The following is a 72,089-nucleotide window of genomic DNA, read 5'->3' on the forward strand; positions in this document are numbered from 1 at the left end:
CGGATGGCCGTCAGCTGTGCAGTGCGATGATAGAAGATCTACTCCAAAGAGAACTTGATGGTCTGGTCGAATGACCAGACTTTACCAAGATGAACGTGTTTGTCCAACTCTTCACCCAAGGGTGCGAAGCGAGGAAGAGAACGAAACCCAGCTTGGCGATGGATGGGACGTGGAGTAAATGGTTCGAAAGTATCTGCTATCCTTCTTCCGGTCTTCGGACTAAAAGACATTTTTCCTTTAAAACTTGGAGTTGAATCTCGCGCCATTCGCTTTTACCTATCCAAGATCGAGGCTGCAGTAACAGCGCCCACCATCGTCTATGCACTTCAGACTCTCATCAACGGGCGTCGGAAGAACGTACTCCGTGGACCAGTTAAACGAATTGAAAGACCGACACTCGGAGTTCACGGTTCAGGGGGGAACATTTTGCCTCTCCTAACACTAAATTTGTTCAAATGAAAGAGGTGTTTTGGTTGAAATATTATTGTAACAACCCAACACTAACACTACTCCATGCATTTATGACAAAAATGTAGTCGTATGACCATATGGTCGTATATAACACACTGAGTTAAAGGTTTATTTATACATTTTTATATAATGTTATTCATTTAATAATAAAAATATATATTGTTATTGTTTTTAAATAAACAATGAATAGGTTTAAAGATACTTGGGAAATAGATGAGGATTATGAAAAGTTTATGAATCATCTAATTTCTTATATTAAGAATAATTTTGGAATAGAAACATTAAAATACAATAACAATGATTTCATAAATGAATATTACTTATTTGTTTCCTGTGTTAATGAAGTAAATGAAACCCTAATTAATTTTAACACTCTAATTGATTCTAAAAATAATGAAAAGGAAATCTTTCGTCAAAAAACTAAAGATAAATTAAATAATATAATTTATATTGCTATTAAAGAGATTTTTTCTAAACATAATACAAATTTGAAAAATATACCCTTAATTTATGTTGAACATTCAATATCTTTTATTCTTAATTATATAGTAAATATAGAAAATTACAGAGATGTCATTAGTCAAATATTGTTAGAAGCTTATGAAAGATATATATTGAATATATAAAAACAAATCTTTCATATATAATTAAAACGATCTATTACCCTACCATTACGAAATATTTTACGCCTTTTTTTATCAAAATAAACACCATTATCTTTCTCTTTAGCTTCTTTATAAACTTTATTTAATCGTCTCCATTCTTTCTCTTTTTTAATATTAATATCCTTTTGGAAGGTGCACTTTGAAAAAACTGTATTCTTCAATATCTTAGATTTATGATATACTTTGTTTCTAACTGCCTCATTTTCTAAAGTTAGTAGAATAGGACGTGGTCGCTTGACTCCTATTCTTCTAAATGATATTATATCTTCATTTATTTCCATTACATTCCAAATTGTTTTCAATTTCTCACTATCGCTTACTCCATTATCAGCTTCCGGTATACCAAATATTAGTAGATTTTTCTTTTTATTTGAATTGCATATTTTTTCAAGTATTTTACTCTGATTAAATCTAATCTCTTCTAAATTGTCAATTAGAAGAGAGAAAAAATTGTAGATTTCGTTATTCATATTATCCGGTGTTTTTTACCCCTGTACACTAGTCAGAAGCTAAGAGGCGATTGAGTATGAGAGGGGGTGTGATTTATATATATATGTGTCTTCCGTTCCCTTCCCATTCCTTTTTTTTTATATCAACATGAATTAAATATAGATTTTTATATTTAATAAAAAATAAATTTTTCTAATGTCTGCATATATATATAAATATTATATCTCTTTAGAAACCCAACTGATATGAATATATTGGTTATAAAGGATGATTTATTAAATCAAAAATATAACACATCTAATATAGCAATTGTCCAAATAATAAATTGTATTGCTGTTAAACCACATGGATTATCCGAGATATTAGCTACAGTATATCCTTATTCTAACAGTTATTCTCGTCGTAAAAGGATCAGTGATTATAATCGAGCTATATTTTCTCATAGACCCAAACCAGGTGAAATAGAAATTTGTAGAGGAATGGGTCCAACAGTTATAAATATAGTAGGTCAATTTTATATGGGAAAAGAAATATCAAGAAATATTTTAGCAAAAAATATAATAAAAACTAATATAGATTCTCATTTAAAGAACGGAATATTAAAAGATAATTCGATTAATCGTATATTGTGGTTTAAAATGGGTCTAAATGAAATAGAAAACAGAATTAAAAATAAGAGTCTGAATATTCAAACCATTTTATTTCCATATAATATTGGATGTGGAAAAGCTGGTGGATGCTGGGAGGAAACATATCTGCCAGCTATTGAAGACTTTGCATGTAATCTTGATAAATACAATATATCTATTAAAATTATAAAAAAATATTAACCCTTTAGCAGGAAAGTGGCTTATAAAACAATGTAATATTTATATTTTTATTAAGATAAAAATAAACCTTTTAATAATGTTTTTCTTTTTCATTTATTATCCTATTGTTTTTAAAATAATAATAAAAACATTTTTATTTATAATAATCTAATTAATCATGGGTCTTTCAGCAACATGGTTTAATTGTAGAAGAAATATTATTCCTTGTAATTCCGACGGGGATTGTGAGATTTCTTGTGTTTATAACATGACAGAGCCAACCCATTATATATGCAAGGAAGGTACTTGTCAAGAAGGGAAAGTAGAAGATGAAGATATTGAATATATTCAACAGGCTACAGAAGATTTAACTTATATTAAGAATTATACTTTCTCCTTACTAACAAAAGAACAAGCAGAACTTATTTCTGAGTTTCCTAATGTCTTTATTAAAAAAAGGGCCAATTTTTATAAGGAGTTAAGGAAAAGAGAAGATAAAATCTCTTTTCTTTCTAAAAAAAGTCATAAAATAGAAAAAGATACAACATCTTTTGGTGAAATTAAGCAAATGATATTAGGTCAGAGCATAAACAATATTGATGACAATAAAATCCAATTTAAAAAGAAAAACGATGAAAAATACAGATCAAGATATAATGAAAAACTACGTTTCCAAAAAGGAGAAATAAAAGATTTTTTATGTAATGAGGAAATGAATGCCGGAATTGAATTAATTCGCTACACTTCCACTGACAATGCCAGCCTTGAAGTTGCTATTTGTTTATGTATATATCCTGAAAAATTAACCGGTCCAGCTTGTAAATGGGAAACAAGATTAGATGCAACTGATTACGACTCTTGGTTGTCTATGCATAATATGATTCCCTATGATAATACAATAGAAGATTATAATAGGGCTTTAAGATTTTGTAAATCCAAATCAAAAAACTTATGGGTAAGATGGGATAATAACCATAAAAGTTTTTTTTGTATGCCCAGAGCTGAAAGAATTCAAGAGAGTCTTACAAACAACATAAGTTCAAATATTTTAACAGTGATTGATGATAAATTAATAAGTAATAATTTAAAAATTAAGTACAACATTAAAGAATTTAGTCTTTTAAATACTTTATTTGATTAGTTATAGATCATTTATTGAGATTATCAGAATATTTTGTTATAAAAATATTATAGATATTAAAACAATGATCAGCACATAAATGGTATTTCAGATAGAAATAATTAATTTTCTGAAGAGATTTAAAAGTTGCTAATTTCAATATATAATAATATTTATCTGATAATTGTTTCATATTCATAAATTTTTCATAACTTTTCTGTATTTCATTTACATATGCATTATTTTTTTCATATTTCCTATTCATTTTTCTAGCAAAATCTTCAAATTCAGCTGATGTTATTTTCAGCTTTTTCTTTAGAGATGAAGATAATTCTTTTATATAATTCAAATATTTTTCATCTACTCGGATGAAATTCTTATCTGTATTTAATATTTCAAAAAAAAAGGGTGTAATTAATAGGAATAATATTGCTATTTTAAATAAAAATATAAACATTATGAATATATTTTTTTATTGGAATAAAAATATTTTTACATATAACCTTTTAGCGGGAAGCTAACCAGATAGGTTAGCCTCAGTGTTATATACGACCATATGGTCATACTACACCTTTGTCATAAATGCACGGAGTAGTAGTGTTGGATTGTTTTTTGTTTTACCGCCGCTAGAAAGAGTTTTTGAACAATATTTATGATCCAAAAAGTCGCCCGCTAAAGGCATAAAAAGTCTGCTATATAGTAGTGATCTACAATAAGATGTAAAACCAAGTTTATTGATAATAACCTAATATAGCTACTTCCCAGCTAAAGGATGGGAAATATTAATTTTCCATAGTAAGATGTAAAATAAAAAATATTCAGAAACTAACTTTATTGATAATAACCTTATATAGCCACTTGCCTGCTGATTTATGGCACCAAATACTAGTGAGAAAAATTATATTTATACATAATTTTAGTTGCCTCAAATCAGATAGGTTAACAAAGATTGAAATTGTTTTCTAATCGCACCACCACACCTTTGTCTTGTGATGTTTGTTTCTTTCTTTACAATAAAATTATTCAACTAAAAAAATCCTCTAGGAGCAGAACCAATTCTTACTAGTGATTTCATTTTTCCAAAAAATTATATTGCTTGACGTCTTAACTGAACAAGAAATACAAATAAACTATGTCTTTCGGAAAGAGTAATAATTTTCTGTAGTGTTATAAAGAGACAAGTTGCTATATTTGTTTCTATGACTTTATTTTTTCTTATTCCTTTACTATCAAGCATTTTTATAGTTTTTGATATTGAATGAAGAATATTTTCAAATTGATGAACTGTATCATAAGAAATGAAATTATTAAACGAACTAATAAAATCTTTTTCATCTGTAATTGATATATTTAACCCGTCTGTAGTTGTAATAAGTTGTTCTCGTGATTTTAAAATGAGTGATGTTTTTATAGGAAGGTAAATGGATTCAAATAAACTAGAATAAGTATCTAATTTTTGTACTTTAATTATACTTTTTACATAATCCTGGTAATCATTTAGATAATCATTTAAGTAATCAATATTTAAGGATGAAGAAGTATAAAATCTTTCTAAAATATGATACTCAAGGGACATTGAAGATTTAACACATTCTATTGTTAAGTAACCCTCTTTAAATATTTCGTATGTGTCCTCATACTCAGTTTCATCATCATTTAAAGGTAGATATAATTTTTCTTTAAAATTTTCATTTTTTAGAGTATTTATGATATTAAATATATTCTTTATATTAATAACTCCATTTAATTTTACAATAACCCATTTATATATATACATTACATCATTTTCATTTAGATATTTATATATTTTTTCAATAGCGTCCATAAATATTGCTGTTATATTATTATTAATTGTTTTTGTTAGTAAATCAAGGTTAACAGGAGTGGAAGACATTTTATATACTTTTTTACATTAACAATAAAATATTTAAATGTATCAAATTTTTTAATAGGATCATATGGTCATACAACTCCACCTTTGTCATAAATGCATAGAGTAGTGATAGTTAGTGTTGGATTGTTTTTTGTTTTACAATAATATTTCAACTAAAACACCTTAATTCCTCGGACTATTTTTAAGCAATATTGGCTGCTGCATTATAGTCCAGAAAGGCTCCACCGATTGGACAAAAAGTAGTTGTTGTTGTTGTTGCTGGTGCTTGGATTGAGCTTGAAGTTTGGAAAATGTTTCTTTGTCATTGTAGGTAGTATCACTCTTGGCAAAGCAACGACGTAGACCCCCTTCTTCCTCATCATCTTTCTTATTAAACCCAACGATATTCAGAGGTCCCTTGCATCTGTAGCAGACTTTCGACGTGTTCTATTCGTCGGACCTGCTCTCTCTCTCTTTACTCTAGCAAATTTAGTCGGCCATCCAAGAGATAGAAGGCATTTATAATTCCAAAAAATCTACTATGCAGTAGTGATCTACAGTAAGATGTAAAATAAAAATTATAGCCACTTGCCAGCTAAAGGATGAGAAATATTAATTTTCTAGAGTAAAATGTAAAATAACAAATATTCAAAAACCAACTTTATTGATAATAACCTTATATAGCCACTTGCCCGCTAATGGTATAAAGAAAATATATGAAAATATATATATATTTATTACTTTTAAATTCAATATATAAACTAAATAACAATAAAGAATTATATTTAATTGTTTACATTCTATCTTACCTTTCGGTAAAAAATATAAAAAAATCCTATTTAACTAAATAAATGATTTGGATACATCATCTTGTTATTGACTGGTGGGCATAGATTTATCTTTCTTTTCTTTTCTTATACTATTTTTTTTATTCAACAAATTTGTATTCTTAATAATAATTCTTATACGTTTTTCTATATTTTTCTTTGCACTGAGAATTTCCTTAGCCAGTTTTGAATTTATTTCAAAATTTATTTTCTTACAAATGTATTGCGGTACCCATTTTATATCATTGAGATTACTTATCATCTCTGCATAGATTTGGTGAGTAAAATTTTTTTGAATCTTTGAAAATTTGCAGAGCATAATAACTCTTTCACCTGAAAGTAGTCGTATTTTATTTATAAAATTAATTTCAAAATCTATGTTAATTTTTTCATAATTTTTTTCTAAATATACACCCGTTACTGAAAAATTTTCAATTATATCATATAGATGTTTTTTCATATAATTAGGTACAACAATACAGAATTCATCATTATCTTCACCTCCGAAATGAGTACTACCGGTGCTGTTATTAATTTTATAATGAATTCCAGGACTCCTCAGTTTTGTTATTAGAGAAATAATATTTACTCCAATTATATAAAGTCCGGTATTGGTCTTATTTTCTCTCCGGTATAAAGGAATTACTAAGAAAATTGTGAGATTTTGATTATTTCTTACCGGAAGACGAATAAATTCCACATTAGAATAACATAGTTTCTTTTTATCCTTACCAATAGGAAATTTCATCGGTTTGAAAAAATTAGAATCATTATTTGCATTTCTTTGTTGAGTAAGATTGAAAAGAAAATTCTTTTTGGTTTCTAGTTGAGAATCGAAACTATGACTAGATTCTTTCAATTGTTTTGCCTCCATTGTTTGGATATCTTTTTCTATTTTACAGATATCCATGTCCATGATTTCAAAAACACTTGGAATTATTATGTATCTAGGAGGAAGCAAACCCATTTTAGGGTCAAGAACATCTGTAGGTAGAGATGAATCCAAATATATTTCAGAATTGTTCACCAAGGAAGAAAAATTTATCGATCTTGTATCTCTAATTATTTCTCCATCATCTCCAATCCATAAGTGGAGATTTAATGGAATATTTCTATGTTTGATAGTTTTGATACTTTTCTCCTTTTTTTCATTCAACAGATTTTCTTTTAATAACAATTGATATCTTTTGTGATGAGGTGTACTCTCCTTTTCAACACCGGTAAATTTTTCAAAGGAAAAATTAAATGAATGTAGCGGATAAAAACCCTCCTCCCCCAAATCCCTTGGTATTCCAATATTATCAAGATTTGAGAGATAGGAATTGGTAATTATATTATCCTCTATATTAGAACCCACATTGGAAATATTAATAGTAATGGAGATACATTCCTGTTCATATGAATCTAATTTATGATTTGTAGCAGAAATTTTTATCCTAGGATCACTCCAATTAAGTTTAATCATTGATACATCAGCTTCTTCTGAATTATTTTCTATAACGTACTCTTTCCAATTATCTTCTAAGGATTGATTAGGATTGTATGAATCATAATAATTTACATGTGTTTTCTTTTCAAACATTTCACCATTTTTAATCTCCTTTACATTTAAATCTACTCCGAAAAGTTCAAAGTAAGTGCCCTTACTCCTCATGGAATTTAAGAGGGTTGTCATATAAGTTTCTTCGTTGTTTTGTATTTTTCTTTTTTTTTGAACGGGTTCTTCTCCCAAGATGAAAGATTGAGGTTCTATATTAAAATTGGTAACATAAATATTCTTAATCGTTACATAAATAATCGAATTATCCTCTTTACATTTTATAAAAACCACTGGTTCAACCTCATTCAGTGTCGATGTTAAATTGAAGATTTTGGTTTCGTATATTGCCTTAGAACGCTCCAGTCTTTCACAGTATCCAAAATCATTTCTAAGACAAAGTTCAAACTGATCTATTGGTAGTTTATTATTTTCATTATATATAGTTTTCAATCTGTTAAATATATCACGCACATGGTGATTGTCAGGGTCTAAAATATCACAAAAAGCTCCAATTTCTTTTACCATCGAACCGAGAGTATTCTGAAGCATAAATTCTTTTTTATCTGTGACTAATTCCGTGCTCACCATGGTTCTGGAGCTAAGAGTTGTGTGGAATGCGGCTGGGTATAGCTATTTATCTGAAAGGAAAGGGGTGGAATCTGAGTTTTCAATCAGAAAAATGTTACAGATTAAAAACGAGAATTTATTATTCAATAAGATAAAAAAGATTGAGGAGTTGATAATACTTTCCTCTTCGAATTTCTGTAATATTTATTCAACTACTATATTAGAGGCTAATGGTATGGACTCTGAAAATATAAAAAGCATATATTTTATATACGGGAATGGTCACGACCAAGCGCCAACTTCGATATATTATATTATTTCACATTCTCATTCTTTCTCAACAATACGGTTCCCCTCTTTTATGCATAAATTTACCTCTCTAGTGGAAACCACGGATAATTTCGACATTGTAAAAAGAAGAATAAAAACAGTAAAGACAAACCCTTTGGAGTCTCAGGAAAGTCTGATTAAAGATTACATTTTAAAAGTGGGTTCAAATACTCCCACAGCAGAAGTAAAAAAATTGAATTTACAATTAAAAACCAATCAGATAAAATTATCAGAATATTTTAAAACATTGGGAGTGAAAATTGACGAAACTCACGCTGAAGTGATCGATTCCTTTCACCGAGCTAAGGTCTACAAAACTTTTCCAGAAGCTAATGATTTTCGAGTGAAAGATGCATCCCAAAAAATTATAAAAAAATCAGACCCCAGCGATGTTAAATCGGCAGCCAATTTGCAAAAAAGTAGAAGTTATCCTCTCAATAAAAAAGCCATTGATACAGAGCTTGATCAAAATGTAGCCATTAAAAAAATAGAGCGAGCAATAGTGAAAAAAATTAAAGCAACATCTTCGGTGAAGAAACGGATAATTACCAAATTTTTCACCTTTACAGCCATTGGGGCGGTTGGATACGGGTTTTTTAAACTGGTTGTACATCCGTGGTTAATAGAAGCGGGTGGGTGTCATTTGAATTATTGTGATGATCGTACACCAACTAACAGAACAAGTAAAAAAATTAATGAATATTCTTGTGTAAATAAGAGTCAGAGTGTTTATAGTGTATCAGCTCGACACCCTTTCCACCAGTCGATTGTTATGTGGGAAGAGAGTCATAATGAAGGAGATTTGATTATCGATTACGATGGACGGGAGAGAAATGATGTTTTAGGATTTACCCACTGTTCGGAAGAAGATGTTAGGAGATACGGTCCTTGTGGTGGGTGGGGCGACCCCGGGCCCAAAAAACCCCTCAGTATCATGTTCGATTTAAGTTCCGTCGGTGAAGGAATTAGTTTATCTTGCGATGAAACACCAAATATATTTGAAGCAGTTACTGATATTGCAATATCGAGTGGAGTAGATTTATTTGAAGAAGTATTTAACAATGCCGATATTTTCAATATATTCAAAAACATATTTTTTTATTTTTCTATTTCAATCTTTGCCATATTTTTAATAATAGCAGTTTTTGGATTTACATATGTTATTAGTAAAAAGAAATTTCAGTACAGATAGGGAAAAAAATGGAAACATTTTTGGGGTTAATAAAATCCTCACAGAAGATCTTATATTCTTTATTTGATTATAAAATTGAAGAATATAAATATGGAAAGATAATCAACAGACATAATCCATGTGCATCCTCTTTGAAATATAAGGATAATGTCTCCTTTGGACCTGTTGCAATAACCACAGCATATGCGGCCAAGCCTATGGGTGGTGACAGTGAAACTATATCGATAAACATTGATTCATCGCTGGCCTCAAATAAAGCCGCCTTTTATTTTATAAGAAATTATCTTTACGAAAGAAATGTATTCCCCCCTTCTTTGAGTGTAAGAATTATACCGAATTATGGACATGCGGTCTCTCTTAGGTTAAATTCCTCCCAAGCTGTTATATGGCCGATATGTTCGGGTAATTTTAGTTTCCTGCAGTTCATCAACGATGCCATCAGGATGAGATTAATGCAGGCTGGAATTTGCACAGAAGAAGAAGAAATCGCTAAGGAAACCATAAGTAATTATGTCACAGAGTGTGGTTATGAAGAACACTTCTTATCAGATATGCTGAATTTCCAGAGAAGGGCTGGGATAGCTCTAATCAACCCTTTTACATTATTAATGCAAACCACCGATGAGAAAGGAATCTGTAGGTTATATCTTACATCTATGAGAGGTTTATCAGAAGAGGCCTTTCTCTTTAATAAACTTATAACAATGGAAGAGTCTTTTCTAAAGTCACTATTATATAATGATAATGATGAAACTTCTTTATTTTATAATATATTCCTAAAGAACGATATTAAGGAAAAAGACAAGAATAAAAAAATACAGAGATTGTGTGCCGAATATATCACCGAATCAATGATAGATATATACAGATTCATAAATAAGGATCTGAACTCTATGATAACCGTTAAAGCTAAAATGCAGATGAACCATTTCTTTTTCTCTCCCCTTTTTATAAGTTTGGTATGCCTGGATGGGAAATTTATAGATGTGCTCGCTACTTTGAAGGCCACCACGGTAGATAAAGAAGAAATATTCGAACCTCTGGCAAACATTGTGAGGGAGATGAATAGCACATGCGTCGATATGGAAAAGGCCCGAAAAGAAGTGTCCAAAAAAATACACCTGGAAGATAAAAAAATTGTAAATATACTCAAGATTTTTATGAATATTTCAATGAAAACCTACGCAGAGTACTCTCATCTACCCAGGGTTCACCTTTCGCTGGAAGAGAATTCTTCGGCCACTATCAAGGGTTTCATTTTCAAACTTATGTACCTCGAGGAACTTGATATTATGACAAGAGCTATAGTCATGCATAATTTGATTATTTTATTAAATGTAACTATTATGGTTTATTTTTATATCGATATTCCAAATTTCTTCTCAGAGAGAATATCTTTATTCAATAAGTGTTTGGGGAAAGATATTTATGTAGCTCAAAATCTGTTTAAGAATTTAAAGAGTGATCTTCCCAAATGTCTTCAAAATATGAATTTTCTTAATCCCTCGAGGGTGATAAAATGTCATCACAAAAGTTGCAATCTAATTTACATTTTCACTCACCACACAGAGGAGAAAAATGCTCTAAATCAAAATCAAAATTTTTTCAGGGATTTTATTAAACCATTATTTACTAGTAGTTGTGAGGGATCCTGTTTATCAGGTTTATATAGAGAAATAATTGGAGAAAGGGTGCCCACTTGTCCTCACCCAGAATTTACCCTTTTCCAGGTTATAAAGGCTTTTTTCTCCAACTCTATTTTTACTGATATTGTCATTAAAAAAAAAATGTCCAGAGAAGTTTTTTTTCAAAGTTTTTTATCCAAAAAGAGAAAAGATTTCATTGATAAGATACCTAATAAGAAAGAAGTGAAAAAAAAAAAGTTCATGAAAGACGATTTTCAATTGCTCTCTTTCTTTCCACTTTCGGAATGAGCTCACTCAATTTAGGGCACGACTATTTTTTCTTTTTAAATGTCTAGAAATAGAACTTTCATCAAACTATCAGGTTCGAAAATACTGAGTGAAGATGGAAGCATAATTATCGATAATTTTTGGAATGACGATGGAGAGGAAAAAGAAGAAGAGGAGGAGGAGGAGGAGGGATTTCCCGATTATACTGAATACCTTAAGTTATATGATGAGGAAAAGCGGACTATTATACTGAAATATAGATTTTTAATTTTCAACCTGGTGAAAGAATATTTAAATACGGTTAAAAATCAGAAATATTTTATGAATAATAAACAATGTAATTCTCAAGGGTTTATTAAAAGTCTGATTGATAAGTGTCTAAGCATTATACAAGAAGTGGTTATTTACAATGAAGAACGTAAACGGGAGATAATAGAAGAGGCTCTAGTCATTTTCAGAAAAAAATTAATCAATACCATTACAAAAACTCGTAGGAGAATAAGAATCCCAGAAAAACAATTACATATGTGTATTATGGCAGCTCTATTAAAACTAAATGAATTCTCTGCACCACAGATGTGCAAATATAACTTTGATACTAAGTTTGTTCAGTTTATTCTTCAATTAGATGATCCCGAATTATCATTTCATTTGAAAAAAGTTAACAACCCGTTCTTTATTATTCATAAACTGAAATATTTCATGGGCTTCTCTGAAGAAAATATCTACAAGGCGCTCAGGATCTACGAAGATTTGCGCGCATGTACAGAACTCCACCAAAAAACACCCAAAAATTTAGGACTTGCTTTGATGCTTTTTATTAAACCTTCCTTGAAAAATAACATTGGAAAATTTGGTAATATTACAACAATACAAAATATTTACAATATTATGTACAATTTCCTTCGTGTGCAAAACACATATGCTCCCTTTTTTCTCACTAGAAAAGATATATACAAATACCAAGAAGAAGAGATCTTTAGAATAATATTAAAAACGACATTATCTGATTTTATAAATATCAATGTTATAACAAATATCGAAATAGCTCGTGAAGAATTTGAATATCTCGTTACCACAGATAATGTGACTATTCGAAAATGTTTGTGTGAAACCAATAAAGGATTAAATAGATTATTTGATCCAATCAGTGAAGAATGCACCAACATTGTCAAGATATACATCGGAAGAAAAAAAACACAAAAAGATATAAGTCGCCGCCTCTCAATTGACTACATTTTTTAGAAATGTAATATTTTCTGCCATATGATAAGGTTTAAGCTCGTAACCCGGTGGTATATTAGGATGTCTTTGTAAATGAGGCATTTCCTCCTGATTAAAAATTAGACTCAAATATTTTTTTACAGTCTCTTCATCAACGAGTTTTTGGGATAGGAATAATAGGATAGAATCGGGTAATTTCTTTCCACGTTTTAATTCTATAAAAAGGTGTGAAGACAGAAAAAGAGAAAAATGCAACCATGCATCTGAATCATTACATAATGGATGTTTGAAATTATTTCGAATTGTTTTGACCAGATAGGAATAAATTAAAAAATTTTTGCCATCAACTTTTTCTTTTAGTAGAGGAATTTTATAGATCCGTTGATTCTGTATTTTTTTTCTTAATTCTCTCTTTCCTGTTTTCAGGTAAATGTCTATCTGGAATATAAGGAGAAAGATCGAGACAACGACGAGTAATTGAAACCACATTTCTAATTTTTAAAGATTTTATTTTGGAGAATAACTATAATTCCATGAGATATACTATTTAACATCAATAAGATATTTCCAACTGATCTAAATATTTCTTCCTTGAATGGCCCGTGGCAAAAATTTATATTTTTAGAGAAAAAGTGGGCGTGAATCGTCAGAGGAAGAAAACATATAATAAAACTAGTGGATATATATATGGATGTGTATACTGTCGTTTTATAACGAGAATTAGTTACCTTTCTATAAATAATACTTACTATTAATCCTAAATTAAATAAGAGAATCAGTAGAAATGGAATTCCCATACCGAGAAAGAATCTTATATACCACCAGATAGTTCCATAGTAAGTATTTCTAAAAGCATTATAATCAATATAATAATGAGTACATGTATTGTTTTTGTATAAATCATTATCACATACAATGTTATATTCATAAGAATCAGATACATGTAAGATTATACTTAAAATAAAAATTATAACCAAATCATAATATTTGTTTTCTATTTTACCTATGAATGGTTTATGAACAGCAAGAAAACGATTCATGGAGATCATCATTATTATGAAAATGGAACAAGACTGAAATATATAAAAAAATGTGTATGGAATATTGGCTAACAATATCAGCTCTGTTGGAGATTTCATCTCACATCCATTCAGAGTTACCGCAGAAAAAATTCCCAAGAAGAGTAGTACGTTATCACACATTAAGAGCATCATTAACCTTCTGAAAAGAAAAAATAAGAATGATATTATATTTTGAAAATACATTCCTATCCAAAGCCAAAAACATTACTTACATATTAATACGTTTCTCTTGGGCAAGTAGATACATGGCAAATATATTTATCGCCGACCCAGTGCAGATACATATTGGGACGATAATTCTGTAAGAAATGAATAACAGTGTTTCTAGGTCACTTGCAAGCATATCTAATACTAAGGGTGAATGAAACATCATTTTATTTATAGAACCCTCTTACCACTTTCCCGTTGGCGGTACCATTTCATCAATTTTGCCAGAGATTTTGCGAGGGGTTGAACGGACTCCCACGGGATCTTTTCATGCGAGCGCGATTTAGAGCCCGACATGATCTCAGTTAGTACTTTGTGCACTTTATCGCGACGATGGAGGTAAGCTGTGCGATGGAAAGCGTGTGGAAAAGCCGCATGTGTGCGACGCTCGACACTTAAGTGTTGATTGAACCTGCGGTCCGGAACTAGGAAGAAAGGGCAGTCTCGATTCTGGCAGGCATTTCCGAGTAAGGCGACATCTTGTCGATAACGCTGATACACTTGGTCGAAGGTAGCCTCAGTGACCTCTATACCACGTTTGCGAGCTTCGATCACAATCCGTGCCGGCATCATGGGCTCAACCACAGAGTGGTGGATCTTGGTATAAGCCTGTATCCAGTCACCGGTGAGCTCTCCTACTAGTCTTTTTTTAATTTCTTCACTTATCACATTCAAGTTCTCCCTCACAACAGAAGTGCCGGCTTTGTCGATGGCGGTCTGGTAATCCGGCATCTCGATGGCAAGCCGGTCCCGGGAGCTGCGATGCTCCAACGCATGTACCACATAAATCGCCATACTCTCCTGACTGAAGAGCTCTTCCACCGTGTCTCGCGGAAGTCCGAGCTCATCGACGAAAGTGCGCAGCGTGGGCCACGACACGTCACCGGCACCAGCCACGCTGCGCAGCCGCTCCGCTTTGACTCTGTCTAGAGTGATGCTCACCCCCTCGGTGAGATACTGCTCCAAGTGAAGCAATTTCTCGTCTATTTCCTTTCGGGCAGCAGCTTCTACCTCTTCTAATCTGTAGAAATCACTTAGCCTGTAGTATATCTTCTTTCCAAATTGTTCCTTAACAGTAACCAGGTGGCGGTCAACCCACTGCTGATACTCTATCAGTTCCTCCGAGAAAAAATGGGTAAAGGGTTTATCGTCAGTCTTGGAAAGGCAGCGACCGATGTATTCTTGCAACAGCATCTTGACGATGCGAGACAGGGTGACCGTGTCCGGCTTCTCCTGCCGCATGTTCAGATGCAGGATGAACATGGGCTTGATGAGAGACTCGCACTTGATAGTACGTCCCTCGACCATTTTCGTACTCTCCGTCATCAGTGCCTGAGCGGGTTCTTCCTTCAACAGACGCCAATATGTGGTGAGGCCTGTACGCTTCATGTAGAGCTCCGCTGTGGCCTCTATGCTCAGGATGCGTTGCTGCACGTGCTCGGGACGCGGAGTCGTCGGGTACTCGTGCAGCAGCCGCACCCAGACCACACCCAGTGCAGCGAAATGAATGTTGAAATCTACCATGTGAGGATTTTTGAGGATGGCAAAGGTGGCGCACATTGTGTACAGGCGAGTCTGAACCAGATGTTCCATCACACCGGCAACCTCGGGGGAGAAGACTGGTACGACCGAATTGAACCGAGTGGTCATATCATCTTTCTTCAGCTGTGCCTCTTTGTTAGGTCCAATCAGGTATTTGATGTTTTCCATGACCACCTGGCTGACTATCGTGTAAGGCTGGCCGAGGACGGACGTCACGGCGAACGACCAAGGATTAATGGTCACCGAATCGCGCATGGGAGCACAAACCCCGATACCCGATATGGTAAATTGTTTCAGGAATTCGAACTTGTTGACTTTTGTCAACTCCGGGAGGTCTTGGTCCTGAAGGTCAGTGAGGGTAGAGGTTAGAGTGATTCGGCAACAGTCTTCGGGTGTGACGGTGATTGACATGATGGCTTCCTTTTGGTGTTCCACCACTTTCAAAAATTCCTTGGCGTCTTTTTGGAAATCCTCATCCGTGTGTCCTTTCAAATGGAGCACTTTGCTTTCGTACTTGCCCCCACCCACAGTGGAACTGAGAATGTTCTCGGCCAATTCAAGATCGTTGCTGAAGCGATCCTCAACCAGCACCGCCTTCAGTTTGTTCATCATTGCTGAAAATTCCATCTCGTGGGTCGTCCTTTCTTTGGTGGCCAGGCGCTCTCTGATAGTTTTCTGTTCGGGGGGGCGCCAATCTTTAGCGGCTTGAAAGAGTTCGTACATCATAGGTACAGCATCGGTAGGCAGCTGTTTCTTCCGGTTACGAAATTGAATGAGGATGCTGTTCCACTGGCGGAAGGCTTGGTTGAGCACAGGCATAGTGGCGAGTTGGTTATCGAGAGTCAGTCGACCAGAACTGGTTCCCCTACTCAACGACAAGTTCTCGGGACTCTCAGGAAAGTAGACCCACTCGCTGAGGTGAAACTCCGACTTGGGCGAAGTGCCAGGCAGGGAAAACCCCGACTGTGAGAGTGTCAGAGTTTGAGACATTTCGGAGGACAGGTAGTCCGCAACGCTCTTCAGCTCATCAATGATATAGTCAGCGTTCTTAGCCCAGAAAAGAGAAGGAATATTAGAAGTTCCATTGTGTAACAGCGAACGCAGAGCAATGCTATACTGCACGGGGAAAGATAACCCGACTCCCAATACGAACACCTCGACCGTCTTGGTGGGCGGCGATTGCAGTTTCTCGAGAATATCTTGGGGAGTCACATCTGTTGCATTGTGGCAACCATCTGTCACGAGGAATACCTTCACGTATTTTTCTTGGCACGAATACACCTCCTCTGCTATCTTCATGAGAGCACTTGTCAAGTCGGTATCTTGATGATCGATATCTTCGGTCTTGATAATTGTACTCGAGCGAATGAAACGGACATTTCGACTGAATGTATAAACACTGGTGCGACCCTTCAGTTGGGGCGCCACATAACAATTCCAACCATCCATCAAATGGTGCCAGTAGGATCCCATCGAGCCAGATGCATCTGCCATTACTATGTTGTAACTGCTACCTTTCTTTTCACCTCTCAGCTTTTCGGGAATGGAGGAGGGCATTTGCAACAGGCTGTGGCCCTGCAATACAAAAGGATCGTATTAATTTAGCTCATGCGGGAAACGATCATTCAAAGATTATTCGAACAGAAAAAACACACTTACCGAGATGGTGTATAGGACAGCATCTGTCTTTAGATTGCCTCGATCTTGCGGTGTCACTTCTACCTCCACTTCTTCAGCAGGGTTCACCAGTCTGGGCAGCGCCCAGCGATTCTGCACCTCCTCACGGCTCAGACTCATCGTTTCTGACTCTCTCTTCTCTCCTCGTGTTAATAAAGTATCATCTCCCTCCCCTCCCCCTCCTCCTCTCTAAACGTTTTGATTAGATGGCCTTTTTTTTTTTTAAAGGAAAATAAGAATAGTTTAGACATTTAAAATTTTATTTAATAACTATTTTTTTTTTAATTAATAGATCATCTGAATAAAAATGGAAGAACAGATGGTTTTAGGATTCTGCCAAGAAAAGAGTTAGTGAATTCGGTCGGAGATCTCCGCTCACATACAAAGATTACACATAGATGTGACAGATGTTTCAAAAGCAAAAAAACTCTTAAGAATGCACTGGTTTGCCTGTAAAAGGAAAACGAATATGACAAAACATGAAGGTATTCATACAAGGAAGAGTTAGTTTGATCTAATAACTATTTTTTTTAATTAATAGATCATCTGAATAAAAATGGAAGAACAGATGGTTTTAGGATTCTGCCAAACTGTTATTGAAGAAAAGAGTGACGAGGAAGGAAGTGTTGTTGGGAATTCGGTCGGAGATCTCCGCTTCTGTGATCAATGTGGTTATCTCTTTAAAAATAAATCTTTATTGATAATTCATAAAAAGAGAGACCATTTGGGTAAAGAGGTGTACTCCTGTCCCGACTGTAATAAGCTATTCTTTTGTAAGAGAGATTTTAAAGTACATAATAGAGTACATACGGGTGAAAAACCATTTGAATGTAAGGAGTGTCATGAATGTTTTAAGTTTCCTTCGAATTTAAGATATCACATGAGAACACATTGCAATGAAAGGCTCTATAAATGCGACCAATGTGATAAGAGCTTCAAGAGAATGGAAACATTAAGAAATCACACAAAAAAAATACACTCAAGGGAAGGATCCACTAGACTCTGCGATCGATGCGGTTTTTTAACTTCTAAACTACAAAGTCATATGGTCATGCATCGCGAAGAGAAGCCGCATAAATGTGACCAGTGTGATAGATGGTTTAAAACAAAATCAGGGTTAAAACGGCACATTAAGACACATACAAAGATTACACATAGTGATGAGAGATGTTTCAAAAGCAAAAAACTCTTAAGAATGTTTGCCCGTAAAAGGAAAACAAAAAAATGAAGGTATTCATATAAGGAAAAGTTAATAACTATTTTTTTTTAATTAATAGGTCATCTGAATAAAAATGGAAGAACAGATGGTTTTAGGATTCTGCCAAACTGTTATTGAAGAAAAGAGTGACGAGGAAGGAAGTGTTGTTGGGAATTCGGCCGGAGACCTCCACTTCTGTGATCAATGTGGTTATCTCTTTAAAACTAAATGTTTATTGAAGGTTCATAAGAGGAGAGACCACTTGGGTAAAAATCCGTACTCCTGTCCCTACTGTAATAGGCAGTTCATTTCTAAGAAAGATTTTAGAACACATATTAGAGTACATACGGGTGAAAAACCATTTGAATGTAAGGAGTGTTTTAAATCGTATAAGTATGCTTCGAATTTAATATATCATATGAGAACACATCGCAATGAGAGGCCCTATAAATGCGACCAGTGTGATGAGAGCTTCAAAATAATGGACTTATTAAGAAGTCATAAAAAAAAAATACACTTAAGGGAAGGATGTAATAAACTCTGTGATCGATGCGGTTTTTTTTTTACTTCTAGAAATCTAACATATCATATGACTACACATAGCGATGAGAGACCCTATAAATGTGACAAATGTGATAAGTGTTTCAAAACCAAATATATTGTTTTACGTCACAGTAAAATACATTCCAGGATAAAGCCATTTGCTTGTAAATTTTGTGACAAAAGTTTTTTTCAGAAAACAAATTTGACAAAACATGAAGGTATTCATACAAGGAAAAGAATTCAGAAGCAGCCCACATCGGAAGGAAACCAAAGTTGAATTTTTATTAAAAAAAAACTTACAATTTGTACAACCTATCTATCTTTAGCGAGTAGCCTTTTCGCCTCAGTGTTATATATGACTAAGAACACCATCATTTCGCACCGTACAGTTGAGAAGCCTTGACGGCCATCCTGGAACATTTAATATTCTTATAGTATCGTAGCCTGGCTGGTCTGTCTCATTTATGATCCCCCCAAAAAATCTACTGTAAGATGTAATTAAAAAATCAACTTTATTTAATATAGCCACTTACCAGCTAAAGGATGCGAAAAATGATTATGAATTCTCGAAAGGAAATGAAAGAGGGGTTTTGGTTGATTTTTTAAATTATAGTTTGGAATTTCATTTTATATTTTATGATTTCTATTTTGGTGGAAACTAAAAATTATATTTAATAACTATTTTTTTTTAATTAATAGGTCATCTGAATCAAAATGGAAGAACAGATGGTTTTAGGATTCTGCCAAACTGTTATTGAAGAAAAGAGTGACGAGGAAGGAAGTGTTGTTGGGAATTCGGCCGGAGATCTCCGCTTCTGTGATCAATGTGGTTATCTCTTTAAAACTAAATGTTTATTGAAGATTCATAAAAAGAGAGACCACTTGGGTAAAGAGGTGCACTCCTGCCGCTATTGTAATAAGTTGTTCTTTTCTAACACAGAGCTTAAAAGACACATTAGAATACATACAGGTGAAAAGCCATTCCAATGCAAGGAGTGTCTTCAATGTTTTAACCGTTTGGCGACTTTAAAAGATCATATGACCATACATGGTGACGAGAAGCCCTATAAATGTGACCAGTGTGATAAATGTTTCAGAATAAAAAAATTTCTAATAAATCACAAAAACAAAACACATGAAAGAAGGTTTTATCAGAAAACAAGAAATCTCCACCTCTGTGATAAATGCGGTCTTCTCTTCAACACTCGATCTTCATTCGAAATTCATAAGAAGAGAGTGCATAAAGAGTTGGACTACTGCCACTATGACCAATGTGATATGTGCTTCAAGAAAAAAGGAGCCCTCAAGAATCATATTAGGATCGTACATTTAAAGGAAAGGCCGTACCAATGTGAAAAATGTTCTGAGCGTTTTAAAACTTCTTGGAATTTAAAAGATCATATGATTACACACGATGACGAGAGACCCTATAAATGTGACCAATGTGATATGTGCTTCAAAAAAAAAGGAGGCCTCAAGCGTCATATTAAGATCGTGCATTTAAAGGAAAGGCCGTACCAATGTGAAAAATGTTTTGAGCGTTTTAAAACTTCTTGGACTTTAAAAAATCATATGGTTACACACAATGACGAGAGACCCTATAAATGTGACCAATGTGATATGTGCTTCAAAAAAAAAGGATCCCTCAAGAATCATATTAGGATGGTGCATTTAAAGGAAAGGCCGTACCAATGTGAAAAATGTTTTGAGCGTTTTAAAACTTCTTGGACTTTAAAAAATCATATGAATACACACGAGAGACCCTATAACAAGAATCATATTAGGATGGTGCATTTAAAGGAAAGGCCGTACCAATGTGAAAAATGTTTTGAGTGTTTTAAAACTTCTTGGAATTTAAAAGATCATATGGTTACACACAGTGAAGAGAGACCCTATAAATGTGACCAATGTGATATGTGCTTCAAAAGAAAAGGAGGCCTCAAGATTCATATTAGGATCGTGCATTTAAAGGAAAGGCCGTACCAATGTGAAAAATGTTTAGAGTCTTTTAAAGGTTTAAAGACTTTAAGAAATCATATGATTAAACACAGGTCTTAACTCAGTGTTATGTTTTTTGTTTTACAATAATATTTCAAGCAATAAAAGTACTTGTTGTTAAAATAAAAAAATATTCAAAAATCAACTTTATTGATAATAACACTTGCCCGCTTAATTGTAGAAACATTCTATACATAATGGACAACATAATTCTTTTCGGATTGTCCCAATTTTTTTACAAATTGAATTCATTATGATTTGATGTTTTAATTTATCCGTGAAAGCGTATTTATATTTTATATCTAATATCATATGAATGTGATTACACGCATACTGATAGTCTAGAAAGGAGTATCCCGAGTGAAAGGTCCGATGAATGAGTTCGGCGACTGAAATGTTACTGGTACAACCATTTGATATAAAAAAGGGAATAAAAATGATTTGCTCAAATGAGTTGTTATTATCCTCTCTCAAATTTAGCTTAAGTATACTGGGATCGATTAAGTCTTGCCTCAACGTTTTTATATTTATAACTCATAACCTCGGAGAGAACGACAAACCTATTGAATCGTTCAATAACGTTCTCGAGTCGAAAAATATATTAGAAAGTGAATAATCTCGAAAACCCGAAGTTACATGTACATGACGAATTTTCACGCCATTCTCCCACAGTAACAAAGACCGCAGACAAAGAAGTTTGGAGGTATTTCTAAAAGTTTTTTTCGGCTCATCCTTTTTCATTTTCTTCCTTTTAATTTCTCTGGTTTCATTTTTTTTCTTAGAGATTGAGTTCTTTCGCAGGAACGCAAGAAGAGGTGGTTGGCATTTTGCTGGTTATTCGCCTCATCCACAAAAACACCTATACATGTACCCAGAAAATGTAGATTGGGCGTGGCAGCACTCGATCCATCACCACTCATGTTGAAAACGCTGACAAAACATGAAGGTATTCATACAAGGAAAAGTTAGTTTTATCTAATAACTATTTTTTTTTAATTAATAGATCATCTGAATAAAAATGGAAGAACGGATGGTTTTAGGGTTCTGCCAAACTGTTATTGAAGAAAAGAGTGACGAGGAAGGAAGTGTTGTTGGGAATTCGGTCGGAGATCTCCGCTTCTGTGATCAATGTGGTTATCTCTTTAAAAGTAAATCTTTATTGATAATTCATAAAAAGAGAGACCACTTGGGTAAAGAGGTGTACTCCTGTCCCGACTGTAATAAGCAATTCTTTTGTAAGAGAGATTTTAAAATACATAATAGAGTACATACGGGTGAAAAACCATTTGAATGTAAGGAGTGTCTTGAATGTTTTAAGTATTCTTCGAATTTAAGATATCACATGAGAACACATCGCAATGAAAGGCTCTATAAATGCGACCAATGTGATAAGAGCTTCAAGAGAATGGAAACATTAAGAAATCACAAAAAAACAATACACTCAAGGGAAGGATCCACTAGACTCTGTGATCGATGCGGTATTTTTACTTCTAGAAATCTAACATATCATATGACTACACATAGCGATGAGAGACCCTATAAATGTGACAGATGTGATAAGTGTTTCAAAACCAAATATCTCGTTTTACGTCACAGTAAAATACATTCCGGGATAAAGCCATTTGCTTGTAAATTTTGTGACAAAAGTTTTTTTCAGAAAACAAATTTGACAAAACATGAAGGTATTCATACAAGGAAAAGAATGCAGAAGCAGCCCACATCGGAAGGAAACCAAAGTTGAATTTTTATTTAAAAAAAAAAAATTACAATTTGTACAACCTATCAATCTTTAGCGGGTAGCAAAGTTGCCTTTTCGCCTCAGTGTTATATATGACTAACAACACCATCATTTCGCACTGTACAGCCTTGACGGCCATCCGCAGACATTCGTCTTGGAGGACCTCATGGCCTAGCCTAGCCTGGGAAGGTCTGTCTCATTTATGATTCCCCCAAAAAGTCTACTGTAAGATGTAAATATAAAATATTTAAAAATCAACTTTATTTAATATAGCCACTTACCAGCGAAAGGATGCGAAAAATGATTATGAATTCTGGAAAGGAAATGAAAGAGGGGTTTTGGTTGATTTTTTAAATTATAGTTTGGAATTTCATTTTATATTTTATGATTTCTATTTTGGTGGAAACTAAAAATTATATTTAATAACTATTTTTTTTTAATTAATAGGTCATCTGAATCAAAATGGAAGAACAGATGGTTTTAGGATTCTGCCAAACTGTTATTGAAGAAAAGAGTGACGAGGAAGGAAGTGTTGTTGGGAATTCGGCCGGAGATCTCCGCTTCTGTGATCAATGTGGTTATCTCTTTAAAACTAAATGTTTATTGAAGATTCATAAAAAGAGAGACCACTTGGGTAAAGAAGTGCACTCCTGCCGCTATTGTAATAAGTCGTTCTTTTCTAACACAGGGCTTAAAAGACACATTAGAATACATACAGGTGAAAAGCCATTCCAATGTAAGGAGTGTCTTAAATGTTTTAACCGTTTGACGACTTTAAAAGATCATATGACCATACATGGTGACGAGAAGCCCTATAAATGTGACCAGTGTGATAAATGTTTCAGAATAAGAAAATATCTAATATATCACCAAAACAAAAAACATGACAGAAGGGTTTATCAGAAAACAAGAAATCTCCACCTCTGTGATAAATGCGGTCTTCTCTTCAACACTCAATCTTCATTCCAAATTCATAAGAAGAGAGTGCATAAAGAGTTGGACTACTGCCACTACTGTGCTAAACCATTCTTGAACAAGTATTCAATGAAAGATCATCTCAGGACACATGAAAAGCCGTACCAATGTGAAAAATGTTTGAGATGTTTTAATTTTTCTTGGACTTTAAAAGATCATATGATTACACACAATGACGAGAGACCCTATAAATGTGACCAATGTGATATGTGCTTCAAAAAAAAAGGAGCCCTCAAGAATCATATTAGGATCGTGCATTTAAAGGAAAGGCCGTACCAATGTGAAAAATGTTTTGAGCGTTTTAAAACTTCTTGGACTTTAAAAAATCATATGATTACACACAATGACGAGAGACCCTATAAATGTGACCAATGTGATATGTGCTTCAAAAAAAAAGGATCCCTCAAGGATCATATTAGGATCGTGCATTTAAAGGAAAGGCCGTACCAATGTGAAAAATGTTTTGAGCGTTTTAAAACTTCTTGGACTTTAAAAAATCATATGACTACACACGATGACGAGAGACCCTATAAATGTGACCAATGTGATATGTGCTTCAAAAATAAAAAAAGCCTCAACACCCACTTTAGGAAGAGACATGTAGATGGAAAGCCATACCAATGTGAAAAATGTTTGAGATGTTTTAATTGTTCTTGGACTTTAAAAAATCATATGATTACACACGATGACGAGAGACCCTATAAATGTGACCAATGTGATATGTGCTTCAAAAGAAAAGGAGGCCTCAAGAACCATATTAGGATCGTGCATTTAAAGGAAAGGCCGTACCAATGTGAAAAATGTTTTGAGCGTTTTAAAACTTCTTGGAATTTAAAAGATCATATGATTACACACGGTGACGAGAGACCCTATAAATGTGACCAATGTGATATGTGCTTCAAAAGAAAAGGAGGCCTCAAGGATCATATTAGGATCGTGCATTTAAAGGAAAGGCCGTACCAATGTGTAAAATGTTTTGAGCGTTTTAAAACTTCTTGGACTTTAAAAAATCATATGACTACACACGATGACGAGAGACCCTATAAATGTGACCAATGTGATATGTGCTTCAAAAATAAAAAAAGCCTCAACACCCACTTTAGGAAGAGACATGTAGATGGAAAGCCATACCAATGTGAAAAATGTTTGAGATGTTTTAATTGTTCTTGGACTTTAAAAAATCATATGATTACACACGATGACGAGAGACCCTATAAATGTGACCAATGTGATATGTGCTTCAAAAGAAAAGGATCCCTCAAGAACCATATTAGGATCGTGCATTGAAAGGAAAGACCGTACCAATGTGAAAAATGTTTTGAGCGTTTTAAAACTTCTTGGAATTTAAAAGATCATATGGTTACACACGGTGACGAGAGACCCTATAAATGTGACCAATGTGATATGTGCTTCAAAAGAAAAGGAGGCCTCAAGAATCATATTAGGATCGTGCATTTAAAGGAAAGGCCGTACCAATGTGAAAAATGTTTAAAGTGTTTTAAAGCTTTAAGGACTTTAAGAAATCATATGATTAGACACAGGCCTTAACTCAGTGTTATGTTTTTTGTTTTACAATAATATTTCAAGCAATAAAAGTACTTGTTGTTAAAATAAAAAAAATATTCAAAAATCAACTTTATTGATAATAACACTTGCCCGCTTAATTGTAGAAACATTCTATACATAATGGACAACATAATTCTTTTCGGATTGTCCCAATTTTTTTACAAATTGAATTCATTATGATTTGATGTTTTAATTTATCCGTGAAAGCGTATTTATTTTTTATATCTCCTATAATATATCTAATATCATATGAATGTGATTACACGCATACTGATAGTCTAGAAAGGAGTATCCCGAGTGAAAGGTCCGATGAATGAGTTCGGCGACTGAAATGTTACTGGTACAACCATTTGATATAAAAAAGGGAATAAAAATGATTTGCTCAAATGAGTTGTTATTATCCTCTCTCAAATTTAGCTTAAGTATACTGGGATCTTGCCTCAACGTTTTTATATTTATAACTCATAACCTCGGAGAGAATTGAATCGTTCAATAACGTTCTCGAGTCGAAAAAATAAAAATGGAAGAACGGGCCAAACTGTTATTGAAGAAAAGAGTGACGAGGAAGGAAGTGTTGTTGGGAATTCGGTCGGAGATCTCCGCTTCTGTGATCAATGTGGTTATCTCTTTAAAAGTAAATCTTTATTGATAATTCATACACTTACAATTTGTACAACCTATCTATCTTTAGCGGGTAGCCAAGTTGCCTTTTCGCCTCAGTGTTATATATGACTAACAACACCATCAGTTCGCACTGTACAGCTGAGAAGCCTTGACGGCCATCCGCAGACATTCGTCTTGGAGGACCTCATGGCCTAGCCTAGCCTGGGAAGGTCTGTCTCATTTATGATTCCCCCAAAAAGTCTACTGTAAGATGTAAATATAAAATATTTAAAAATCAACTTTATTTAATATAGCCACTTACCAGCTAAAGGATGCGAAAAATGATTATGAATTCTGGAAAGGAAATGAAAGAGGGGTTTTGGTTGATTTTTTTAATTATAATTTTGAATGTTTGGAATTTCATTTTATATTTTATGATTTCTATTTTGGTGGAAACTAAAAACTATATTTAATAACTATTTTTTTTATTAATAGGTCATCTGAATCAAAATGGAAGAACAGATGGTTTTAGGATTCTGCCAAACTGTTATTGAAGAAAAGAGTGACGAGGAAGGAAGTGTTGTTGGGAATTCGGCCGGAGATCTCCGCTTCTGTGATCAATGTGGTTATCTCTTTAAAACTAAATATTTATTGAAGGTTCATAAAAAGAGAGACCACTTGGATAAAGAGGTGCACTCCTGCCGCTATTGTAATAAGTCGTTCTTTTCTAACACAGGGCTTAAAAGACACATTAGAATACATACAGGTGAAAAGCCATTCCAATGCAAGGAGTGTCTTAAATGTTTTAACCGTTTGGCGAGTTTAAAAGATCATATGACCATACATTGTGACGAGAAGCCCTATAAATGTGACCAGTGTGATAAATGTTTCAGAATGAAAAAATATCTAACATATCACCAAAAAACAAAACATGACAGAAAATTTTATCAGACAAGAAATCTCCACCTCTGTGATAAATGCGGTCTTCTCTTCAACACTGAATCTTCATTCGAAATTCATAAGAAGAGCGTGCATAAAGAGTTGGACTACTGCCACTACTGTGCTAAACCATTCTTGAACAAGTATTCAATGAAAGATCATCTCAGGACACATACAGGTGAAAGACCGTATCAATGTGAAAAATGTTTGAAGTGTTTTAAGTCTTCTTCAAATCTAGCACAACATAAGTTCATACATTTTGACGAGAAGCCCTATGAATGTGACCAATGTGATATGTGCTTCAAAAATAAAAAATGCCTCAACACCCACTTTAGGAAGGGACATTTAGATGAAAAGCCGTACCAATGTGAAAAATGTTTTGAGCGTTTTAAAACTTCTTGGAATTTAAAAGATCATATGGCTACACACGGTGACGAGAGACCCCATAAATGTGACCAATGTGATATGTGCTTCAAAATAAAAGGATCCCTCAAGAATCATATTAGGATCGTGCATTTAAAGGAAAGGCCGTACCAATGTGAAAAATGTTTTGAGCGTTTTAAAACTTCTTGGAATTTAAAAGATCATATGCTTACACACGGTGACGAGAGACCCTATAAATGTGACCAATGTGATATGTGCTTCAAAAGAAAAGGATCCCTCAATCATCATATTAGGATCGTGCATTTAAAGGAAAGGCCGTATCAATGTGAAAAATGTTTGGAGCGTTTTAAAGCTTTAAGGACTTTAAGAAATCATATGGTTACACACGATGACGAGAGACCCTATAAATGTGACCAATGTGATATGTGCTTCAAAATAAAAGGATCCCTCAAGAATCATATGGTTACACACGGTGAAGAGAGACCCTATAAATGTGACCAATGTGATATGTGCTTCAAAAGAAAAAGAGGCCTCAAGCATCATATTAGGATCGTGCATTTAAAGGAAAGGCCGTACCAATGTGAAAAATGTTTTGAGTGGTTTAAAACTTTAAGGACTTTAAAAAAACATATGATTACACACAGGCCTTAACTCAGTGTTATGTTTTTTGTTTTACAATAATATTTCAAGCAATTGGACCAAAAGTACTTGTTGTTAAAATAAAAAAATATTCAAAAAATAACTTTATTGATCCCGCTAATTGTAGAAATATTCTATACATAATGGACAACATAATTCTTTTCGGATTGTTCCAATTTTTTTACAAATTGAATTCATTATGATCTGATGTTTTAATTTATCCGTGAAAGCGTATTTATTTTTTATATCTCCTATAATAATAATAGGATAATACTTTATTTCCATATTATTATCAAAAAGTGAGAAGTTTTCACCCAGACTACATTTGATTATATATTGATATATATAAATAAATATCAGAGATTTAAAATGTCTGTTAAAGGCATTGCAGTTGTGAGTAATATTGGCTAAAATTGTGTTGAGCTCTCGATCCTGTAATGCCATTTTATCTAATATCATATGAATGTGATTACACGCATACTGATAGTCTAGAAAGGAGTATCCCGAGTGAAAGGTCCGATGAATGAGTTCGGCGACTGAAATGTTACTGGTACCACCATTTGATATAAAAAAGGGAATAAAAATGATCTCCTCAAATGAGTTGTTATTACCCTCTCTCAAATTTAGCTTAAGTATACTGGGATCGATTAAGTCTTGCCTAATACACTCAACGTTCTTATATTTATAACTCATAAGAAAAAATACATTATTCATAATTTTCTCCACATCCTTCGAAAAGTTCATAAAATTGTTAGCTATTCCAACCCTCATTGATTCTATCTCCTTAGCATTAGTTAAGCAGTACTTATAGCCGTCCTTATCACCTCTCAGCATAACTGTGGCGTAGACTGTAAAAAACGTCTTCATGGAATAGCCCACAAGAGATTCGTTGACTGGAAGTTCGGGGAACATGGCGTTGCTCCTTATAATTTGCACCAACCTTTCCAAATAATTACCATGTTTTTCATCGAGCATAGTGTTGGAAATTTCTTGCAGTTTCACCGAATCATCTTCCTCACCTATTAAAACATGGATAAGAGCTCTCATATATTTATGAAGATTTTCACTGAAAGATTTTGAATCATTCTCGGTATTAAAACTGAAATTCATAATTCTCTTCTGAAGGGCATTATCGATATCGAATTCTTGTTCAAAACTATTGGAAGATAAATAAGGCGTGCAAGTTACGGATATATCCTGCGAATTTTCGTACAGATTTCGCACATTCATTTTACTGTCATGGGAGGCCACCATTTTCATGATTTGTGGGGTAAATTTCTTTTTCTTGCCTTCTTTAACAAATAATGGAGATGTATCTAAATCGTTAATTAAATGAGGGCAGTCCTTCGTGAAGGAATTCACTATAATACTGTAAGCGCCATCATTTTTACATTTACCTTTAGGAATCAATTCTGGCTGAGATGTTAGTCCCAATACGACTTCTTTCAATCTATCACCCCTTCCTACGAATTTCAAAACATTGATCTTTTCTCTCGCAGATCTCTCTAAATCCGCCCTCTCTTCAAAATCATATCCCTTATCTTCTTCTTCTTTTTCTTCCATATTTACCTGTTCGAAATCTAAATATATTTCGCTTTTATCATTTGTAATGTAAACAAAATTCGTGCTGAGATTTCGAAGCTGATTTATGGTTAGGTAACTCCTATCATCTCCGGTGGCGTCGCACTCAAAACTTGGAAACCTCGGAGAGAACGACAAACCTATTGAATCGTTCAATAACGTTCTCGAGTCGAAAAATATATTAGAAAGTGAATAATCTCGAAAACCCAGCCACTTCATAAAGGAAGTTACATGTACATGACGAATTTTCACGCCATTCTCCCACAGTAACAAAGACCGCAGACAAAGAAGTTTGGAGGTATTTCTAAAAGTTTTTTTCGCCTCATCCTTTTTCATTTTCTTCCTTTTTTTAATTTCTCGGTTTTCATTTTTTTTCTTAGAGATTAAACTCTGAAGAGTTCTTTCGCAGGAACGCAAGAAGAGGTGGTTGGCATTTTGCTGGTTATTCGCCTCATCCACAAAAACACCTATACATGTACCCAGAAAATGTAGATTGGGCGTGGCAGCACTCGATCCATCACCACTCATGTTGAAAACGCTAATGTTCGTATTGGCAAAACTGTCTCCAAAAAGGTATTTTTTCAATAGGGATATGAAAAAAGATTTCCCTTCATTTCCCATTATCCCTACGAAGGAGACGATGGTTTTGCGAATGAGATTGAAAGCCGTCTGAAATATGACAAAATGTAAGTGAGCCGTAAACTCATTATCGCAGGTCGAAAGGACTGCCGTATATCCGGTATAATAAAGTAAATGGTGGAGGAGTTTAAGACAGTTTCTTTTCTTTTGGATAAGAAGAGACAATTTCTCTAATTTTGGCTCCCTCTTCAGACATTTTTCTAAAAGCGACGGAGATAGTAGATTTTCCAATCCCGGACAGTGACTCAAATAGAAATGTAAAATAGCCAGTCCTAATAAGGTTTCGGGGGGGTTCAACAGATGCCTCAACATTATCAGTAAATCGGATGGTTGAAAATAATGCATAAGAAAGACAAACTGATCAAATTCTAATTCATTCTTTAAAAAAGTTTCTAGATGAACGTCGACGTTTCTCACAAAGCCCACCGAGGCATAATGTACACCATTACTTCCGTGCCCTAGAATAAGTCCTGGACTCAAAGAATGTAGCAGACTTTTAGAATTGTTACGGGACTTAAGGAGCGTATCTCCGAGAAAGCGGGCGTGGTGGCTGTTGAAGATGGCTTCTAATTCTGCGTTTTCTGTTAAAACGTTCAACTTGTCGATATTTCCACCTCGCATTTCGCGAATCTCCTTCCTCTTATTTCGATTGACGTTTTCCTTTTTTTTGGTAACTAAGCTGCTCATCACGATAATAACACTCTGGGAATATTCTCTCTGTGGTTGAGAAAATAAATCTAGAAAGAAAAACGTTTTCTTCGAGGGTAGGAAATCTGAACACTCTCCAATCTTAGCTCTGTGGCCAGATTTCACTCGCTCAGATCGAAAAATGTAAAAAAATTTCGGATGGAGGCAGGCGACCCACCTTTCACCGACCAAATCGTTGACAAGAGACTCGTATATTTGATTATTGTGGAGAGTCGAGACGTCATTATTATCGTTAGCGGTATCTCTTCGGACGAGAGTTTCTCTCTTACCACGACGCCATTCATTTTTCGAAATGAGCCACCCAAAATGAGAACTCTCCGACATTTCCAAGACTAGCTTCCCGAAATAACCATTCACACATCTTTCCAGGGTGTCCGTATCAACGTAAACCATTAGTTTGAAAAGTTCAACCACTTCCGCGGGATTATACAGATGATCATAGAAACCGGGAACGGTAAATCCGTTACCGGACTCGGGGGTGTGAACGATGTTTGCCTTAGGATGCAGTATTCTACCGGCGATAATATTCTCAACTCCGAATATGTCTATGTATTTGGGATTGTACAAGCCCTGACCAAAATTTTTACACACTCTGATTCCCGGAAGTCGATCACCTCCACAACTGGTGGTGTTGTCAATATTCTTGTTGATTTTCGATAACGGTGATACCGTATACATATCCATTGAGCAGTCGTCACCTCCTGTGTTATGGATTTCTTCTTTGCTGTCTATAGCTAAATAACCTTTCAGAAATTCCCGAAACACAGAATAACTATCATAATATTGTTCGATGTATAGACTCAACCATCTTTTGTTCTCTAATGCAGATATTCCTCTGCTCTCGATCTTTCCAATTTCACCGCTTAACAATCCGGTGCAATAGAGTTCGGCGTCTAAAAGAAACACGTTCCATTCGTCACACCCCTCGATTCTCAGTAAATTTCTCAGAATGGCGAGCTGCTCGCGGGGTGCTCTGCAGTGGATGTTCTCAGAGGCCACAGCCGCTGGACGAACGTTACCTACAAAGTCTCTACTGGTATTGCAATTCTTACTGTAATTATCATCGGAAAATATAGCTTGGACTCTCTCCTTTTCAGATTCACCACCTTTTTGAAACAAATATTCCAACACCAACTTGACAAAAAGTAACCTTACAAATCTGGTTTTTATAAACTTTCCAATATATATATCAATTATGTTATTTTTAATGAATCCCAGCCAAATATCCCTCATTTCGGGGACGGCAAGCATTTCAAGATCTAGCCTATTTTTAAAACTGGATATATTTCCTGTACTATAGAAAATGTAGCCAAAAAAGCGAGCTTTGAACTTGTCCGTTACACGAGGAAGAAGTGTATGGTCTTTATAGTTAGTAAATTCTCGAACAAAAAGCCAGTTCGAAAAGAGAGCAAAGCTCAATTTGCCAAATTGCTGTTGACATTCCTCACTCTGAAAATTTTTGACATAACCAAAGGCATACAACCAATGCATACTAAACCAATAAAATTCTACAATATCGTTTTCCTCATCCTCTTCCATTTCTAAATCTTCCCGTTGCGTTTTTTTGAATAAAACTTCTATATTCTGCTTAAATAAACAATCCATGTTTAGAAACGTCTTATTTTCATGGTCGTACTCCTTTTCGGACGTCTTCTTTTGAAGAATGTGTTTTTTGATCATTTCACAAGCCCAATCAGGTGGCTTATTTTTTTTTTTCCTCTTTCCTGACATCCAAGTTAGAACCAATAGTGCTGAGAGGGTTAGGAAAGAATTGTGATCTAAATATGGAACGCTGGAAGTGAGAAGAAATAAATCTTGCCAATCGAAACAGACAACAGATATAGGAAGGAATTTCTGAATGATATATAACTTTAACTCAATCACTGAACTCTTATAATAATTATTATTAATAACAGTATAATTGTTACATTTAAGTATATATTCTTTTATCGAAGAATCTATATTGATTAGCATCTCGCCAAAATTTATGGGTTTGATCAAATTACTCTCTGTAAGTATTTCAGTGAGAGAAACTACAAACATCTTTTCAAATCTTTCTAAATGGTAAGATTTAGACGCTCTTTTGTATTCTCTAACGTTTTGACATATATCATTGAGAGGATTAGACAAACCGTTGTGAAATATTAAATACCACATAGAACACTTTCGATAGAAATTTAAACATTTACCACCCTTGTGTTGATGAGGAACGGGTGAGGATAAAATCAGTTCATCAACCCTATTGTTATATTTTTCTAAAATATTATCTTCTTCATAAAACTTCCAGTCGATTTCTTCAAAATTATCATTATTATTATTCTTTCTAAATCCTAAAGAATGTGAAACATCACTAAGTACAAGCACATCAGAATAAAGCTGTTGATAATTGATTGCTCTCATAAATTCGAGTATAAAATGATTCGTTTTTATGGTTAGGTATAGATCTGAGATTTTATGGTTGCACTGTCTGGGTAAAAGCGTATTTTTTTCTTGAAAATATATAGCGAGATTAAAGGGTATAATATACTTATCTGTAATGGCTGCTGATTTTTTATCAAAGATAAAAGGTATATTTTTAAAGTTTTTGGCAAATTCTTGCCAAAAAATCTCATTGTGTTGTCTCTTACTGTGAGAAGTTAAAAGTGGGTGAACATAATCGCCACTATTTATCTCATTCCGATAAGACTCCATGATGCATGATTTACACATATATTTGGTCGACGTATGGATGAGAATTTTTTCTTCCAGAAATTTTTTTTCAAAATGGCATTTCAATAAAAAAAATTTAAACTCATCTTTCAGATTTTCTATATTCCTATCACAGAGCACCATTTCCCTGAAGTATTCTAAAGGGCGGGAAACTATATTATATCTGGCCACAAATCTGTTGGCCAGTATAAAAGCATAATAAAAGAAGACGGTACTTCCCCTATCGTAGTATCTAGGATCACAAAAAGATGCTGTTTCTTCTTCCTCTTCCTTTTCTTTTTTTTTTTTAGTCATCTTTTCCAGAGTTAACAAGATATTACAGTCTTGGTTCATTACGTAAAAAGAAACGATGCAGGCATATAAATCAAAACTCAAATGATTTTTCTGAAAAAAAAAATCTTTCCCGAGTATTTGTTTTATCATTAGAAAATTTTCCGTTTTTCTAATTTCATTCATTAGGTAAAAGGTTTGATCGTCTTCTAGGAAAAGGTATTGCCCTCTTAAAATGTATTCCATTTTCAAAAATAGTTTCTGGCAGTCGTTCACCAGAGCGAGACCTATATTTGTGTATACTATATGTGGGTATAGAAGTATGGTAGAATCTCTTTTTTCCAGTAAAGTAGGCATATAAATTTTCGAAGCTAAACTCTTTCCAGAGAAGGGGAGATTTATGTTTTGAGTCCCACACAAATCTAATTCAAAACCCTCAACTTTTAAAGAAGATATGAATTGGTGTATTTTTTCTCGATGCTCATTAAATTTTTCTAGACTGTTGAGATAATCTTCAAAATCTTTACCTTTAATATAAAAAAATATTTTCAAACCCTGTAAATTAACCTTTGACAAGAAGAAATATCCAAAATAACAGTTTCCCCCTTGTTCATATGGTGAAAACGAAGAATCAACATCTGATGCATAAACTAATTTTTCCAGTTCGCTACAATAACTTTCACAAAGTTCGTCTAAACCCTCGATGAGAAGACTCATGAGTTTGATAATCGTCAGGTATTGATTGATTTCGTCGATTCCTTTATATTTACAATCAAATTCCCAACAGAAATATCCATTGAGTATAGTACTGACCTCATTCGACAAAACAGCTTTAGTATCCATTGCTCGAAATTCGTGTCGATTAACAATGTCATTTAATTTATTATAAATTTTCTGAACGGTATGAGTATAATCGACTTCCTTGCAGATCAGAGTCCTATTTTCTTTGGAATAATTTATTTTAACGCTATGTAATGTTGCAGAATCCATTATAAAATACTCTAGTCTTTGCTGTACACACTCTTCTATTATTTCCTTGATAGATTTTATTTCTTTCCCGCCGGTTATATTCAATAAGTGCACTAAATCGGGTTCATGGTGATACTCTTTCTGGAAATCATCTTCTTCATCTTCTCGTGTTATTTTCTTGAGATATTCACTAAGTAAATCCTCTTCCATATTTTCCTCCTTATTGATTTTATATGTTTCTCTAAAAAAAGGGCAATAAATAACTTTAAAAATGTTCAGAGATTTGTCGAAAATGAAAGCAATAGTTTTCCATATTAAAAATATAAATATTCTTATGGCATTAATAACGACAATATTTGAAAACTCTGATGTGAAATATCATTTATTTTTCTATGGTATGTCAAACGAAGAGATTCATGTTTTGAATAATATCTGGGATTTAATGAATAAAAATTCTTATAAGAATGTTTCACTTCTGATATTTAACCGAGATTTAAGTAGACTCTACACGGATTATTTTACGAGAATAACTGTGATTACAAATAGAGCAACGGGTTGTGAGGAGATATTGACCTCAATCAAGAATAAAGTACATTCTTTTAAAAGGGATGGACCGAATGTAAAAATGATCATCTTAAGTGATGTTCATGGAGAAGACATTTTGTGTAATTTTGATCAGGCCTTGTCCAAATTTTTATTATCAACTAATACATCAGAAAGTGATATTATAATATATAAATAATTATTAACCTAAGAATATTATAAAAAATGGGCGTTATAAATGGACGTTACATACTTGGAAAAGTTGATACATTCTCAAATTCTTCATCTATTAAGCATGTCATAAATAACGATCCTATACTCGGCAAATCTCTTTGCCTATTTGATTTCACTGGGATTGTATATTCTGTGAAATGTAGTAGTTATCATAAGTCCTTAAACCATTACATCGAACAACTTTCTATAGTTCAACCATTGGTATCGATAGAGGAAACACCTTCACTCCATCCCAATCTACCGCCTTATGAGGAACTTGAAATGTTTATAAAAAACCACCTATACTGGGAAAAAAATAATTTTGAATTTGCCCGAAAATTTGTCTATAATGAAAAAAAAACAGATGAGAACTTGATATTAAAACCGTTTTTATTATTAATTATGAAAGAAACTATTTTTAAAATCAGAACATATCTTAAAAATGTAGATGACATCAGCAAAATAATCCTTTTCATAGACAAAGGGGAAATTGGGCTGAAACAGAAGGAGAGAGAGCGAAGGAAAAATACCAAAAGGGAAGTTCAATCTCTCAGTCCAGATGACTCTATCGATATGGAGCATGCTCTTAGGGCAATCCACGAAAAAATTCCCATATCTACCTTGTTGAGTTTTCTTTTAAACGAAAACAATATTAAACTGATCTGTTCAGAACTAAACTTAAAAGAAATATCGTTGGCAAAATATAAGAATAATGAGGCAGATGTTGATATGAATAGATTTGCTATCTATTTAAACAGTGATATAATTAATAATGAAGAAGTTATAATTAAAGAAATTTATACCTATATATTTAATTATGATAAAACTATTAATATATCAAGAAATTCCTGGATAAAAATGATTACTTCCACATCTGCTCTATCTTTAGATAATATTGTTATGTTTGGAATTGATATTGATATACCCTTTTTTTTCTTAATGAATTTACCAGCGCCAAAAAAATATAAATTTTACGTTATTCAGTCGATTAAAGCCCACACAGATCCTGTTAGCAAAAAAAAATATAATATAGTTTTGTATGATTTAAATAAATTAAGTTTAACATTAAATAGCTTAACGGCAACCTGTCTCATGCTAGCAGCCGGATCAGATTATTCTGATCCGTTTTTCTCCACCAGCAATTCTCAACACTTTCAAAATTATATTAAAGCCATTTTATTTTTAACCCAGTATTGTTGTATGTGCTACAGAAACATAGGTCTAATTCAAAACGATAAAAAATGTACTCTTTGTGGTAAAAACATTCCAGAACTTATAATGAAGATGGCTTATAAAATTTTAACGTATATGGATGGAGTGAATTATGGGGTTCTACCGAGGTTTCACTTACATACTTCTTCCGATCTGTTCAGGAATATTGCCTTAATAACAGCATGTATGATTTCAACTAATATCTATAAATTTTTAAGGAAAGATCGGAAATATTTGTGCAAAAAGAATATTAAGCCAGATGTTAATAATATGTATATGTGGTTTGAATTAATTTATTTTATAAATTGTTATATAAACAGAAGTGAAAATTATTTCAGTTTATTAGATAAAATACCAATAGCACATCTCAGCAAGATTCCAACAAAAATACTATTTTACCACACTTCTCTTCTTGTCAATGGGCCTGTATCAGAAAATAAGTAATTTTTGTATATCAGATCACTATATAACCTCCGGTGGTTGGAAAAAAATAATAATTTCACCTATCCGGTTACCCACCGAAGGGTTGTGTTAAAATAAATAGTTTTTTTAGTGAGTGACCAATTTAAAGGAAAAATGCAAATTTTTATAAAAACACTTACAGGAAAAACCATTACAATAGATGTAGAGACTTCAGACACTATTGAAAGTGTAAAAAAAAAAATCTGTGAGAAGGAAGGCATACCACCAGATCAACAAAGATTAATTTTTGCTGGGAAACAATTACAAGATATAAATACGCTACAGGATTATAATATTCAAAAAGAATCTACAATTCATTTAGTCTTAAGATTGCGTGGTGGTTTTGAATAAATCTAGATGATTTTTTAAACTTCTTCCAATGGTTTTTTTTATTGTAAGAATAATTTTCATCATCATTGTATTTTAAAATAGAATAAATAAAGGTTGATAATTTTTTATATTTTGGTACATATATTTCAAGTTCACTATTCCAAACAAAATTTCTATTCACAAAATATAGACACCCATTTTTATCTATGACTGATGATAAAATTGCAATTTTTAAATTTGGTATATTTTTGTAAGAGAATCTGTGTCTAGAAATAAAATGTTTATCACTCGATTCTATTCTTTCACTACAAATCCAACAGTACCAAACATTACACACTGGGCATATTATGATCATCCAACCAAAGTCTTTATTTTTAAAGGGTGAAGGCCATCCACATCCCGGACAAAACACCCTTCTAGTATTTGGATAATTACTTTCAATAGTCATACTCCATAAATGTTCAGTTTCAATACACGACTGACAATGAAATCTATTTCCATTGAGTAGGGCTAAGATTCTCCTCGTTTTTGAATCTTCATCTTGTAGTTCCTCTTCGTCTTCTTGTTCCTGTTGATATTCATATAGAACATCTGGAGGTGGTACATCACGTAAAAGCTTCTCAACCAGCTCATGGTTGGATGACCCAACAGACATTTCATAACAGTATTTACAGAAGGTAACCGCATCATGGTTTTTGGATGGGTTTTTATCTGGAAATATAATAGATTTCCATATCTTTCTAAAACACCCTACGAGTCCTAGCCATAACAAACGATAGATTCCAATAAATTTCTCATTAGAAATTAATCTTTTTTTAGGATACCTCTGCATCATTTTATTTATGTTATCAATCTCCATGCAACTGTTCTTACAAAAAACACATTTCAGAAAACTATTTATGAGGCAAACAGAAGAGATATTAATCTGATACAACAAATTCTTTGTATACTCCATAGCAAACTTGGGGATGCATTCGTGGCAAATTCGGGCTGAACAAATCGATCGAGACAGAGGAGCTTCCAAGTTAAAAGTTCTCGAATGGAGTGGGATGATCTCATCCAGTCTGAATTCTTCTCTGAGACAGTAGCAACATCTGTATTTTTCTATATTATATCTATCAACTTCTTCCTGAATCAAAGAGAAAATTTCCTCGGAATTCTTGACAAGACTAGCGGTTTCTTCACACAGCAGTTTTTTAATGGGTCGTATTTTCGTTTCATAAATTATAATATTTTGAAACGTTTTCTTACTCATAAGTATGTCATCATCGCCGAAGATGATTTCTTTTAATCTGTCTAATTTATGATTATCTTCCAGCAACATCTCTCCGTATTCGAAGAGAAAATTAATCATTTTTTTATTTTTTAAAACATGTTCAATTATTCCAAAATCTTGAGAATCCAATGGATAATTCTGAAAAAGAAAAGATAACGTGCTGATTGTTCTATCTATTTTTGAGAGATACCATTGATTACTTGAATCGAAATCAATGATTATATCGTTAGAGTCTTGTATATATAAAAAACTTGTTTTATCTCTCTCCTCTTTTAGTTTATGAATATTAGTGAGCAGGAAGAATAAACTTTCAAATGGGTGTAATGGACTTTCGAGCTTATAGAGACTAAAAAGTTTCTTAACAAATATATTTAAATCTCCTATAAGTGAAATCATTATATTACCTCTGTCTAATAAATCTTCACAAAAATTCGATATGAAAGTGGATCCACTTTCGAGCAGTGTCCCCTTATCTATAAAAAAGTCTATGAAACTATAATTGGAGAATGAAGGGTGACCCTCTACGAATGCAGTTTTAAGATCTTGTGTGTCTCTATCGATTAAAGCGAGATACGTAACAGGAATCTTTAAGGGATCATTTTCCTTGAAATGCATTAAATAGTCTTTTAGATATCCCCCCCCAATAGTATTCTGAAAATGATTATCATTACAATATACTGGAAAAATAAATTTCCATAAAATATTCAATCCCATTTCAAAAGTTTTCACATCCGCCATTAATGCTCTGAGTGCATCACCTATTAGTATTGTGAGCATTTCTCTTGTTGTGTAAGAACCATTCCAAAAATAAAGGTATAGATAAATATCAAAAGTAGTCTCTAATTGATTGGCTAATAACATATTTCCTGGGGTCTTCTTTACTAAATTAATCAACAAATTCAAAAAATATTCAGAATATCCATTATTGTAAATAAAGGATCTTGATAATTTATGAAACAATTCTTCCTCGCTCTGAATCAAAACACCATCGAATTTTATGGAAATGGAGCTATCGTGTAGAATAAGGAAGAAATTTATACACCAACCCTCTTCCCTTGTTGCATGACTCTTCATATAATTAATAGCTGATTGTGGTCCCGTTTCGTCCATTACCGTTATTTTCCCTCTATACCATGCATTGAAAGTTTTAAAATTATTTTTTCCTTTTTTCATTATAGGAGTTTCATATACATATATATCATTTTCAGAATAAATAATTATAAAATTTTTGTATATTACATTATTTGTCAATATGTTGAAACATTTGATTAAAATGGGGATAATTCGATTTTGGAGAGGGCTATTTTCCTCCAGAATAAAATAATTTTTAAATTTTTGCTGAGACATAGTTTTTGATATGAACATCAACCATTAAAAATATTTATTTTCTGAAAATACTCAATTATGAAGGGTGGAAGAAAATAAAAGAATTAAGATTTTTTTTATTTGATAAAAAAAACTTACATTTGGATTCTAAATAAATCTGTTTTTTTTTTTTAACTATAGATAGGATTTAGATTTATTATATCCTGAGCAGAATTATTATTATTCCTTATATTTAAAACGCTAGAACTATTTCTATCAGGTACAATACTACATATTTTAGTAAAAATTTTTGAATTTTCTATGTCTAATAAATAATCAAAAAACGCTGGCAATGTTTTTATATTTGAATTATTGTTACCAAATATATCACTCAGTTTTTCAATAAGTTTTTTCCTTTCATAAGAATTTTTCTGTGGGTTATCTTTTGAAAAATGGAAACTATCTCTGAGGGGAAAATTGAAGCTAGTCGATTCATTATCAAAGGAATAAAGAAGGAAAGTTGAGAGGAAGTTATCTTCTGGACGGTATAGGGATTCTATAGATGTAGAAGAGGGAGCCAGAGACCGAAAGGTAGATCTAGAGATATTATAATTCCATTTCTGATACTGAGTGTAATATTCATTGATCCGTTCAACCTCTTGTTTCATTTTTTGGACCAAAACCAAGGATTTATTGTCTCGATCCTCGATTTTTTTTTCTAAGTCTCCCAAAGTTTCATAAGAATCGCTAATGAAGCTTTGAAACTTTCTACTTTCAGGAGTCGAAGATTTAGCCAGGACATTCAGAAAGATTGTGGCTGGGCTGACGGCATTAATTAGACATGCTAACCCGTTAAGATTATTATCTTTTCTGATTAAATCGTCAAGAATAATTTCTTTTTCATTGCAATAAACCCCATCTCTTCTCGAGGGGGTACTCATATCTAAACTGTTTTCAAAGGAGGCGAAAAGAGGTGATTTTTCCACTTTAATACTCATGCGATGTATTGTAGCGTCTGTGTGCGATAAGGTTTGAAGTGTGGCCGCAATACCATCTGACCACAGGTGCACCACTCCCTCCTCCTCTAACTTTTTCGGGAACTGGGAATTTACAACTAGTCCAGAAGCCATAGTTGGCATAGATACCAACAATTTAGCTTGTTTTGGTATAGTTAGAATCGGAGTCTTATTTGAATGCACGGCAGATTCCCCATTAAGTTCTTCATTTGGAAGGAGGGAGGAAAGAAGATGATGGTCACCATCTAGATTGATGGAGTATAGTGCGCTTAGTGACTGTATTAATGTGGATAGAGGAAGTCCAAGATTTCCTGAACCCCCCTTGCCTATTATGTACTCAGCATTTTCGGTAATAATTGTAGTATCGGGATGAGCAATAAACTCGGCCAGAGATTTATGTTTTTCGATGAGATAATTTCTAAATTCTATCTCTCGAAGTATAATAGCCGTAACTGCTTGGTTATAGACGAAAATAATTAAGGGGTGTAGGATTCTGAAAATACAAGAATCGTCTACTGTCATTTTCTTTTTCGCACCCAGATGTGATAAATCAAACGATCTCGAATTTGAGAGACCAAATCTCAGGAAAAGCTCTAGGTGTGTTATAGCATTTCCATAATGAATTATCTCTTTAATTTCACTTTTTCTCTTTTTGAAAAAGGGAATGATGACATTCTCCAAAATACTTACAAAAACGGTAAATCTTGAACAGAAATCGTTCACCTGTTTAACTGTAATGTTACCATATTCACCAATAAATGGGTCTTCTTCTTCTTCTTCTTCTTCCGTGACCATCGCATTTTCGCTCATATCTTTCATGATTTTTTGAAGAGTCTCTTCATCGACATTATCTTTAACCAATGCAAATACATTTTTTACCAAATTTTTTAGTTGTGAGTTATTATCCGAATCGATGCGAGCCTCCTTCAGATGGAAATCATCTGCTGCTTTCTCGATCAGTTCATCCAGAGTACCTTTTGGTTTGGTTAAATGATGAATGTAGTTCTGACCTTTAACTCTCAACATTTTCTCCACAAAACTATCATTTTCAGTATAATATTGTTCAATAATTGTTTGAAGATTTTCGTTCATACTAGTCATCTTTTTCAATGCGTCCTCACCTAGAATATCTATAAATTCACTCCCTTTCATCTCCTCTTGAAGGTCGATCATGATTTTATTTTGGAGTCTCAGAAATTCCGAGTAGATTTCGTTACATGTCTTTAAAAGGTTAGGATTAAGACATCCCTTCAAGACAAGGGTGGTCGGCTCGATGGAGTTGGTGGATGCATCCAAACCCCGCATGTTAAGCACGGCAGCTACGGTAGCCTTGTAGTCGGAGGCACAGAAGGGATGATGAAAGCAAGTGAGCGATGTGAGGGGCTCATGCTCTGTCACAATGGATGATAGATTAACCCCCGCGGGGGAATACAATAGAGAATCTAAAGTTGCTCTCTGAGGTACAAAACACTTGATATAAGATCTCCCATAGCCGCAGTTGAGTAAGGTAGTCATATATTTCTTAATAGATATTGGAGACATCTCTTTATCCACCATGGAAGAGACTCTTAAAAAATCGTGAAATGCTATTATCTTTTGAGATATGTAAGGCCCGTACTCCCTTATATCCTTATCGGCGATAACTCTCGTACGAGTAGAAATCGCTGCCTCCCTTTCCTCGTGGTGGTAGACGAACGGACAGGAACATTTAACTCTGCCGGAAATTAACCGGAGAATATCGAGAGGTTTGGCATAGATTTTTTCGAAACGTCCTATGTTCCTTGCAAGTGACTGTTTGTCACTCACCGAGATTAGCAGAGAATCGCAGAGGGCAGAATTTGTCTGAATCTTGCAATCTCTATTCACAATTCCCTGTGATAACAAGATAAAGTTAGTGAGGATATGAGGTATATCTTTGGGAATGTTAGTGCAACATTTCAGTTGTTTGACCAGATACTGAGTTCCCAAGACTCTATCTTGGGCAATCTCTTTATAGTGATCTTCCACAACAAGGGCATGACAGAGACAGAGAAATTCGTTTCTCTTCTCGAAAACACTCATTCTGTCTGATGAGCCCAGTTTTTCTCTAACCAACTGATTAATATTTCGAGGAAAAGTTTGGCCAGAAATCTCTTCTAACTTATAGGCAATCATAAACTGAGAGAGAAAAGGAGTGTGGGTGAGTCTGTTAATTACATCCCTTTTCAGTCTGTCGTAATTGGAAATTTCGCCATTAGTTTTCTTAAACAGACAAGAAAACTTGGATTCATCATTAGGACAATAAAAAATCTCTCTTGTTGATAAGATTAAATTATCTAATAAACTTCCACATCCTATCTTGCAGTAAGATGCAAGGGCATCTGTATTACTAAAATGATTTAGAAACCTCTTAAGATGTGGTTCTTTTTCGTCATAATTGATAAGGTATTTTTTACCCAAGTCATCGATATGATTTTTTACCTTTTCCAGGTTTAAATTTAAAGAAGAGAAGGGGTTTTCCTCTTTTCCCGTTGAAGAGGATGATAGAGAATCGATCATTAATGTTTTGACGGCTCCTCCGACAAAGATTCCGAGTGGTACCCCTCCCTCATCATCCTCATCTTTACGTTTATGGACCGTTTTCTCGAGATATTTAGTCAGTTGGTATTGAGGGGTTGTATTATCTAGATTAAATCTCATTGTATTTAATGACCTTTTGGTAATTTTTTCCATTATAGAGCACGGTTTTGAGGCCCATATATTGAATTGCTTCAAATGCGTCGATTCTTTACTGCAGTCGGCTAAACCCAGGTACCTTTTGATGGCCTTTGTCGTTTCATTTTGAATTATACCTACTACAATAGGATTGACTTTTCTATTTCCTTCTGTGAGGGAGTCAAGGGCTTTTTGAAGAGAATGAGAGAAGGTGGATGCGGTCTCCTCTATTCTCATTTTTTGATTTCTGAATAATTTTTTATTAATATTAGAAAGTTGTTGATTGATAAAGGTAGGTGTTAAAAAAGTATTGAGATTGCAGTTGGGATAACAGGTTAAAGTGACATCGGTATTTAACTGGGAATAATTACTCCTATTATCTTCTCTCTTTCTAATAATCTCACCTAATCTCCTCTTTTGGGTGATGTCGACAATTTGTTCTTCATTGTTCTTCCTCAACATTAGGATATCGTCCCTGACACTTGCAAAACTGGAATTCTCATCCTTACAAGTATAAAATAAATATTCTCTATTCGGTTCGAGTTTGGCTAGAGAAGCCGTCAATGTATTGAGTTGATTTACGTTGTTGTAAGTATTGGTATCAAAAGATTTGGCAATTAATTTACGAAATTCTAAAAACTCTTCTCCACGACAGTGTAAAAGTTCTGAAGTAGGTAGGAGAATAGTTCCTTTTGTAATCGTTTGTAAATGCGGTTTATAAACCATAACTGTTTGTTTGATGTCAAAGGTTAAATTTGTGATTCTGGAATTTGGTACCTGATGAAGGAGAAGCTCGCTGTTATTGCTGTCGTGTTTACAGTGCTGAATGAGAGACCTTAGAAATTCTCCGGGTTCCTTCAAACCCACAACATCTGCAAAGTCAAATTCGTTTTTCGTTTTCTGAATACGAGTTTCCAGACCAAATACTTTGCTGACACATCCATCGCAAAGGCCGGAGATAATTTTGCTGGGTGACGCCATATCTTTTGAAATCTCGGGATAGAGATAGTGCAAGGGTTCTAAAAAGCAAGAGGAAATTTTTCTTTGTTTTTTCAACATTTTATTTTCTTCAATATCTCTTATCATCTCATGTATATTTAAAATATCCTTGTTTGGTATCATCATCTTATTTTTTACAATTTTTATACAGATTCCTAATTCTTCTTTACTTTTATGAATATAATTATCTCTTACATTCAATATAACACTCTCCGTTTCTCTTTCTGTTTTTTGTCTTTCCTCTTTATATTTTAAATACGTTTCTTCGATATTGTTTTTTTCTTCTTCCAATCTCTCTATTTCTTTATTAATTTTTATTTTTTCTTGTGATGATATATTGGTAATCTTTATAAGGTCTGTTTTTTTATTTTCTATTAGGTTCAAAATTTCCCTCTTTCTCTGATCTAATTCTTCTTTTTTTTTTTTATATTCTATATCCATATTTATGTTATTTTCTTTAATTTTTTTGGAAGCCGTTTGCGTATACTCTTGAATTGTTCGTTCATACAATTCATTTATTTTTTGGATTAAACTGGATTTATTCTCTTCAAATTTTTCAAATAATTTTAGATAATCTATTAAAATATCCTTTGGTAGATTATACGGTTCCGATATGGATAAAATAATTCTTTCTAATTCGTTCATAAACATATCTATATCAACAATAATTCTATTGAAATCTTCTAAGAAAGATTCAGAAGAGCAATTTATATTTTTTATTTTATTAATGTGATTATCAATATTTTCCAGTTGATCATCCAGTAATCTTGTATCAAAATAATCTGAGGTATCTATCTGGTTTCCTTGGTCACCATCCTCCTCTTCCTCCTTCTTTTCCTCTTCCTCCCCCTCCTTTTTAGATATATTATCCAATAAATTACGACTATTGTGATTAGTATAACAAAATAAACTTCTTAATTCAATTAACGAAGATCCGGTTGAAAATTCAACATTTTCCACATTAAACTGAAAGAGATTTAAAGGAGAGTCGATGCTTTGCTTTGGCTCTCTACTGTAATGTTCTGAGGCGAGGAGGGAAGATAGAAAAAGGGGGGATTTATTGGTCGACCTCGAGGATATATCATCCCTATATATTATATCATTTACGAAATTATTTAAATTCTCAATTAACCTTTCGGAATATTTTGGGGAAACGTTTACGCTAAAGGTAGTACCATCTAACCCATATTGCATAGCTCTTTGGATGGTGTTTTCCATAAGAATTTCTTTCAATAATTTGAGACTTTCATGTTGTTGAAAATGGTTTAATAAATTTTGGTAACATTTATCAAGATTCTGCTTAATATACTCGGTATAACTAATGACATCCTTTAAGGACCCTTCCAAATGAGAGAAATTCTGATCTTTTAATTTGTTCCACCATTCCTCCCAAGCACCTCCAACGTTGTTTTGTTTCCATATAAATTCTAATATTCCAGGATTCTCAGTATAGAAATGTTCATATTTTTTAATTTTTGATAGTCTATTTGAGAGGTAGTTCTCAAAAAACTTCAATGTCTGTAATCCTATGTAATTTACCCTAATAATACATAAATAGTTTATTAAATTATTTTTATTAATTACTTCTGAAATGGTTTGAAAAATATTAGTACTCCTGGTGGATTCCTCATATATTTTTTTTAAAATTTTATCATATTCTATCTTCTCTTTTAATGGATCAGCTGCTCTTATATCATTTAATTCTTTTAAATCTATAATAATATTATATTGAACACATTCTAAGATGAAAGAACAAGGTGAAATAATATTACTAATAATAGGATGTTCAGGATTAAATAAAGGTAATAATCTCTCAGCCATTAAATTTTGATGATTTTGTAAAAACATTTCTACCTTTTCATTTACTCCCTGGTAGGGATTATTTAACATATGGTTATCAGGAAGTGAGTGTTCACTAGATAAGTCCATAGCTCCACTAAAGGGAATAGAGGGAAGTTCCTTACTGGAATTCATTACTCTTCTTTTGATATTGTTAATGATTTCGTTCTCTTCATAATCAATCATAGGAGGAGATGAAAGCACTTTACCCTTATTTAAAACCAAACTGGTTAACTCAGTATCTGAACCACAAAAATATTTAACGGCGCTGATTTTATCTTGTTCTGTAAACTTCCTCCCTTCATAGTTCAAAGTCTTAGCAAGCAAGAGGCAAGAGATTATTCCACTTGTATTTTTCACAGTATTTACAAATGCAGTTGGTGAAACCATATCACATATGCTTTCGGTAAACTTTAAACGCGCTTTAAGTAGAGTGTCAAATGATGGTACCCTTCGACCTTCACCATGTTCAATTTCTTCTTGAATTTCTTTCAAAATTTCAAATAACCTTTCTTTTCTTTGAAGAAGATTTTCCATCCTTTTTTTCATATTCTGAGTGTATGATATGTTATAATTAAGGGCTAATATAAGTAAAAAATCTAAATAAGAAACAGGATCTTGATCATAACAAAATTTATAATCAATAATATCACTATAAAAAGGAATAGGGTTACCCTTACCCCATTTCACTCGATCAGGAGAGACGATATTCAGAATTTTTTCGCCATCACTTTTACAAACAATAGATAGATTGATTAAATTATCTAAACTTGGTTCTTTTATATTTCTTCTACTATTATTTATCCCATTGTATAAATGATCAAAAAGTATATTATATGATTCTATATTTGTTTTAATCTTTTCATTTTCAACATTGTCATCATTTTCATCACCACTACTACTGCTACTACTGCTGCTGCTACTAATTGGAGCAGAAATAGTATCATAAACCTGATATTCACTCCCCTGAAGAAATCGTCTTAAAAATTTATCGGGATTTATTTGAGAGGGGATTATAAGGTTATCACCGGCGGGATGAACAGCAAGTTGATTTCTCTCTCTATTAACGATATCAGTTATCGTATCCATCTTTGATATGAATTTTCTATATTTTTTTTCCCAAAATGACTTTGGACCTCCATTAAATAAAAGTCTGCCTCTTATGAGATTTGGAATCTGGATAAGGTTTTTCCCTAGTATAGAAATAATCGTATCTTCACTATGGAAGGGAGAAATTAGGTAAGTGTTCATACATATTTTGTCTCCTAGTAAGGCCAAAAATTTTTCTATTAGGACATTACATCTCGGATCAATATTGGATGCTTTAATTTGTAAAAAAATTTCAGAGTATAAAGACAAGGCCAATCTTTAAAATTATTCACCTCATAATCGAGGGATCTCCTAAGATATCTCATATAATCTTTATAATTTTTACCCATTATTAAATTATGACTCGCTAAATGAGTTTCAACTAAATCTATTCTATTAATCAGATCAGAAAGATATTCTTCTGTAATTGCTCTTGTGGATATTTTTTCTTATCTCTGGGAAAAAAAGATAAATGATTCTTCAATCTCTTTCGCTTAATAAAAGTGCTATTCTCATCTTCATATTCATCATAATCGTAATCATCAATCATAAAATTAGGGATTTTTCCTATATTTGTAATCAATTGTCTTGCCAATTCTCTCTTTCCAACATTATCATCATTTTTAAACACTAAAATGGCCATTTCATAACCTAAAGAACATAAATCATGAAGAAGGTTTTGCATGCGTTCTAATTGATTTTTCGTATTATTAAATATTTTTTCAATCATTAGGTCAATAAGATTTTGATCTTTCTTTCCAGAAAATGTAAAACAGTTATCCAACTTCGTTTTCCTAAAATTCCAAGGTGTTAACTTCTCTACCTTTTCCATATCAATATTTAAATGGGTTGATTCATGAATATAAGTATAGGCATACTTTTGAATATAACCAAGAATCTTAGTCGGATACTCAGTGTCCTTTTTATTAATCAATTGATTCCTAACTGATAATCCCTCAAATAAATTTATATAACGAGAAGGATCATTTGTAAAGTTTTGAATGAACGATTTTTCCATAAGTAAAGTATTACCAGAAAAGTTTGGGATATTTTGCATCTCGTTCATCCTTTTAGCTTTCAAAAGAGATCCCATGAGGCATTGATTCTTAGGACTAAAAACAGATAATATAGACAATTCGCTAGGTATGAAATCGACCTCTCTACTACCGGGAATAACTCCAAACTCTTATATAATATAACATCTTGAATCGATGTTATATTATATAAATCTAAATCTTCAGTAGAATATCTGGAAAGATCTAAGGGAGTTATATCTAAATATTTTCCAAAACTCATTAATGTCAACGGTAATGTGAATACTAGTCGAGACCCAACTATTAATTGTTTTGTAAATTCCGATACTATTACAATCATAGTGTCTAGAATTTTTTTAATATTTTCTCTTTCTTCTAATTTGATGCTAAATAAACGTTGATTGGATTGAGTGATAGTAGTACTTGCCTGAATAAATTTATAGGCTATGGAAGCCATAATTTTTGAATAGTTACCTAGAAATCTAGAACATTTTAGCTCTTCGTCAAAGATGATATCATCTCTCCATGGAGAATCATTTAATTTTTCTATAAGATTATTATAATTATAAACATTTATCAAATCTTCATCCAAAATAGCGTTTTGGATGTCAGAATACTCACGCCGGTCTAAAATCCTTTTCAAAAAATTACTAATGATAATAGTATTAGTATCAACATCATTTAAAAATTTTTCCATAGTAGAAAATTCAGATTCTAATGTTTCTATAGACCGGTCACTCAAATTTAATTCTTCTCTCAAAAATATCATAGCGTTGGTACCACCGTGTCTAAATGTACTCAATAAGTATAATATATATTTCATTATAATCTTTTTTACATTAATATTTTGTTCTTTAAGTATATCTTTCAGAAAGATTCTTTTCTTGTCCAGATTTAGAATCCGGCACAAGACATTTTTCCCCGCTGCCAATTTAACCATAAATATTAATTCACGTGGCATCCAATAATTACAGTTATGAGTATATACCAATCTATATGGATATAATTTTGATTTTTGTTTCTTCTTCTTAAGTCTCGTATATGTATTAATGGGGCTGGCTATATAAGTATAGAAATACTCAATATCATGAAATAAATTTTCATCATCATCATCATTAAAATTATCGTCATCAAAATCATGAATACAATAACTTTTATTTAAATAATCTGTTATTATTGATGAAACTAAAACATTATTATCAACTAAACCAGAAGTTTTACTCAATAAAATTGCTTCAATTTTCTCTAGGGAATCTTGATCATTGTCTGCTCTTACAGAGTTTATTATTTTCTTAAAGTTAATTAATTGTTGAGAAGTATCGTTTGATAACAATATAGTGTTTTCCTTTAATTTTCGTTTGAAGTATATATCATCAAACCTTTCTGGTAAATAATAGTAAGGTGATCCTTGATTATTTTTATCTAATGTCATCTGTTTATCTTCATTTTTATAAATCAGTTTTAACATGGGTAAATAGTAGGTGTTTAGAAATATCGACAATTCGTGATTTGTAGATTCTGAGGCTCTCATGACAGTTTTCAGAAATCGTTTTACAATCGTGATATTATTATCTTCTGGTTCTATTTCTACTTGTATTCTATCCTTTATATTATCATTAGCGGTTGATGGGGATAATTTATAATTTATTAAATCTATAAAAGAATTTACATAAGTTGCCATAATTAAAAAAATTAAGAACGACATGTATTTCTTTTCTTTTTTCGCCTCCAAAGCTTGATACTCAATATTATAAAGTAAAATATTTAAACTTTTTTTAGTAACTGACCATTCCCTTTTTATATTTTTTATTCTTTTTTCTTCTAATTTATCTGGTAAAGGAATAATTTTTTTATTTTGCACTAATCTACACAAGTATAATTCTAATGCTCCAAATAAATTTTGTATATGTTGAACCAAATTTTTACTTATAATTAATGATTCTATTTCACTGAAGTCAATCAGCGAATATATACCATCCTCTTCTTCATCTTCATCCACAACTACCACAGTCTCAAACTGAGGTGGTGGCTCCTGAGGAGGTGGTTGTTGACCAAAAAGGAAATTTCTAACATTCCCCATAAAACCAGCCTCAGGAGCGGGAGCTTGGGGTCGCTCTCGTTGTTCATATTTAAATTGTAATGAAGAGGAAAATGGTTTGATTATGTAATTCTCTTTTGAAAGGGATAAAATTACCTCTGTGGCTTTAGGCACATCTTCTGCTAAAGAAATAAATTTTTCTTTAACCTTTTGCATTTTACTTATAAATTATTTATTTAGAAAATTAAAAATATCTATAATCTATATTTAAGAAATATGTTTAATTCATCTCTTTTTTTATTCATTATATGTATAATGTTAATTATTATAGTGTATATTAAAGCACTTGGAGATAATTATTCCAAGATAGCCGTAGTAGATTTTTCTAGATCGGTTGTATACATTGACCCAAAGCTTTTCTCATATCTTCTTGATTTTAAGAAAACTGATGTAGTTCGTCTCAGTAAAATAAATATCGCTCCTGGAAATTTTTTATTTAGTGCATTTGGAAGATGTTTTGGAAATGGTGAAATGCGTACTAGAATACCCTACCAACTAACCCTTTAGCGGCCACGGCAAGGGTTGGAATTATATATGGCTATATAGTCATACGACTACACGGCTAGAAAGAGTTTTTGAGCAATATTGGCTGCCGCATTACAAAGGCTCGGACAAAAAGTAGCTGGTGCTGGGATGGAGCTGGAAGTTTGGAGAATGTTTCTGTGCTGGGGGACTTTGTCGTTGTAGGTAGTATCACTCTTAGCAGAGCAACGACGTAGACCCCGAGAGTACACCACCTCCTTCTTCTTCCCCTCTTCTTGTTAAATCCTACGATATTCAGAGGTCCCTTGTATCGACGTGTTCCATAGGAATGAGAGAAATATGAATAAGAATGATACACCAGACTTCCCAGATCCAGAAAAAAACATTTGAATAAAATATTTTCAATAATAACCTACACTTGATTATAAATCATATAAACCAAACACGGTTTTCTCTTGGAACTTTAGGGTACCAAGAAAAATCTTCAATTTGTATTTTCTTTTAAATTCTGGAATATTTAAGAAAGTTAGACTAAAAACTATTTTTTGATATATTATTTTACAAAAATATATTATTCTCTCGAACATATGTATTATTACCCTTTAATTACCAACTAGTCAGGAATGAGAAAAATATGAATAAGAATGATACACCAGACTTCCCAGATCCAGAAAATTTTTTTGAATAAAATATAAAGGTTGATTAAAAGTCATATTTTGTTTTTTAATTTATTTATATTTTTTTTACCATAAAGTTTCCAACTTATTATCATCTACACCATCCACAGTCTTTACCACAGCAGCACAGAGAACCTTATGCACCTCTTCAATGCTTCTGCTGGCGTCTATAACCTGTTGGAGAAATAACAGTGTTATATATGACAATACGACTACACGGCTAGAAAGAGTTTTTGAGCAATATTGGCTGCCGCATTACAAAGGCTCGGACAAAAAGTAGCTGGTGCTGGGATGGAGCTGGAAGTTTGGAGAATGTTTCTGTGCTGGGGGACTTTGTCGTTGTAGGTAGTATCACTCTTAGCAGAGCAACGACGTAGACCCCGAGAGTACACCACCTCCTTCTTCTTCCCCTCTTCTTGTTAAATCCTACGATATTCAGAGGTCCCTTGTATCGACGTGTTCCATAGGAATGAGAGAAATATGAATAAGAATGATACACCAGACTTCCCAGATCCAGAAAAAAATTTGAATAAAATATTTTCAATAAAAATATATTAATCTCTCGAACATATGTATTATTACCCTTTACTAGACAAGCAATTACCAACTAGTCAGGAATTGATAACAATCCTATATAGCCACTTGCCCGCTAAAGGATTGAAAGGAATTTATGATTCCCAGAAAAGTCTACTGTCTAAAATATAAAATATTCAAAAACCAACTTTATTGATAATAGCCATCTGCCCGCTAAAGGGTTAATAGATATTTTCAAAAATTAAATTTATTAATAATATTTTAATTTTTAAACTTACCACCCAATTATTATCAACTAGTTGTAAATATTTTTCTCTAACTCTGTCTTGGAACTCTTCAACCTCATAACGTTCGGTGCCATAACCATCTCTCTTCTCAGCCTGAGCAGGAGTTAAGTCCAGAAAGAGGACAAGATCAGGTCGTGGTAGTCCGGAATCACTATTTTTACACCATTGTAAATTCATCCCCTGTAAAAAAATATATAGATTTACAAATAAAATTCAACCAAAATATTTGAATCTTAATTTCTTAGACTAGAGTCATCAATCTAGAAATAATATCTGACTATTGCATAAAAAAATAGCTAACCTTTTTAGCGGCAGAGAAGGCGACCCCAGAGAATGCGTAACGATCGATGATAACATTAACCCCCTTCTGGATGTGAGATTGTATTAAAGGCAAGAATTCCCACCTAAAAGAAAAAAATATATATATAAATAAAAGACATTTTTTTTTAGATAAAAATTACTAGCAAAAATTTACCAGTTAACTAACCTATTGGCAGAAAAGAGAAGGTGAACAGCTCTATCGTCGAAGTTATAATATTTGTTCAAGTAGCCGCGGATGATGTCGCCGATACGAGTGCTGCATTCTGTAATCATATACCATAACTCTTTAGTGGGCAACCAACCAGGTTCAGCAAGGGTCCATCTATCTTTTTTTTTTTTCAAACTCACTTACCAGGAAAGTGCAGAAGAATAGAATATCGTCCGGTTTTTGATAAATAATCCACTAACTTCTTGGCCTGTGTACTTTTGCCTGTTCTATCACAACCCTCGACAACAATCAGTGCTCCTCTCTTCTTCCCCTCCATCTTTTCAAATCTTGATACCTGTCCGAGTATTCCCTTTTTATAGCCACAAGATTATTCTGAAAAACACGTTGCTGCCCTTCCTTATATTGCGATATTAATTTTTCTCTATTATTAGGGTTTATAGGATGAAAATAATGAATATAATCTAAAAATCCTAACAACATATATTTTAAATTTTTAAATATTTTGGGTAAAGATATGAAATCTGTTTGGTTGAGACTAGGTATTAACTCCACTTCATTACTTTTCGACCTCAAACGTACATTTTTAATATATTTCTGTATTCCAGATATTTTATCAATTCCAACTAAAATGTAATGTGGATCTTCACCAGAATTATTGGGGTTATTAATCCTAGTTTGCAAAGAATCATAATAGATATTGTCTTTATTAATCTCTTTCATAAGTAAGGGACGAATCGGATAGGCTCTTATTGTCTGACCCATCAAAAGCCCGGTAGATATATTGATGAAGTAATGAGATGCAGAATCAACGGTGACATCAGTCAGAAATGCTATCCAATTTTTTCCCATAGCCGTTTGTTTAATTTTCAACGGATATTCACCGCCATATTGATATTTGAGAATATTTAGACTGTTTGAAAAATATTGGAAATAGGCTTCTTCTAAATCTTGTGTAAACCATGTTATTAAAATATTATCGTTACTACTAGTGTTTCCCTGTAAAAAAATTCATCATTTATCTGATGATATCCTTCACTGGATGGTGTAAATGGCTGTCTCTTTTGAGGTTTATAAACAATAGTGTTATAAAAAGAACATGTGTCTGTCGGAATCCCGTAATGATATAACTTTTTAAGATAATATAAATTATTTTCAAATTCTGAAAAATGTGGTACATATGTATTTTCAATTTCTCGGGGATTAGAAAAAGTAAAAATATGAGTCTTCTCTGTATATATCGAAGCCTTTTTAATTTCCAGACTATTATCCTTGATATAGTCGAGATTGTATCTTCTTATAATTTTATGATCATCATCCATTTTCAACAGGCAAAAATTGAATTCGTTTGTACCATTTTCTGGAAAAGCGCCTGAGAATAATGATTTTGAACAAGTATCAGGATGAATTTCTTTACCGATTATTACCATACCTTTTTGGAGGGAGAGACCAATATAGGGATTCTCAATAAACCATTCCATATGTGGTGGATCAGAAGTCTCACGCCATTTAAAATCGCCCCTTTTCCCAATACCAATTGCATCTCTAGTGAGATATGCAAATACCTTTCCCGAAACCAAAGAAGTGTTCTTTAAATATTCTTCCAAGGTGCAATTAAGGATAAATATTTCGTGGTCTAAATTACAATATACAGCCTTTTGAAGGGAAAATACTTGTCTATATTTATTATCGTATTCAAGTACCCAACCCATTTCCCTCACATCGGGAACCTGTTTATCATCACGTGCTTTAATAAACGCGTATAATTCTGTCGGATTATTGTTATTTTGCAATACCTGAACACCGCCTTCAACGACATCCTTCTCATTAAATAAAAAATCTTGTGTTATTCGCGAAAGAAAATAACCTTTACTTAATATAATTTTTTTGGAGATGGGAGGAATGGGTAGTAAATTAGGGAACTGCCGGAAATATTCTCCTGATACAAATAACTCTGCAGGAATTTCTAAATGGCTAGATGGATATAATGAAGCCTTCATGAGAATACAATCTTTTAAACAAAAAATTGGTTCAAAATTATACACATTTTTCTCGTAGAATACCACATCCTTGAACAGTAGGTCTGTTTTATTATAAATTTCAATAATATATTCAATATTGGGAATAATCATTTGAACATTTTTAAGAGGAATTGGTTTTCTGAAAGTATCAAGTCGAATTTTGAGTTCAAGTTTTAATTCTGAAGTCTCCTTTTCAGTAATATTTATGGTTATATCAATTCCTTCTCTTCGATTCACAGAACCCTCTATGTAAAGATGATCATTTTTCAAAATAATAAATTCAATTGATATCAAACTTGTGTCTTCTTTCCTATTTTTCTTTCCTTGGATTATAATTAAAACAAAAATAATTAATATATAAATAATAAAAATTTGTAAAATCATTATAATAATAATATTTTTTATAAGAATAATAATAATTTATTACTATTTCTTTGGTCTATATGGCAACATTTTACCTACTGGGTTAGTTATATTCTCTACTAGTTTAAAATCTTTCGGTTGTGTAGTCATTCTCTTTGCATGGTAAGTACCAAAATTTGCTTGGCTGAAAAACCTTATTACTTCCATCTCGGTTATTTCATGAAGTGCTTTCACTGCATCTTTTGTCATTCTAAGAGGTCCTTTTCCATACTTTCGAACTAGCTCTCTAATCAATCTTTCCATTGGTTTTTTAGGAATTACTAAATTAGTACTTCTCTGTAGCCTTAATATTTCAGGTAAAACTCTATCGTTTCTTCTCTTCTTATTCTGAGGCCTCTTCCTCGGTACTTTTGGTGGAGGAAACCTTTTTCGTCCCACCCCGTGTTGAAACATAGTAAGTCGATCAGAAATTGCAGAATCTGTCTTTAAAGTCTTCATGTTTATTCCATAAAAACGGAAATAATTTTTATTTACTCTTATTTAGTTATACCTACTTATATCTGATTAATTTTTTCTCTTCTTCAACCTTTGGATTAACTGCGTTTTGAGGATAATTTACAAAAAAATATCCAAAAATGTTATTTTTTTTAAAATTTGATATTATATATATAGGGTATTGTTTTTCTGATTTTCATAAAAATGAATGAAGACGTTTTATTACAAGAATTACTGAATGATTTACCATCTCCTTTAATGAATCCCGAATTCTATCCTATTATACCTCCTACTACTGAGATTATTACTCTAGGAACAACAATAACTACTACTACAACAACAACCACCACTACTACTACTACAACTACTACTGATAATAATAAGAAATTAGAAAATGATTTTAAAGAAGTAGAATCTGAAGAATTTATTAAGAAATTGAATGGAATTGTAATTGATAAAACAAAAACTTTAGAATTATTAGAAAATACTATAACATTACTGAATGAATTTTTAGTAACATCTAATGCACATTTTGGGTTAGAAAATCTCAGAACCTTAAATGTTGCTGCTCCTATTTTAAATAAAATAAATCCATGGAATAAAACCGTTTTAAAAACCGACTCTAGCTATATTGTTAAAGAATTTAAAGATCATATAATGAAACAAGAAAAAGAAAAGGAAGAGAAGGGAAGTAAACGATCAGAGAGGAAAAAACGGAAAATATTTCCTATATAGTTAATGAAATTGAAAAAATAAAATCAAGCTTTACGGGAGAATTAAATAAAACTCTTGATATATTTATAAGTGAATGTTTAAATTCTGGGGTGTGTGTTGATTTCATTAATACTATGGGTAACAACTTAGCAAGGGGAATGTTTCATTGTGTTCAAACTAGTCTACAGATGAACAAATCCCATGATTTTAAGGTAAAAATGATTAAAAAATTCAAATATAATATTGATGAATCAAATATTGTCCCATTATTTACATGTATTATCAGTTGGGAATGTATTATTCGTAGCCATAGTATTCAATTGGCAAAAATATTAGGTTTAGATGACGATAATGTTGTCATTCTTGAAAACGGTGGATTGACAATGAGAGATGTGTTTGATTTACTATCATTTATTATAGAGAAATGTTATCATAATTTACATAACAGAAATAATATAGATAGTATTATAATTAAGGATAAAAGTAGTACTGAAGATGAGGAAGAGGAGAAAATAAAATCAGGAGGTAAAAGGAAGAAAGTATTCAAATATCCTACCAGTAAAAAATATGCAAAACAGATTAATGAGAAAGAAATAAAACAGTTTATTAAGAAAATTAAAACAGTTACAAGGGAAATTTCTGAAAATACAAAGAACAAATGTAATATAAGAAGTTTTGTTGATACACTTCTCAAAACATCTAATAATATTAATTTTAACATAAATGATTTTGTAGACAAAAATAAAGAAACATTCGCTATATCAAATAGTGTCTCTCGTAAACTATTTTCTTGTGTTAATTTGTTAATGAAAATAGATCAGTCTAATAAGAATAAAAATAAATCATATTTTTCTTCTCTTGAAAATATGGTAAATTATTCTGTATCTAATAAAGATATCATTTCACTTTTTACTATATTACATAGTTGGGATTATATTACTAGAGAGTACGCTAGTGCTGTTCTATCTTTATTGTTTAATGATAAGGACATTTTTATGATAAAATCTCTAAGAGAAGTCGGATTCACAGTTGAGAATATTTTGCATATGTTTACCTTCCTTCTTGAACTTACTACAAGAAATTTCGAAAATAAAATTTAAAAATGTCAAATCCATTTGATGAAAAACGTTTCCTCTCTTTTGAAACAGAGTCCAGTTTACAAGACCAGTTTCCTCAATGGATAGAAACATTGCCGTGTCACTGTAATAAGAAAGAAATATTAAAATTATTTAACTCCTTTTTACAAAAGAAAAAAAAAAAAGATACTATCTTTCATGATTCAATTAAAAATTTCCTAGAAAATGTTGCTATTAGAGACTTTTTTAAGAATAAAAAAAATCTCCTTACTCTAATTGAAAATGGTTTGAATAATAAATTTTCTTATTGTTGTGAATTTTTCAAATGTAATGCGGAAGAAGGTTCCGAATATGACCTCTCAGAATTCGATCATCTAAATTATAGTATTATAGGAATTTGTATGAACTGTAAATACAGAATTATATGTTTTAAATGTGGTATTTGTAACAAATGCAACGAAAAACCATTAGCTCTATATAAATTTATAGATAATATGGTCATAAATCAAGAATTAAGTGGACGGTTTCTTTATATTAAATTATTATTAACAAATTCAATTTCAACAGATATTTTTAAATCTTTGAAAATTCTTGATGTAAGTGAAAATTATTTTCAGTATGAAGTTCAAGTTGTATTGAGAGGATTTGATGAAAATAATATTCGCTTTCACCATGGTCTAAATAATTTAGCTTGGGGAGGAAGTGGATCTATTTATCATTTAAGAGATAATATAGAACACCCTTGTTTTTGTAATGAATTAATTTATCTTTTTTCGATTAATAATAATCAAAATAACATACAAACATTGAAAAGCTTACATATAATAGGAAATTATATTATACTTTCAATTGATTATAAAATTATTTTGATTAATAAATTACTAACAGTTGAAATTGATAAGTCTCCTGAAAGTAAAAATGAGCCTGAAAATAAAAAAATAAAAAGGGAGAAAACTTTTTCGGATATACTTTCAATGATAGCGGTCAATGAGAGGGATAAGTCCTACAAACATATTAGAAAATTTAAACATATTAAAAATTCTTTTGAAATTGACTATTTTAATTTTGGTAATATGGAAAAATTTGGATATAAAGAAAAAATCATTTCGTTGTTAATATTACTAATCAATTTTTTTATTATGCAGAAAGGTTTCATTATATATTTCTACTACCTCCAATCATAATTAATTACCATAAAAATGAAGTATTATTTTTAACTAATATTCAAAACAAATATAATGTATTTATTTCAAGAGAAGATAGTAAACATTTAAATAGTCTCATATTATCCCATAATATATTAGATACATTTATTAATTTGAAATATGACAATAGAAGAGATGAAGAGGTATTAAGAAAAGATAATCTAAATTACATTACTAATTTAATTTCTTCAATATGTGAAAAATAATGATAATTAACCGCCAACCAGATAGATAGGTCAGCAAAGTTTGAATTGGTCTGGTCATATGACTATATTCTTCAATCATAAGATAGGAAGATGAAATAATTTCATTAGATATATTTTTATTCTTCTAAGTATATTGTTTGAGCATAAAATGTATATATATCATTATTCATAAGTAATGACAAATTATTTGTTTTGATAATCCTGTAAATAAAATTATGATAACTATTGTTATATTTCTCTTTAAATGTCCCACATATAAATGATTTAATTTTTATTTTATTTTTAGGGTTTGTGATTAATAACTGAATATTTTGTCTAAAATCAAGATCATAAGTATTTCGATAAGGATATTTTTGAATACTCCATCTCCAATAAGGATGGTTAATTTTTATATAAAACCCATGATCTGTTCTACCGATTATATTATATTTCAATTTCTTTTTTCTTTTGAATAATTCTATCTGTTCATTGGAGCAAAAAATAATCTTCCTACTAATTAAAAATTCACATATTTTCCTATCTACATCTTCTTTAATATAATGGCAGTGTAAACAATGATTAATACTTCTATGAATTTCACTACAAGTTATACAAAAAATAGATTTTTTCTCATATACTCTATCTCTCCAGTCTGTATATATTTCCAATGCCTCAGGATATATATTTTTTTTTTATTTCATCATTCCTAAAGTCATAACATAATAATTTAGAAAATGCATCATATATATTTTCTGTTAATATTAATGTTTTGACTACATCTATAAATATATTTACATGACGAGTAACAAAAATACTCATATGCATGATAATTGTTGAGTGATTTACTGAGTGATCAATAGAAGCACATCTAATTATAGTATATAATGAGAGATCATTATATGATATTTTACATAAGAGATTATTCTTTTCTTCGTTTAATATACCATTGTTAATATTGTTGAAAATTATATCTATATTATCGTTATCTAATATATATATATTTTTCTCAAAATTAAACCCCTCAATATCAGGACATAATAAAAATTCACAGTGTTTTCCAAATTTAGAAAATAGGAGACCTCTTTCTGATCGTGTCCATAGCTTATGTTTGAACCCAACTTGTATTGAAAACATTTTTTTTTATTTATTGTTATTACCATTGGGCCATAATCTATGTTTCCAAATTTTAATTAATATCAGTCCAAATATAAATACAGTTATAAAAGATAGACACGTATTAGTTAGGGGATCACCAGTATTCATATTTTTTAAAATATTATTTATACTATTTAGAAGTGTTAATGTCTGATCCTCAGTTAATAGTTTTGGTCCATGGGATGTATCACTGGAAAGTACCGAAGGTTTGTTCTCATTTTCAGCAACAATGGTATTACTTATACAACCCAACAGAAGTATAATTATACTAGTCATTATGATTTAAAAACTAAAGATATATCCTCTTCCGTTGCAATTTTTTTCTCTACATTATTTATTTTATTTTTTATATTTATTAATTCCTCTACATAAATATTATTTAACTGTATAATATTCCCTTCATTTTTTTCTTTATTTGATGACAACCACGGATATTTTTTATATCGTCCTTTTGAAATATGAAAAGAATCTGCTATTTCTTTTCCTTTTCTTAGCCCATCGATAATTGTATTTGGTTGACTATAAACACGTAATATATCCCTTTGTAAAATATAAGAAAAGAAATCGGTACATTCCATCTGTTGATAATCGTTTCCAAATGCTTCTTCTAGCGATATACGAATTATGATTACCCCTTCAGTATTAGAAAAATTTCTCTTTTGGATATGAAAACTTGGAGCACAATCATCTACCCAAGATTTTTCTATAAATCTATTTACAAGAGTATCATTTACCCCTGGGCATTTTGCTTGTCTTCTTTCCTGACTTATATTTCTTGGATAGTTATATATTACACCATTTTCTACAACACCTTTCATGTCATATGGATACACTTCAATACAACCATTCAAATGATCCTTCTTAGTTATTATTATCCCTTTAATATTTGACGGGAGGATAGAATCAAATGTATTCAATTTTTCTTGATAATCTTTTAATAAAGAATTTTGAAACATTTTAATGATTAGGTTAAAGGAAAGATAAATTTTTATTGATTTAACCCTTCAGTGGGCTATCAACCGCCAACTAGATAGACCAGCAAGGGTTGAAACTATTCTTCATCTCAGAGTTAATAACTCTTTGGCAGAGTAACGAAAGAGACCTTAATAGCACAGATACACCTTCTTCTTCTTCTTTACCTCTTGTAGCAACCTAAACTTAATTGCAGCCTGAGTCATGCATTATCCTGGTTAGTAGTGGGATATAAACTGTTTAAAAAAAATAATAATAAATGGGGAGAACAAGACCTAGAAATTTCTAGACAAATGAGACAGACCAAATTCCTTCCCTCCTCAATTGTCAGCCAGGCTAGGCTATGAGGTCGAATCCTCTTCCTCTTCAGATTCATCATTATTATCATCATCATCATCATCTTCTTCTTCTTCTAGTTCTTCTTCTTCTTTTAGTTCTTCTTCATCTTCTTCCGTATTATTAGTTTCATCATTTAGAATTTTATAAGTTGTTAGTTCATCTTCAGATAATATTTCTTTTATATACTTAATATCATTTCTTATATTATTTAAAATTTTAGAAATATGGTTTTTTTCATGAAAAATTTTAATAATTTTTCCTTTTTGGTTAGACATTTTTAAATTTCACTTTATTATTCATAATGAATATCTTTTTATAGTTAAAAAAGAATAGAGAATGCATTTTTTCATATTTTTACTTTCACACTCAAAAAATTTGAACTTGAATCCGTTTACAATGACAACAAATGAAGACAATTTCTATATAACTTCAACAGATAAAGAAGAAGATTTTAACGAAAAGATAGATTTTTATGTAAATAATATAAAAGAACATAATTTAAAACAACAAGAACAGATTCAGAAAATATATAATTTGACTCATAAAATAACAACCCATTCTACTAAAGTTTATGAATGGTTAATTCAAACTAATCTAAATTATCACCAATTTGCTACACAACCTAAAAAGGAAAAAAAAAAATAGAATTATATTTATATAAGCATTTAGAAAAATTGATATATATATATATAAGCATCAAGCCATCAATCATAAAGAGCTAAGATGGTTAAGGAGCTTGGTTTCTATGATATACTAGGAGTGAAACCCAGCGTTACCTCAGATGAGCTAAAAAAGGCTTATCATAAACTGGCTCTGAAATATCATCCTGATAAGAATCCCAATGAAGGAGATAAGTTCAAATTAATTTCACAAGCATATGAGGTATTAAGTAATCCAGAGAAGCGAAGGGTTTATGATCAAGGTGGAGAACAATCACTGAAAGGGGGTGAATCTGAGAACTTTAGATCACCTATGGATATCTTTAATTTTTTCTTTGAAAATGTGAAGAAAACATCAACATACACAAGAGATGTGAAGAAAACATCGATTTACACGATTTCAACATCCCTAGAAGAATTATATAATGGAACCATTAAAAAAATATCCCTAGAGAGGGACATTATATGTTATAACTGTAAAGGCCAGGGAGGAAAGAAACCTCCAGAGAAATGTCTTTTATGTGGAGGTAGTGGTTTTCAAATTAGGATTCAACAGCTGAGACCTGGAATTTTATCACAAATACAAACTTTATGCGGACATTGTCGAGGTCAGAGAGAAGTGATTGATCTTAAGGATAAATGTAAAAGATGCCAAGGAAAGAAGGTTATTAGAGAGAGTAAAAATATAGAGGTACATATAAATAAAGGGATGAAAGCCGGACAGAAGATAATTTTTACAGGGGAAGGAGATCAAGAACCTGGTCGTGAGCCCGGTGATGTTCTTTTTATAATAAAAGAGGAAGCCCATCCTATATTTAAACGTATAAAAGATGATCTTCTTATGAAATGTAATTTATACCTCACAGAAGCTCTTTGTGGTTTTCAAAAGCCCATAAAAACCTTAGATAATAGAACCATAATTATTAAAAACAATCCTGGTACGATTATAAAAAATGGCCAAATGAAACGTATTATAGGTGAGGGTATGCCAAAATACAAGAAGTCAGAGAAAGGTAGTCTATGTATTCATTTTTCTATTGTTTTTCCATCGCATTTCTCTATTGAGCAATTAAGGAAAATAGAATCTGTTTTACCACCGAGAAAAGAGGTAAAAATACCTAAAAATAGTGAAGAGAAAATATTAACTGAATTACACCACTCTCAAGACTATGAACAAATGGAAGTTGATTGAAGCTTGGAGCAGTGACAATCACCCTTTAGCAGAGCAATGCCCCCTCTTCTTCATCCTCTAGCAATTTTATTTTTCATTTTTGTATATATATTATTTCGATGTTCTGGGATAAAAATAGAAGAAAGCTTCATTTCTGAACTAGCAATTCGTCTATGGAACCTTTCTCTATCTCTTGCACATTGCTCCCATTGACCAACTCTAGCTTTTCTATAAGCATAGTCCCATTTTATCATATAATACACTTTTATATCGCCAAATCGAACCCGCTTTTCCATCATTTATTTTTTTATTTAATTATATAATCATATTTATAATAAAATTTAACCAAAACACCTCTTTAAAAATTTTTTTCCGTTCTTCCCATACAAATAAAGAAAAGGTGGTAACCCCTTTGGTATGATATAAAAGCTTCTCGAACTCCTTTGTGTTTGAAGGTGAGATATTAACTATATTTTTAAAAAAAATATTAAAGATAATGAATATATATGTAAAGTTTGTGTTGTGTGTGTGGGTGATAAGTATATTTACAGTTCTTCTGAGAAGGAAACTATCTGAATATATGTCCTGTTTTTTTTAATTGAATTTTAAATAAAATATTCACCCAAAAGAACTTTAATTCCATCCTGCTGATATGTCCAAAAGGGATTTATGAAAAAAAATACATCATATCTAAAAATCAACTTTATTGAAAATATATAACCTACGACTATACTTTTTTGTTTTACAATAATATTTCAACCAAAACACCTCTTTCATTTGAACCTTGTTGTTCTTGTTACTTTAACTGCTGGTGCTGGAAGTTTGCAGAATGTTTCTGTGCTGGCAGACTTACGGTTTTTCTCCTGTATGAATCAATACATGTCTTATTAGATTTCCTTTTGTCGAGAAAGCCTTCTCACAGTATTCACAGGCAAACGGTTTTTCTCCTGTATGAGTACGCATATGAATTGTCAGGTTTGACTTATCCGAGCAATTCTTCTTACAGTATTCACATGTAAATGGGCTTCCCCCTGTATGCGTGTATATGTGTCTCATTAGATTTCTCTTTTTCGAGAAAGCCTTCTCACAGTATTCACAGGCAAACGTTTTTTCTCCTGTATGAGTACGCATATGAATTGTCAGGTTTGACTTATCCGAGAAATTCTTCTTACAGTATTCACATGTAAATGGCTTTTCCCCCGTATGAGTGCGTACATGAATTTTTAGGCTCGATTCATGTGAGAAACTCTTCTCACAGTATTGACAGACAAACGGCTTTTCTCCTGTATGAATGCGTATGTGTCTTATTAGATTTCCTTTTATCGAGAAAGTCTTCTCACAGTATTCACAGGCAAACGGTTTTTCTCCTGTATGAGTCCATATATGTTTTATTAGATATCTTTTTGCCGAGAAAGCCTTCTCACAATATTCACAGGCAAACGGTTTTTCTCCTGTATGAGTACGCATATGAATTGTCAGGTTTGACTTCTCCGAGAAATTCTTCTTACAGTATTCACATGTAAATGGGCTTTCCCCTATATGAGTGTGTATGTGTCTTATTAGATTTCTCTTTATCGAGAAAGCCTTCTCACAATATTCACAGACAAATGGCTTTTCCCCTGTATGAGTGCGAATGTGTCTTTTTAGGCTCGCTTTTATCGAGAAAGTCTTCTTACAGTATTCACATGTAAATGGCTTTTCCCCCGTATGAGTGCGTACATGAATTCTTTGGGTCCATTCATTTGAGAAACTCTTCTCACAGTATTGACAGGCAAACGGTTTTTCTCCTGTATGAGTCCATATATGAATTTTTAGGCTCGATTTATGTGAGAAACTCTTCTCACAGTGTTGACAGACAAACGGCTTTTCTCCTGTATGAGTGCGTATGTGTCTTATTAGATTTCTTTTTGTCGAGAAAACCTTCTCACAGTATTCACAGAATAAAAGTTTTTCCCCTGTATGAATACGTTCATGAATTTTCATGTTTACTTTTTGCCTAAATGTTTTATTACAATATCCACAGGTAAATGGTTTTTCTTCGGTTTGTATCATCTCGTGTCTTTTTAGAGTGGTTTTTTCTTTGAAGCACAGATTGAATTTGTTGCATTTATGTGGCTTCTCGTGGCAATGAGTATATTTTTTCATTTTTAACTTATGATACTTGAATATATTTTTCTTATGCATTTCCAAAGATTTATCAATACTACATTCATCACAATTATAGTTTTTTTTTGTACTGAGATCTAGGGGTTCCTCTTGGATGTTACTCCCACTGCCCTGTTCCAGAGAAGCCTCCATGTCTATTAATTTCAGAAACAAAGAAAAATCATTATTAAAAATTCTTCAGAAATATTTTTTTCAATCTATAGTGACTGTATAAAGTTGATATCACTTTAGACAATTATATATAATTACCTTTTCAGTTTGGAACCATCTGCTAGATCTCCAGAGTTGCTCACAATGCGCTCCACTGGTTGCCCACTAAAAATGAAAACAAAATTCTAATAATAGTATTTTCTTCTTCCCTTATTTTCATCCAATTACAAAAGATAGGAACTAAAAATTATTTTATATTTTCTAAGGTTAAATATTTTTTTTATAGACAAATAGGTTTTCTCCTATATGAGTTTGTATTCGAAGTGTGTATAAGTCCATGATTATTTTTTACAAATGAATTAATTCATGCTTTCTCATCTGCCTTTTTCTACCCTTGTATGGATAAGTTCATGAACGTTTGCTTGTGTTTTTTGCCTGAATGTTTTATTACAGTATCTACAGGAAAAGGGTTTTTCCCCCATATGAATGCGTATGTGATTTCTTAGGGTCGATTTATTTGAGAATGTCTTCTCACAATGTCCACAGGTAAACGGCCTTTCTCCTGTATGAGTGCGAATGTGTCTTGTTAGGCTCGCTTTTGTCGAGAAATTCTTCTTACAGTATTCACATATAAATGGCTTTTCCCCCGTATGAGTGCGTACATGAATTCTTAGGCTCAATTCATATGAGAAACTCTTCTCACAGTATTGACAGACAAACGGCTTTTCTCCTGTATGAATGCGTATGTGTCTTATTAGATTTCTTTTTCTCGAGAAAGTCTTCTCACAGTATTCACAGACAAATGGTTTTTCCCCTGTATGAATACGTTCATGAATTTTCATGTTTCCTTTTTGCCTAAATGTTTTATTACAATATCCACAGGTAAATGTGTGTCTAAAAATAAACGGCCTTTCTCCTGTATGAGTACGAATGTGTCTTATTAGGTTCGATTTTGTCGAGAAAGTCTTCTTACAGTATTCACATGTAAATGGCTTTTCCCCCGTATGAGTGCGTACATGAATTCTTAGGCTCAATTCATGTGAAAAACTCTTCTCACAGTATTGACAGACAAACGGCTTTTCTCCTGTATGAGTGCGTATATGTCTTATTAGATTTCTTTTTGTCGAGAAAGTCTTCTTACAGTATTCACATGTAAATGGCTTTTCCCCCGTATGAGTGCGTACATGAATTCTTAGATTTCTTTTTCTCGAGAAAACCTTCTCACAGTATTCACAGACAAATGGTTTTTCCCCTGTATGAATACGTTCATGAATTTTCATGTTTCCTTTTTGCCTAAATGTTTTATTACAATATCCACAGGTAAATGTGTGTCTAAAAATAAACGGCCTTTCTCCTGTATGAGTACGAATGTGTCTTATTAGGTTCGATTTTACCGAGAAAGTCTTCTTACAGTATTCACATGTAAATGGCTTTTCCCCCGTATGAGTGCGTACATGAATTCTTAGGCTCGATTCATGTGAAAAACTCTTCTCACAGTATTGACAGACAAACGGCTTTTCTCCTGTATGAGAGCGTTTATGAATTTTCATATCGTATTTCCGTCTAAATTTGTTATTACAAAATTCACAGATAAATGGTTTTTCTTCGGTGTGTATCATCTCGTGTCTTTTTAGAGTGTTTTTTTTTTTGAAGCACCGATCGCATTTGTTGCATTTATGCGGCTTGTCGTGGCAATGAGTATTTTTTTTCATTTTTAACTTATGATACATGAATATATTTATCTTATGCATTTCCAAAGAAGATTTTTCAATACTGCATTCATCACAATTATAGTTTTTTTTTGTACTGAGATCTAAGGGTTCCTCTTGGATGTTACTCCCACTGCCCTGTTCCAGAGAAGCCTCCATCTCTATTAATTTCAGAAACAAAGAAAAACGATTATTAAAAATTCTTCAGAAATACTTTTTTCAATCTATAGTGACTGTATAAAGTTGATATCACTTTAGACAATTATATATAATTACCTTTTCAGTTTGGAACCATCTGCTAGATCTCCAGAGTTGCTCTCAATGCGCTCCACTGGTTGCCCACTAAAAATGAAAAAGAAATTCTAATAATAGTATTTTCTTCTTCCCTTATTTTCAACCAATTTCAAAAGATAGGAACTAAAAATTATTTTATATTTACTAAGATGGTTAAATATTTTTTTCATGGACAAACGGGTTTTCTCCTATTTGTATTCGATTCTTCTCTTATAAGTGTTTATATCGAGAAACCATAATTATTTTTTACAAATGAATTAATTCATGCTTTCTCATCTGGCTTTTGCTAGAGAAGGTATTGTTACAATATTTACAAGTATATGGTTTTTCCCCTGTATGGATGCGTTCATGAACGTTTGCTTGTGTTTTTTGCCTGAATCTTTTATTACAGTATCCACAGGAAAAGGGTTTTTCCCCCGTATGAATGTATATGTGTGTTATTAGGGTCGATTTATTTGAGAATGTCTTCTCACAATGTCCACAGATAAACGGCCTTTCTCCTGTATGGATGCGTTCATGAACGTTTGCTTGTGTTTTTTGCCTGAATCTTTTATTACAGTATCCACAGGAAAAGGGTTTTTCCCCCGTATGAATGTATATGTGATTTCTTAGGGTCGATTTATTTGAGAATGTCTTCTCACAATGTCCACAGATAAACGGCCTTTCTCCTGTATGAGTGCGAATGTGCCTTATTAGATTTCTTTTTCTCGAGAAAACCTTCTCACAGTATTCACAGACAAATGGTTTTTCCCTTGTATGAATACGTTCATGAATTTTCATGTTTCCTTTTTGCCTAAATGTTTTATTACAATGTCCACAGGTAAATGGTTTTTCTTCAGTGTGTATCATCTCGTTTCTTTTTTTGAAGCACCGATCGCATTTGTTGCATTTATGCGGCTTGTCGTGGCAATGAGTATATTTTTTCATTTTTAACTTATGATACATGAATATATTTTTCTTATGCATTTCCAAAGAAGAGTTTTCAATACTGCATTCATCACAATTATAGTTTTTTTTTCTACTGAGATCTAGGGGTTCCTCTTGGATGTTACTCCCACTGCCCTGTTCCATAGAAGCCTCCATGTCTATTAATTTCAGAAACAAAGAAAAACGATTATTAAAAATTCTTCAGAAATACTTTTTTCAATCTTTAGTGATTTTTTTAATGTCGCCTTAGACAATTATATATAATTACCTTTTCGGTTTGGAACCATCTGCTAGATCTCCAGAGTTGCTCACAATGCGCTCCACTGGTTGCCCACTACAAATGAAAAAGAAATTCTAATAATAGTATTTTCTTCTTCCCTTATTTTCAACCAATTTCAAAAGATAGGAACTAAAAATTATTAAATATTTACTAAGATGGTTAAATATTTTTTTTATAGACAAATAGGTTTTCTCCTATATGAGTTTGTATTCGAAGTGTGTATAAGTCCATGATTATTTTTTACAAATGAATTAATTCATACTTTCTCATCTGCCTTTTTCTACCCTTGTATGGATAAGTTCATGAATGTTTGCTTGTGTTTTTTGCCTGAATGTTTTATTACAGTATCCACAGGAAAAGGGTTTTTCCCCCATATGAATGCGTATGTGACTTCTTAGGGTCGATTTCTCTGAGAATGTCTTCTCACAATGTCCACAGATAAACGGCCTTTCTCCTGTATGAGTGCGAATGTGCCTTATTAGATTTCTTTTTCTCGAGAAAACCTTCTCACAGTATTCACAGACAAATGGTTTTTCCCTTGTATGAATACGTTCATGAATTTTCATGTTTCCTTTTTGCCTAAATGTTTTATTACAATGTCCACAGGTAAATGGTTTTTCTTCGGTGTGTATCATCTCGTGTCTTTTTAGAACGGTTTTTTTTCTTTGAAGCACCGATCGCATTTGTTGCATTTATGCGGCTTGTCGTGGCAATGAGTATATTTTTTCATTTTTAACTTATGATACATGAATATATTTTTCTTATGCATTTCCAAAGAAGAGTTTTCGATACTGCATTCATCACAATTATAGTTTTTTTTTCTACTGAGATCTAGGGGTTCCTCTTGGATGTTACTCCCACTGCCCTGTTCCATAGAAGCCTCCATGTCTATTAATTTCAGAAACAAAGAAAAACGATTATTAAAAATTCTTCAGAAATACTTTTTTCAATCTTTAGTGATTTTTTTAATGTCGCCTTAGACAATTATATATAATTACCTTTTCGGTTTGGAACCATCTGCTAGATCTCCAGAGTTGCTCACAATGCGCTCCACTGGTTGCCCACTACAAATGAAAAAGAAATTCTAATAATAGTTTTTTCTTCTTCCCTTATTTTCATCCAATTACAAAAGATAGGAACTAAAAATTATTTGTTACATTATTTACAAGTATATGGTTTTTCCCCTGTATGGATACGTTCATGAACGTTTGCTTGTGTTTTTTGTCTGAATGTTTTATTACAGTATCCACAGGAAAAGGGTTTTTCCCCGGTATGAACGTATATGTGTGTTCTTAGGGTCGATTTCTCTGAGAATGTCTTCTCACAATGTCCACAGGTAAACGGCCTTTCTCCTGTATGAGTGCGAATGTGTTTTATTAGGCTCGATTTTAACGAGAAAGTCTTCTCGCAATATTTACAGACAAATGGCTTTTCCCCTGTATGGATGCGCTTATGAAAGTTTGCTTGTGTTTTTTGCCTGAATGTTTTACTACAGTATCCACAGGTAAATGGTTTTTCTCCCGTATGGGTGCGTATGTGTGTTCTTAGGATCAATTTATTTGAAAATGTCTTCTCACAATGTCCACAGGTAAACGACCTTTCCCCTGTATGAGTGCGAATGTGACTTATTAGGTTCGATTTTGCCGAGAAAGTCTTATTACAGCATTCACATGCAAATGGCTTTTCCCCCGTATGAGTGCGTAAATGAATTTTTAGCCTCGATTTATGTGAGAAACTCTTTTCACAGTATTGACAGACAAACGGCTTCTCTCCTGTATGAGTACGCATATGAATTGTCAAGTTTGATTTATCCGAGAAATTCTTCTTACAGTATTCACATGTAAATGGCTTTTCCCCCGTATGAGTGCGTAAATGAATTTTTAGGCTCAATTCATGTGAGAAACTCTTTTCACAGTATTGACAGACAAACGGCTTTTCTCCTGTATGAGTGCGTATGTGTCTTATTAGGCTCGATTTTGTCGAGAAAACCTTCTCACAATATTCACAGACAAATGGTTTTTCCCCTCTATGAATACGTTCATGAATTTTCATGTTTCCTTTTTGCCTAAATTTTTTATTACAACATTCACAGGTAAATGGTTTTTCTTCGGTGTGTATCATCTCGTGTCTTTTTAGATTGCCTTTTTCTTTGAAGCACCGATCGCATTTGTTGCATTTATGCGGCTTGTCGTGGCAATGAGTATTTTTTTTCATTTTAAACTTATGATACTTGAATATATTTTTCTTATGCATTTCCAAAGAAGATTTTTCAATACTGCATTCATCACAATTACAGTTTTTTTTTTTTCTGAGATCTAGGGGTTCCTCTTGGATGTTACTCCCACTGCCCCGTTCCATAGAAGCCTCCATGTCTATTAATTTCAGAAACAAAGAAAAACGATTATTAAAAATTCTTCAGAAATATTTTTTTCAATCTGTAGTGACTGTATAAAGTTGATATCACCTTAGACAATTATATATAATTACCTTTTCGATTTGGAACCATCTGCTAGATCTCCAGAGTTGCTCACAATGCGCTCCACTGGTTGCCCACTAAAAATGAAAAAGAAATTCTAATAATAGTATTTTCTTCTTCCCTTATTTTCATCCAATTACAAAAAATAGGAACTAAAAATTATTTTATATTTACTAAGAAGGTTAAATATTTTTTTCATGGACAAA

At 32.4% G+C, this 72,089-nt stretch overlaps 5 protein-coding genes and 1 pseudogene across 5 annotated transcripts; 3 read left to right on the forward strand and 3 right to left on the reverse strand.

The window, feature by feature from the left end:
• Positions 1-20,508: 20,508 nt before the first annotated feature.
• LOC145390270 (uncharacterized) lies at positions 20,509-21,288 on the forward strand. The gene is made up of 2 exons (XM_080265251.1): positions 20,509-20,852; positions 21,159-21,288. Exons 1-2 carry the CDS (start codon positions 20,509-20,511, stop codon positions 21,286-21,288), a joined length of 474 nt encoding a protein of 157 aa, XP_080121377.1.
• A 5,332-nt stretch (positions 21,289-26,620) lies between these two features.
• LOC145390271 (uncharacterized) lies at positions 26,621-34,332 on the forward strand. The gene is made up of 4 exons (XM_080265252.1): positions 26,621-26,800; positions 27,263-27,408; positions 27,700-27,935; positions 34,325-34,332. Exons 1-4 carry the CDS (start codon positions 26,621-26,623, stop codon positions 34,330-34,332), a joined length of 570 nt encoding a protein of 189 aa, XP_080121378.1.
• A 28,442-nt stretch (positions 34,333-62,774) lies between these two features.
• On the forward strand, positions 62,775-63,902 carry LOC145390272 (dnaJ homolog subfamily A member 4 pseudogene; annotated as a pseudogene).
• Positions 63,903-66,292: 2,390 nt separating this feature from the next.
• LOC145390273 (uncharacterized) lies at positions 66,293-67,816 on the reverse strand. Its single transcript, XM_080265253.1, has 2 exons — positions 67,107-67,816; positions 66,293-66,362 (listed from the first exon to the last, which is right to left on the reverse strand). The coding sequence occupies exons 1-2, from the start codon at positions 67,814-67,816 to the stop codon at positions 66,293-66,295; spliced, it is 780 nt and encodes a 259-aa protein (XP_080121379.1).
• A 388-nt stretch (positions 67,817-68,204) lies between these two features.
• On the reverse strand, positions 68,205-69,973 carry LOC145390274 (uncharacterized). The gene is made up of 4 exons (XM_080265254.1): positions 69,835-69,973; positions 69,396-69,450; positions 68,758-68,951; positions 68,205-68,248 (listed from the first exon to the last, which is right to left on the reverse strand). The coding sequence occupies exons 1-4, from the start codon at positions 69,971-69,973 to the stop codon at positions 68,205-68,207; spliced, it is 432 nt and encodes a 143-aa protein (XP_080121380.1).
• Positions 69,974-70,565: 592 nt separating this feature from the next.
• LOC145390275 (uncharacterized) lies at positions 70,566-71,459 on the reverse strand. Its single transcript, XM_080265255.1, has one exon. It carries the CDS (start codon positions 71,457-71,459, stop codon positions 70,566-70,568), a length of 894 nt encoding a protein of 297 aa, XP_080121381.1.
• Positions 71,460-72,089: the final 630 nt, after the last annotated feature.

The sequence above is a fragment of the Coenobita brevimanus genome, unplaced genomic scaffold (genome assembly GCF_032717465.1).
Source record: "Coenobita brevimanus isolate Jiangsu-jjx unplaced genomic scaffold, ASM3271746v2 jjx.HiC_scaffold_469, whole genome shotgun sequence".
Taxonomy (NCBI): domain Eukaryota; kingdom Metazoa; phylum Arthropoda; class Malacostraca; order Decapoda; family Coenobitidae; genus Coenobita; species Coenobita brevimanus.

What these genes read in the sequence shown, in the direction of transcription:
- LOC145390270 (XM_080265251.1), top strand. Translation starts at nt 20,509, where the DNA reads ATGTGCTTCAAGAAAAAAGGAGCCCTCAAGAATCATATTAGGATCGTA. An exon ending in AAATGTGACCAATGTGATAT is followed by an intron (nt 20,853 to 21,158) that starts GTGCTTCAAAAA and finishes GTGCTTCAAAAG; the next exon opens with AAAAGGAGGCCTCAAGATTC.
- LOC145390271 (XM_080265252.1), top strand. Translation starts at nt 26,621, where the DNA reads ATGGAAGAACAGATGGTTTTAGGATTCTGCCAAACTGTTATTGAAGAA. An exon ending in GAGACCACTTGGATAAAGAG is followed by an intron (nt 26,801 to 27,262) that starts GTGCACTCCTGC and finishes AAATGTTTGAAG; the next exon opens with TGTTTTAAGTCTTCTTCAAA. An exon ending in GGACATTTAGATGAAAAGCC is followed by an intron (nt 27,409 to 27,699) that starts GTACCAATGTGA and finishes GTGCTTCAAAAG; the next exon opens with AAAAGGATCCCTCAATCATC.
- LOC145390274 (XM_080265254.1), bottom strand. Translation starts at nt 69,973, where the DNA reads ATGAAAATTCATGAACGTATTCATACAAGGGAAAAACCATTTGTCTGT. An exon ending in GCCGTTTATCTGTGGACATT is followed by an intron (nt 69,451 to 69,834) that starts GTGAGAAGACAT and finishes GTGGGCAACCAG; the next exon opens with TGGAGCGCATTGTGAGCAAC. An exon ending in GATGGTTCCAAACCGAAAAG is followed by an intron (nt 68,952 to 69,395) that starts GTAATTATATAT and finishes TATTCATACAAG; the next exon opens with GGAAAAACCATTTGTCTGTG.
- LOC145390273 (XM_080265253.1), bottom strand. Translation starts at nt 67,816, where the DNA reads ATGATACACACCGAAGAAAAACCATTTATCTGTGAATTTTGTAATAAC. An exon ending in CGTACTCATACAGGAGAAAG is followed by an intron (nt 66,363 to 67,106) that starts GCCGTTTATTTT and finishes TTTCATTTTTAG; the next exon opens with TGGGCAACCAGTGGAGCGCA.
- LOC145390275 (XM_080265255.1), bottom strand. Translation starts at nt 71,459, where the DNA reads ATGAAAATTCATGAACGTATTCATAGAGGGGAAAAACCATTTGTCTGT.